The sequence below is a fragment of the Clytia hemisphaerica genome, unplaced genomic scaffold (genome assembly GCF_902728285.1).
Source record: "Clytia hemisphaerica strain Z4C2 unplaced genomic scaffold, Clytia hemisphaerica genome assembly, whole genome shotgun sequence".
NCBI classification, from domain to species: Eukaryota; Metazoa; Cnidaria; class Hydrozoa; order Leptothecata; family Clytiidae; genus Clytia; species Clytia hemisphaerica.
Window position 1 is genome coordinate 1,492,871 of NW_027103633.1, and position 71,422 is coordinate 1,564,292.

Below are 71,422 nucleotides of genomic sequence, written 5' to 3' on the forward strand. Positions count from 1 at the left end.
TCAAAGCATCCAGGCATAGATTATTATATGCTTATGATTCACCCCCGAGTTAAGTTTTTAGTGAAATTTCTGAAATTTTGTAAAAATTTGTTCAGATTAAGGAATTCTCGTCCTTCATCCAGCTCCACTATAACATATCCCTGCTGGCATATATGCTTAAGTTATGCGTAAGAACTCTGCGAATCTGAGCCTTCATATGCATATGCTTATAAACGTTATGCTCATAAAAAAACATTAAGTAGTTATTGGACAAATTCTTGTAAATCTTGTAAATCTGGTTTCTTGGTAGTTTTTTATTCAAAACTCTTATTTTTGTTTTGTGACGTAACGTCAAAAAGAAGATGCTCAATTGTCTTTTTTTTTTTGCACAATACTGAATATAGACTATGTTATAGTCTAAGACGAATCACTATCAAAGAAAAAAGCCCAAAGCCGAAGAAAATTCGCAAACGGTTTTTTTTGCCGAAAAGAGTTTACAGTCGCTGCCTGTGATTCATAGGATTCATAAGAAATATACAAACTGACTTACCTTACTTAGTTTCTCTGTGTCTTTTTGCTGTATGTAGACTTGTTGAAAAATCATTTTAAAACAGCTTCTACAGAAGCATACTTGAGGAAAAAGTACCCCCTTAAACTAAGTTATCTTGTAGTCTCGATAAAACAAATGAACCAAGAAGAAAGAATCCATAATGAGCTGGATTTTCACAGAAAAACCATAGATCCATCTTGTCCTTGTGTCTCTTCCCAGTGACCTGCGTGTTTTGATCGTTTGAACCAAGCTCGGCCTTTAAACTTAGGCGGTTTTCACCACGGAGCGACTAACCAGTCTCACTGGTTAGTCCAAGCAAAACCGCAAATTTTTTTTTATGCCAAAGAGTTATCGTCCGTTTCTTCGAAACTCTCCCGCCGATTTTTTTTCCGTATACCGCCATAACGCCATACCGCCATTTTTCCCGCCTTTACTATCACTGTAACGGACGGTAACATCGTCTATACTGAATACAGTAGGGGGCCAAGCCTGCAGTTCCGTGACATCTTTTCTACGACCTAGCCGTTTTTAGTCTATTCAAAAGAACAGTATATTACAAGATATTTTTGAGAGGGAGGACGCAGATTAGGCCCGGAAAACTTTTTATGACCAAAATAGTAACGCCATACGCAAAACTGCAAGGAAAAATAAGGGGTAAGAAAATAGCTGATTTTCAAAAGTCTAAATAAACGAAAATAATTGGTACCATCTGATAGAGCATGAAATTCTGAGCAAAAAATTGTATTACAACAACTCCCTGACTAAAACACACAAAGGAATACAGCCGCTTTAGACCAACTAACCCCGCTGGCACACAACATTGTTTCAACGTCCATCTAATGTTCATAACGTCTTTTTAACGTTATATAAACGTCGAAACAACGTTGTGTGCCAGCTGGGAACTGTCAGCTCTACTGTGATTTGACGTCAAATCTTGTCTTGATCGTATACTGACGTCGATATGTTTTTGAACTTCACTATAGGAAGTATTGGTCTGCGAATCAGACTAATTATGCGCCGTCCCTTGTTTACTTTGTAAGAACTAATTACTGAAAAGGACATGGCTGTTTATCGAGAGTTATTGATTTGATTCTTATAAAGTAAATGCTTATGATGAAAAATAAACATGCTCATATTGTGCACCGTCCCTGTTTTATTTTTTATATTGTAAAAACTAAAAATCAATACAAGTCGCAAAATAATAGATTAAACGATAGGTGTGCGCGAGCATCTTTAAACGCGGTGGCCCGCTCAGAATCGAAAGAAACAATAACATCATGAACATGAACATGAATATTTTTCTGGCGAACAAGAATATGCTAAAAATACCACCATCGTGGAATTTGGCAACTGAACCTAAGCAACCAAAGAATACCGTAAGAATATTTTGGATGACTTCCCCCAAAAATATTGCTCGATACCCAGGCTGAAGCTCAGTTATACGGCATCTATAGAGGTAGACCAAAGTTCGGTGCTGGCAATCTTTTCGATCCAAGGCATTTGCTCACCACCTGGCTTCCCACCATTCTAGATGTTTTCACTGATTGAACAAATTGCCGGTACCGATCTTTGGTATATTATTTGTAAAGATGGCAGATTATTTTGCTTCAACTGCCGTGGCTTGGAAAAGCTTAATACTGCTCTTCCTAGTGTTCGTTATAAGTGAGTTGACGAGAGAATTTATAATAGCCGAAATATATCTCTTTGTCATTTTGAAACTTAATTTGCATTTGCAATTTGTCCTGAATCGCGTTTCAAAGTGATTGCAGAAAAAATTGACCTTTGCGTTTTTTTCACGAAATTTAAATTGCTCTGAAGCTACCTGTAAAATAAAACGAAGGATAATCCGAAAAATTTCACCATCATAATCTTAATTAGAAAAATGACGATAAATGTTGTTGTTAAAAATTCTATATTTCGTGTACATCTAACACATCTTTCAGGAGAAATAAAATTGAAATTCACAAATCTGCATCTTATGTTAAAAAGTAGAGAATAATTACAGTAATTAAAATCGTAAAAAATAAAAAATTGTAAAAAAGTTCATTTAAAAAAGATACAAATCCCTAGACGCTTTCAAACCATTGTTTAGAACTGGCTTGAGGCGTTTGATATATAAAGCTTCTTTGAATAAGAGAGCGGACCAATTATCACTTGAATCAATAACTTTTGTATTGTCATTAACAATGTTAATTATAATAGAACGATAATTAGGTTTATCAACACCGAAAGTCAAGAGGGTCGTTAAATATTCGATTTCAGAACACTCCTTCAGATGGTCATGTATAGCACTGTCCTTCTTCGTAGCGTGTTCTTGACAACGAGTATATAAGTTCCTCTCCGTTTTTCCAACATAAGAATCACCACACCCAGGACAAACAAATTGATAAACCACGTTAGATTTGTATCTCAAAGGTGTCGGGTCTTTCATGTTTGTGTAAAAAACCCAATTTATGAGTGGAGTATGTTGTTCTAAACTTAATTGCAACATCTGTTTTGCAACAATGTCGCAATTTTCTTTGTAATGACGTAACTAGTTGATCACCAGCAGGACCAGCATACGGAAGACGTAACCAAATAGTTGTAGGTTGTTTTTGTTCAGGATTCTCAACAACAGGATCTCTAGGTTTGGTTGAATTTTGGATAATTTTGTTCACGATATGACGAGGAAAATTGTTCCAGGAAGCGAATTTTCGAATTACACTGAGTTCCTTCTTCAGTTTTGTTGGATGGCAAAGTTTAGATGCTCGATTAGCAAGGCTGGAAATCCAAGCTTTACGGTAAGACCATGGCGAATAGCTATTAAAATTTGTGTATAAACCGGTGTTGGTATCTTTACGAAATATGGATAAGCCATCAGGTGAGATTTCAAGATCCAAGAAATGAGGAACCTCATTTTCAAATTTGTCAACTGTAAATTGGAGGTTTTTGTTAAACTTGTTCAAGGAACTGTGAACTTTATCAATATTTTCAGGACGAATGACTAAAAGTGTGTCATCAACATATCTTTTGTAAAATTTGATCAGACCAGAATCAATGTAAGGCTGTATAACTTTCTGCTCTAGTTCAGTCATAATTATATTGGCTAGTACAGGTCCTAAGGAGCTACCCATACTCACGCCATCTAACTGTTCATATAGGATGTTATTAGCAGAAAATACAGTCTTGGTGCACGTATCCTTTATCAGTTTTCTGAGTGTATTCTTCGAAATGGTGGTTTGGACTAAGTTTTGGTTGTAAATGCGATCAATGATGATATTGATGGTTTTGGAAAGTGGAACATTGGTGAACAACGAAGTGACGTCAAATGATACAAAAACGTACCCATCATGAAACAGTTCTTTTGGTATTTGGTTTATTTTGTCAGCAGCATCGAACGAATCTTTCAACGTGAAGTCATTGACGGTGAGTGGATTGAGTAGGTTCGTAAGGTATTTACCAACAGAGTAGTGTGTCGTACCTGTAGTATCAACAATTGGTCGAAACTTTGGTAAATGATCAAATTGTTTATGAATTTTAGGCAAACCATGGGCTCGGGCAGGCTTAGCATTCTTTGGACGCATGTCTTTGTATTCCTCTTCATTAATCTCGTTTCGGTTTAGCAGGGTTTTGAGGTATCTTTGGATGCTGGTTAAACGTGAAGATGTTGGGTCGACTTTCACTTTGCGAAACTTTTTCTGATCAGCAAATAAGGAATCGATACAGTTAAAATAAGTCAGATTATCTATCAGGACAATACCATTTCCTTTGTCTGGTTTTAAAATTGCGACCGACTTTCGAAGATTTTTGATAAGTTTTATTCGGTTTGAGTCTTTAAAAATCTGACTATCATCAATGTTTATATAATTAAAAGTGAAACCTCGTAATAAGTTTTTGGTTCTTTCGATAGAGAAATGATTAGATTTTAGGACTTTCGAGCGGTAAAGTTGATTCCAAAGCTCTTCTGCTACAACAAACATTTCTGTGTCTTTCGGTTGTTTAGCAAGTCCGTGGTTTAAACCAAAACGTAAAGTGTCGTATTCAGCATCAGATAAAACATATGTAGACAAGTTCGTAATTATAGTGTTAGGGTTTTGTAAAATTCCATTGTTACGATCACGTTCCTTAATCATTAGTTCGAGTTTACGTTGGAGCTTTTCACGAATGGGTTTTACGTATTTTTCGACACCAATTTTGATTGAATGATAGATTGCGAATTTTCTCATGAACGTGGCCTTGTTATTAAAGACAGCCTTTTTGTTGAAAAGTTCCTTTCTGATATCACGTATTTGTTTACGTTTGGTAGATATTTCATCAAGCAATATACGTCGTTGATATTTCCGTTTTGATAATTGATCCAAGTATCTCGTGTTTTTCCAGCGAACGAATTTAGGAAAAACATTTTGGTCTCGACAATTGATTAGAAATTTTAGATTCACTTCGTAGCGATTCAATTTCTTCTCAAGCTTTTCAACAGACGTAGCAGATTTGTAAAGTTCGTTATCAGCATCTCGGAGATTGGACCAGAAACCATTACCAGCTGACAATTTAAAGTAAAATAAAACGAAGGATAATCCGAAAAATTTCACCATCATAATCTTAATTAGAAAAATGACGATAAATGTTGTTGTTAAAAATTCTATATTTCGTGTACATCTAACACATCTTTCAGGAGAAATAAAATTGAAATTCACAAATCTGCATCTTATGTTAAAAAGTAGAGAATAATTACAGTAATTAAAATCGTAAAAAATAAAAAATTGTAAAAAAGTTCATTTAAAAAAGATACAAATCCCTAGACGCTTTCAAACCATTGTTTAGAACTGGCTTGAGGCGTTTGATATATAAAGCTTCTTTGAATAAGAGAGCGGACCAATTATCACTTGAATCAATAACTTTTGTATTGTCATTAACAATGTTAATTATAATAGAACGATAATTAGGTTTATCAACACCGAAAGTCAAGAGGGTCGTTAAATATTCGATTTCAGAACACTCCTTCAGATGGTCATGTATAGCACTGTCCTTCTTCGTAGCGTGTTCTTGACAACGAGTATATAAGTTCCTCTCCGTTTTTCCAACATAAGAATCACCACACCCAGGACAAACAAATTGATAAACCACGTTAGATTTGTATCTCAAAGGTGTCGGGTCTTTCATGTTTGTGTAAAAACCCAATTTATGAGTGGAGTATGTTGTTCTAAACTTAATTGCAACATCTGTTTTGCAACAATGTCGCAATTTTCTTTGTAATGACGTAACTAGTTGATCACCAGCAGGACCAGCATACGGAAGACGTAACCAAATAGTTGTAGGTTGTTTTTGTTCAGGATTCTCAACAACAGGATCTCTAGGTTTGGTTGAATTTTGGATAATTTTGTTCACGATATGACGAGGAAAATTGTTCCAGGAAGCGAATTTTCGAATTACACTGAGTTCCTTCTTCAGTTTTGTTGGATGGCAAAGTTTAGATGCTCGATTAGCAAGGCTGGAAATCCAAGCTTTACGGTAAGACCATGGCGAATAGCTATTAAAATTTGTGTATAAACCGGTGTTGGTATCTTTACGAAATATGGATAAGCCATCAGGTGAGATTTCAAGATCCAAGAAATGAGGAACCTCATTTTCAAATTTGTCAACTGTAAATTGGAGGTTTTTGTTAAACTTGTTCAACGAACTGTGAACTTTAAAATCTGTAAAATCTTCTCATAGCCTGCCTTGGCTTGATACTAACAGTAAAACCCAATCAAAAAAGTTTACGCCTTAACCAATAGATGTTCAGGACGAATTCCTTGATACCCAGCATATCTTCACGAGGTGCTTTTAACAAGGATTTATAATACACTGGATATACAGGGTGTCCCTAATTAAAGTATCGAGTTTGAACATGCGATTGAGTAGAAAGTTTTATGTGCGTGTTCACAGAATTGTATTTTAAGCTCACCCTCTTTTTTCTTTGTCATTACGATTAATTTATACGTTGTAACTACCTTTTGTAATAAGCCTGTGTGATGGAGAACGTTCTTATATTTTAGCGATAACACACACAAACTTTTCTACTCAATCGCATGTTCAAACTCGATACTTTAATTAGGGACACCCTGTACAAGTGCCTGATTTTTGCTCTTCCCTCATTAAATTATTTTTCGACACATTTTAATTGCGTTTTATATCAAAATTCATTCATCCAATTCCCAAAAGGGACTTAAAACTTTCCCGTGAGAGTCAGATTCTTCTATTTAATTGCCAATTATAAGTCGTTATGACGTTTCAAGTTGTGAGAAAGGTCAAAAAGATGTGTTGTGTATAAGAAATTTAATGTTGACACCGGAAATTTTCAAACTTTAACCACAAAAAAACCACCTTGCCACCACGTGCCTCCAAAAGATTTTCATATCACAGTGACACCAAGAAGCTCAGGTCTAATATTTGTTAATTTTAGCTCTTGTGGTAACAGTTTTGAAAAGATATTCCCAATTGAATATCTCGTGTTACTATAAGCATTTTGTTTGATTTTCCTTGTCTAATGATGTTTTTCTCACGTTAGATTTCACAAATGTATCCGACTTCGTATTCTAGCCTTACTTTCAAAGTTTTTTCCCTGCAAGGTACGAAAAAAACTTTTCAAAAATATGCATTCAATCAAAAGATATCAAACAAAGTTTATTACTGGTTGATCGACAAAAGGCTGTTTCTTTTGTCGTTTTTTACTACTTTATACAGGGTGTCCCTAATAAAAGTATCGAGTTTGAACATGCGATTGAGTAGAAAGTTTTAAGTGTGTATTCACAAAATTGTATTTTAAGCCCTCCCTCTTTTTATTGATTAATTTATACGTTGTAACTACCTTTTGTAATGAGTCTATGTGATGGAGAACGTTCTTATATTTTAGCGATAACACACACAAACTTTTTTACTCAATCGCATGTTCAAACTCGATACTTTTATTAGGGACACCCTGTAGAGTCAACCAGCAATAAACTTTGTTTGATATCTTTTGATTGAATGAATATTTGTGAAAAACTTTTTGACAGTGATGATCTAAGATTGAAGAATCACTCCTGTGAAAATGGTAATTATACCGCATTTCTACAAGAAGTCGATTTTTTTCTTCTTCATTTTTCATTTTCATTTTCCTTTTTTTTTCCAAATTTTTTACTTGATAATATTCTACTCACGAATATCTTTTTAACGAGCACAAAATCGCAACTTGATTCGAATTCTATCAAAAGTTACAGGGCCATTTTTGTCTCCAGCTGCAAATTATTTTGAGACAAACTTTAGTTGACTCTCCATAACAAAGCCAAGTCCTGAAAATCAATATAGTTCTTTCATAAGAACCAGTAAATTTTTCTTAAGGCTCGGGGTGTTGTCAAATTATTCTTAAACCAATCTTATTTATATTGCGAAATTAAAGTATTCACACCTTATACCCTTAATTTTCTTTAAATCTGAATCTCTTAGATCTGAACGTTCTTAGATTGTTTTTGCGTTTTAGCGTCTCCCGTTATCTAGTTGCACTTAGATCAGCGTCGACTTTAGATTTTTTATAGACTAGAATTGTTTAATCGCACGATAAGTTATTTTTTCTTATTTGGCGCACCTTCAAAGAGAGCAATTAATCGTTGATTGCATCCTGCATACTGCATCCTCATTTTTTCGCACTCGGAAAATCAATAACAAAAAAATCACTCGTGCAATTATTCTCGAAATGCACTTGTTATCAATATACTTATTGGTTTGCGGAATACTCTAACCATCATCATATAAACAATAAATACCTGGCTCTCCTGGATATTGATCGTCTATTGTTGAAGTTGCCATAACTTAAATGGAAAAGAGATTTAATAAATTTCAGCATTTCTATTTCTACATTTCTAGCCTTTTGTTACAACAATGGCTCGCAGTGACAAGAATATCCGAAAAATGGTGCTGTGTTTTACACATTTTCTCCAAACCCACAATGTACGAAAATCCAACCTTACAAACTCAAACAATGCAATTATAAATTATAGTACCACAGAAAAAGCCCAAAATATTTCAAAAATCACTTTAAATGGGGATCGTTAATAAGGTAAAATCATACAACAAAATCTTGAAATTTATAACTTTAATGGGAAATACACAATTTTAAATTACCCTTGTCAAAAGGAACTTTTAAACAATATGGGTGGTTTTTCACCGAGACTGTCTGGCGAGAATCGATTAGCTGAAACAAAGAAAATTGATATGAAAGCATTATGTACTGACTCCCAAAACAGTTGTCAAAGCGTTTACAACCCTTTGAATTTGAAGAAAATTTTATTAAAAATCATCAACTCGCATATCAAGGGATTTAGAATTACAGCCTTCTAGAACATTTTCTGTGATAAGATTCCTCGTCTTTTGTATCAAATCAATACAGATGAAAGTTTGCTCTTCAACTCTATCGGTAAAGAAAACACTTTTCCCATACGACCAAATTTTTTACAAAAGAATCCCACTGCACATTCTGCTACTTTTATGGCAACTAATTTATTTATGCTGCCTTTTTCGCTTAATTGGTCATTAAGCCAAGAGAGGTCTACCCCTCTCTTGGAGAACAAAAGGTTTAATGACCAATTTTCGACGTTAAATCTGGAATGCTGATATGAAGCGATCAAAATCTGATGTTAAGCACGAATCTTCATTGTATATTTTTTACAACCCTTAGAAATTTATGAAAAGGACCGTTGATGAGAACCACTTATCTATCTAGCGTAGTGAAAAAGCACCCTATATCAGAACTGATTTCCTAGGCCTTCCTATTGTCGTTATCAAAATGATTTATCAGCTATTTGCAAAAGTCTTCACATATTATAAAGCGTCCATAGAGAATTACCTATCGCACAAAACGACCCTAGGGAATTATTCAAACTATCCTTTTTACTATCCAAATTTTTTAAACCATAGCATTTGACAATTTTTCATTTGATAGCTGACGATTCGATACAGATGAAACTTTGAAGTAAGTACATATCATTATTCAAATTCTGTGTTGTTTCTTGCACACATTATGAAGCTCTATTTATTAGAGAAAGTTTTCGCGCGGTTTATAATAACATCACATTCTCACAGACCTACTGCACTGCTTGTACTGTAAGATACCATATAATACCGTCACCAGTGAAAAATTATACTCTAATTTTTGTCCCCGCTAAAAAATAATCAAATAAATACCTATCCTCACTTCAAAAAATATACTACCTTATTACATGAGTATAAGTATGGAAGTATTTAACAGCCTTGAAATTAACACGCAAAAGATTAACACGAATTTAATTGCTTTTTTAAGGACACCACGGCTGGTTTTAATTGAAGGGGTTTTAATTAACACGAAATTTAGATCCCCCATCAATAAAAAAGTATGGAAATATTAATCCCCATCGAGTTTCAGTCCGTTATTTTAACCGAGGGGAGGAGGTACCTAGGCAAAAGGAGGGTATTGGTATGTGCCGCCCTAGTCCCTTTTTTGGATCTTCAAAATCCCACTAAGGGTCGTAAAAATCACATATAAAATCTAATTCTAGTGTGTATTGCGCATGTACACGTTCAGAAACAATAAAGGATATTAGAATATGAGAGTGGAAATGTCACGGTCAAGCATCTCTCAAATTTTTGATGTCTTCGGATGTTCTTAACATTTTATTTTCCCCATTTTTTATGTATTTTTTGTCCATTTCCTAAGAAATTGGCTGATTTAGAGTCTGCAAAGCCTTAAAATGTTCTTAACTTGTTCTTAATATTTTAATGTTTCACTTGATTTTTTGTTTAAATTTCGTGGATGTCTCCGAATTTGCTTTCAGTGATCATCAAAACAACAACAGGTTGAAAATTTAAATTTCTTCTTAAATTTCTTTAAATTTAAGGCTATTAACGAGTTTCCCATTAAAATGGATCATCGTACCACCTCAAAACAACTTTCTAAGTCTCAGAGGAAAGTTAAAACCAACATTTTATACCTTTAAAGTTCTCTAAGGTATTTATTTTGAAGCTACAATCAGTGCTAGTATTATGATGCTGATTGGATCACTGCTCCTGTCCTAAAATCTCGTGTAAAGTTAAGCCTTTTAGCCACCTTATGTTTCATTTCTTTCCATAAGAAAATAACAAGAAACCTCACAATTCTCACTTCACGCATACAGAAATCACTCTTGTGTAGAGAAAAACATAAGTGTGTGTAGTATACACCTTCTCACAGACCCACTACGGGACCCCTTTTGACTTGAAAAATTGTCAAACTTTTGTTCCCACTGAAAATAATCAAATAAACCAATCCTTACTGAAAAAAAGTGCTGCTCCTTTTCCCATCCCCACTGAATTTTCTGACTAAAAAACAAAAGAAAATAAATCCCCAGCCATAAAAAAACATTGGAATATCAATCTCCATCGAGTTTCAGTCCGTTATTTTTATCCCCACTTGACTGAAAAAATCCCACCGGGTCTGTGAGAAGGGGGTGTTTATAGAAAAGTCATAGAACGACATTAAGCGAGGTTAAGCACGGCTTTATTTTGACCGTAAAGTGCGATACCGAAGGCCTGTACATAACTTGCCAAAGCAAACCATGAAAGTCAAATCTTTATGTACAGGCCTACGATATCGCATTGAACGGTGTAAATAAACACTTGCTTAACCTCCCTATTGTGGCGCAGCCAGGCGAAATTCCGTAATCTAAACCTTCCAGGCGTTTAAAGATTTTCCGACCTTCAGAGAAATGATCGCTGCGTTTGATAGATGATTTTCTCAGCAGTCGAATAAGTGCCAAGAAATCTTTTTGGAAAGAGTATGAGAGACGGATTTCTACATAAAGAGTTCAAATAATGTCCTTAAGAGAACGTTATAACAACGTTCCTTAACTAAAAGATATTTCGAAATATTTTGGAGTACCTCTCTTTAAAGACCGGTGGTGATTTTACCACATCCTTAAACTCTCATACCAAAAGGAAAAAATGGGGTACTAAGTAACTTTCGCCCTTGTCAAGGGCCTCCTTACACACGTTGTTCTAAAGGACCACACATTTCGTGTACGGACTTTTTTTTTCGAGGTCAACTCATTAATGGTCCGGACCTTCAAATAATATAAACATTTGGAGTATTTTTCTCTTTTTTAATTTTTGAATTTTTGCTCAGTCTGTGTAAGGATCAATGAGTATAATGTACAAAAATTATTTTGAAAAACCACCATACCGGTGGACTTTTCTTCAAATTTGGCAAAATTTTCCCTCTTCTCTAATATATTGAGAATTTTTGTCCGCCAATTTTTGTCGAATTGAGTGCCAAAGTGGACTTTCATATCTGGCAATGCATCCAAGTGACCATTTAAACGTGTTTGAGGGTTTTTACCATCGTATCAAAAAGTCTACTGTATTCGAGTACTGTCGAAAGTGACATACCTTAAAGAAAAAAATATTGAAATGGCGAGTTTAAAATTTTTGTTCATTCATCAAAAGAAATTCGGTCTAGTCCTTATGGAGATATCCTTGTTCTTTTTCAGCAAAATTACATTAACAAACTAGTCATTGGCTAAGATTAATTTAACAGAATTCAAACATTTTTCATTTTGTTCAAAAAAATTCACAAAATTGGCAAATTGACCTGTGACCCGTTCGCCAAAATTTCTCTGCGCCGTAAAGTTTCTTCTCTTAATACCCTATCGACCAAAACTTAGTCGGCCTTAAATTTTAGTCGGCCTTAAATTTTAGTCGGCCTTAATTATTAGTCGGCCTTAAATTTTAGTCGGCCTTAATTATTAGTCGGCCTTAAATTTTAGTCGGCCTTAATTATTAGTCGACCTTAAATTTTAGTCGGCCTTAATTATTAGTCGGCCTTAAATTTTAGTCGGCCTTAATTATAAACTTTTAATTTGGCCCAAATTTTTAGTCGGCCTTAATTTTAGTCGGCCCAATTTTTTTGCCGGCCCTAATTTTAGTCACCAAGCTAAGTTTTGGCCGATAAGAGTATATATAATTTGCGGAAATTTTTAAAAATGACTGTAGGTTTGAAGGTTCTAATCAAAATGACACGTGCGTTTTTGAAAAACTGCTTTTTTCATTCTTCATATACTTTAACTACTGGTATCTCTTTAAGCTTAGATAAAAATCAAATGTCTCAACCAAAAGTGTTCTGTGTGTTCTGTGAGATTTGGCAATCCTCCAGACAGATCTTAAGGGTACTTCAACTCGAAAACATGAAGGAGAACTATATCTGGCTGGTAGGTCATTTATCTGAATAGATCTTTTCGGAGTTCCTCTTTGCACAGCTCCAGGGGAGAGGAGATATTGGACCATGGCAGCCCACAAAGTTTTCAAAATGAATACGGTCAACTCTCTCTAATTCGAACCTCTACTATTCGAATGAAAACACTCTCCGTTATTCGAATCTTTCTATTATTCGAAGAAAATTCCTGGTCCCTTGATCGAATCAGAGAGAGTCAATTGTATGTCTGAAATGCTGATATTTTTGGAAATCTATGAACGTTAGTTTGTAGTATAGAGGCTTAGCTCAATAGATATGTAAATACGACAAAGAATTTTGAGCACACAAATATACAACCCTGTCTCACAACCCCGGTGGAATTTTTTTCTTCAATGGGGATAACAATTCCTTATTGAAATTAAACAATCCAGTGGGATTCTTTGTTCCAAGGTTAAAAAATCCAGTAGTGATGGTTTTGGAGAGGCGAGTACGTTTTAAACATTAAATTTTGGATGGGATGAAATCAAAGTGAATTTCCCAGTAAGGCTTAAATTTCAGGATATTTTCCCACCGGGGACGAAATTTCTACCAAATTTTTAGTGGGGCTGGGGCCCCAGCGAGTCTGTGACACCCCAATGGGCACGCAACGTCTTACGGAAAGCCAGGAAATGCAATAACTTATGTAACATATCGGTAAAACCGGACATAAATAAACCTTTTGTTTCATTCCAAAAAGACCACAATCAGTCAGTGCTTGAAAAACCGTTTCCAAGTTTCCAAGTAGAGGTTTTAGAATGACACACCTATTTTGAGAAGTTAAAATCTTGAGGGCCACTATAATGAGAAATCTTAAAAAATCGTCATTACCGCTGTTGGAAAACTTTCTCGCACTGAATTTTTCAGATGCTAGACAAAGGGATTTTTAATCCACTTTATGATATTTTGATTCTGTTAATAAATTCAAACGGGTCACTGGTGTTCGATAGAGGTTTTTCATGTTTTAAACCATTATGGACACGTTACCATCAAGCCTTTAAGCGCCACGGTCCTTTTTTAAGTTTTTTAAGAAAATGGCTAGTTAAAACTTAAACGTTTATATCTCCGGATCTAGAAGGAGAGATATATACTTATACCATATTTTGCCCGTAATGGTTCCGTTTTGCTCCGAAATGAAATGAAGCCATTCTATTGGTTACATTCAAGTGTCACGTCACTTCTAACCAATAGAGTGGCTTTATTTCGTTTCGGAGCGAAACGGTTCCATCACGTGTGAACATGGTCTTAGGGTAAAGGCTGGTCTCCACTTGCGCGCGCTGCGATCACACCTTTTGGCTTCAATCCTTTTTGCTTGGCAAAAAGATTACGTCATAAAAATGAAGCGTGCGCTCGAAAAAAAAATTGAACACATTTCAACTTTTTTCAACCGTCAGATCCCGCCAATGGAATTGCTTCATTTTTCTTTTGACTAATAGCGTCGAAGCTTAATAGACTTATTCAAGATATTCATTACGTAATTTGTTTTACGGAAACACCTCCAGTAAATTTTAGGAAATTTTTCTCTTTTTGAGCGTTAATTTCCAATACACGCAAAAAAATAAAATAAAGTAGAAAACATGATGCCATGAGTATCGTGAATGACAACAATCTAAAGGCCGGTCTCCACTTTCGCGCGACTTGAGCGAAAATTTTTGACGTTTTTGTAAGGTCATTGGCCGGTTGAAAAACGAAGCAATGCAAAATTGACGTAACGGTTTAAAAAAGTTGAACTTCTTTCGTAGTCGCTTTTTTAGTGACGTAATCTTTTCTTCAGGCAAAAAAGGTTAAGAAAAAACTGTCGCCCATTTCGCGGGAAAGTGGAGACAGGTCTTAATCATCAAAAATCAACAATGGTGGTCAAAAAATCGTTCTATATAACCTTCTTGTGTGGTAATTATTTCATCAGAAAGATTACATAATATACGCTGTAAATGCGGAAAAGGAGACTGCGCAGCGGTATACCATTTTCTGTCAAGTTATTTGACCTCGTGAGGAATGACCAGTAGATTTATTACTAACACAAATCAGCAAATAAAATATCCGCTTGACCTTACATACTCTTGTCTCACAGCCCCACCGGAACTTTTTTCCTCAGTGGGAATAAAAATTCCTATTGAAATCCTGATGGGATAGAAATGCTATTGTTCTAAGGTTAAAAAATCTAGTAAGATGGTTTTGAAGTGTAATTCTTAAACATTGAATTTCAAATTGGGATGAAATCAAAGTCATTTTCACAGGTGGGGTTAAAATTCTAGGGTATTTTCCCACCGGGGACGAAATTTTTGCCAAATTTTCCAATGTGGATGGGGTCACAGTGGGTCTGCAGCACAGGGATGTTCTTACATTTTTTTAGGATAACCACGCACACAAAGCTGATTTTAAGTCATTTGAAAGAGGTTCCAGATCCGATTTCACCATTCCATTAACTTTTTAGATATTTTTATCATATTGTCTGAAATCTAACGTAATGAGAATTAGATTTTCAAAGATTTTTATGGTCCAAACATACTGGTGCATAATCACTGACCTTTATAATATTCCTGGACCAAGTTTCTTAATCCCGGCTAAGAGAAATCTTTGATCGGAGTTTTTTTGAAAAGTGGTACCCTGATTGTCGCACTATTCAAAAGCGGTGTAGATGCATCGAGAGCGCTAGATATACTTTTCTTTGAATACTTTAGTTGATGAAGCGCCGTTAAACGTTTTTTTTTAACACTGCAACGGCTTCTTTACGGGTACCAATTCAAAAAAGAAACTCTGATCAAAGATGGTGGATATGGCTTGGTCCAGGGATATATAAAGGTCAGTGGCCAAAGATTACTGGTACGTACGTGACGGAATTTGATGTTTATTTTATGTGCTCCAATCTTGGCTGCGTAATCAGTCTCAAATGACTGAGAATTAGCTGAATCATGGATTTCCTAAGTCTAGAATTAGTGTCTAGACAACTTTTAACTCGTGATTTGGCCCAGTGCCCCTGTTTTGAAGCACCCTTCATTGCAGCGTAGAGTTAAAATATTTCAAAGGTCACTTGAGACTCATTGATGGTTTTGGGAGTGCTTTTTTCTTGTTTTTCCCAGTTCAAAATTCAAAAGAAAATAATATCATTTGCATAGGGTAGTCAAAACCTTCTTTTTAAGAATGCACGCGGATTCTGTGCCAACCGCCCAAATTTTTGACAAAAATCTCTCAAAGGGTCTCAAAAACGTCAAAATATTTTCTCTTAAAGTATCGATTTTCGACTTTTGACTCGGACCCGTTATCTTGCAAACTCAGTACCCCCTCCCCCAGGGCTCATCCCTGAAGAAAAGAGTTTTTTATGGGAAATATATCTATTCTAGAGGTCTGTGATTCGGATATGAAATGATACTTTTGTTTGGTTAGTTTTTTTGATTAAATTTCCCCTGGGGGGGCACTCAGGCAAAATTAGGAACAGGGACGTGCTGCAGGCCAGTGTCCCTATTTTAAGGCTGTGAAGATATCTGACCAGATTCCAAATTTACTAATTTTTAAGATTGGCATCCGACAGGGTCGACTTTTTGGTTGTTTTGGACAATTTCCAGGGTGGAAATGGGTTGTTTTTCGATTTTTTGTTCTAGGCAGGGTCCCAAATTTACGAAACATTTATATCTGACAGGGTCCACTTTTCAAACTCCAGCGGCACGTGCCCGGTGACTGTCAAGGTCGGTGCCCTCCCCCCCCCACCCCGGGAACAATCTTAAAACCCTTTCATTGCCAAAGACATATTGAATATAATAAGTTCATCACAAGGGTATTTTTTTTGTTTATGTACAATATCCAAAACATTCAATGAATAAAATGTGGTTTTGCAAAAGGTTGATTTACAACCCTTAAAAAGACGCTAACGCTTTAAAGAAATTTTTGAGGTCAAATAATTTCTCAAAGTGAGCCATGAAGAACTAGGTTACTAACAAGACACTAATTTTAAGCCCCGGTAGGATAATGAGTAAACCCAGTCAAAATTAATTAAAATCCACTGCCCCGATCAAAAATGGGAAGCTTATGTTGTTACCCCAGTCAAAAATTGTATTGATTTAGTCAACCCGGTCAATAAAGAAAACAACCATTTCAATGGAGTCAAAGAAAACCATATTCGCTAACTTTACCTCAATGAAAACTGACATCAAGGTTCTCACCAGATTCAATATCTTAAATCCAAACTCGGTGATTTTTTTCTTCATAGCACCCCCCTCTCCGTTGGATTTCAAAATTTCACCGGGTCGAATTTTGATCGAAAAGTATGAAGTGTAATGTGTAAATTGGATAAGGCTTTTACTAATAATTTCCTGAAGCGAAATCAACAGTCTTCATAACAACAGGTAAAAGATCTTGGTATGAAATTTAAGTTTAGACTTTCTAGTAAAACCAAGCGACCCCCAAAGTGTTATAAAGCAAACTCAATACGAGAGTATGAGACAAGATAAAAAGGAATATCTCGGTAAAACATTAGAAAATTTTAAAGGGAATTTGACCTAATACAGTAGAACCTCCAATTAGCGGACACCATCGGGGATTAGGATGAGTGTCCGCTAATCAGAGGTTTCCACCTTTTAGAGTGTCCATTAATTGGAGGTTTTATATAATATAAAATCCCTATTAATTATATGGCCAAATGTAAGGTTTATTACCGTGAGGGTGATGCTCCTGCCGTGCCTCCTTCCCCTACATGGTCAAAATTTCACACGGCACCAATTATTATTCGGTAAGGTATGTAAGTCATTTGACAGAGGCGACACAAAATGGTTCCTTTGTTTATTGATTGTAAAGACCGTGTTGTTTTGATTGTGCCAATACACTTCAAACGAAACTTAAGCACCTTAATAACCCTCTTGTATTGATAAACATCGAAGAAAATATAGGATACACATTTATGACCTTAATTAACTCGTTTCTAATTTAGCAACCGGAAAAATGAATCCCCTTGTTTTAAACTTAAAGACGAAGTTACATAACCTTACCCTTAAAGTTTTTGTACCAGGGGTCTGGAGACAAAGCTTTTTTTGGTTTTGTTTATTGTTTTGCTTTATCATTATTCATGATTACATCCACTACTGGCTAAAACCGGGGTCTTTCCGTAGAAACATTACGTCATGAATATCGTGAATTCTAGCCTGGCCACAAGGATTTGAGAGTAATGGTTTTTCACGTCAATTTTATACAAAATTCTATGGTCATTGTTTAATAACATAAATAATAAAAGAGGCACTTAAACTTTTCGGAAATTATGGCGCGTAACACCATGTGAGGTCTCTTGAACCACGTGTTCGACCAGTATAAAAGGCGCTCCATATCAAGATGAAATGACACTTTTAACCAGAAACAAAACACACAGCACTCATCTTGAATGGCAAACATGAATTTTTCGACATTGAGAAATAACAGTTGTATAAACATGATTTTCACGTGTTTTATATTTTTACAAATATTGAGTCTAGCCTCGTTTCGGAGTCTCCCACCATCGCAAACTCCTGAAATGATTTTAAATGGTAAGTAATTATTAAGGGTTTCAATATTTTTCTTTTTTGACATTTTAGTTTTATCCATCTTGATATAGCTGCTAGCACCTCACTGATTCGTTGTGTTAATTGAGTTTAAAGCACAGATTTATAAAGCCCAAAGGGCTAGAAATCGTGTTTTAAGCCATCGCAAGCAAAAAAAGTGAATAGTGTGAGAAATATAGTTGCAATTGTTTTTAAAAATCTGCGAGACTTCTGATTGATCAAGCGCTAAAATTATATTGTAATGTCACGTGACCTAGATAGGATTTCCTACCTAGATACCGCACATTTTTCAGCCAAAGCACGATATCTAGCCCTTCGGGCTTTATAAATATGTGGTTTAAAGCTCCGAAGGGACTAGAGATGAATCTTTAACTTGACAATGACGGGATAAATCTAGTTCGCGGGTCATGCGTTTTGGACGGGAAAAAGTGGCTTTATTTGTCATCCAGGATTTTGGGGGCTTTGAAGTCAATGGTTGTGTTATAAGTAGCCCAGGGTCCACTTCATGCTTTTTGATAGACTGGATGGCGCGACCAAGTGGCCTGGTAGTAAATGGTAATTCTCTAATTTTTAGTTTTACATGATAATTGGTTTGGACGAGATAATGTTTTTATTTGAAAATAGGGTAGTGCAAATCTAGTTTTTGCCCTACTTCGAAGTTACTTTTAAATAGATTTTGTTTGTTAGTCCGTTCGACCGTTTTCTTTTCTTGGGATCGGCCAGCATTACTTTATTTCTGATTTTTTTTGCATTTTTTGTCTGCATTTTCTTACTATTCTCGTCATTTCCTATTTTCTTACACATAAGTCTTCAGGTAGGTCCATTCAGCATGTAGCTTGTTTGCTTGGTTTCTCATTTTTTCAGCTCTACAAGATACCAGGCATTTGAGTTTAAAAAAAACGCCCTCCAACGCCCTTAACGCCTATATAGTATCTTTTTTATTTTTCAGAAAAAGATCTTTTCGAAGGGGACATTATACTGACACCAGAACAAAAAGAAGGATTACGTAAAGCGCGTCTGTTGAAGCTCCATGGCAACAAGGGATTTAACAATGATCAAACCGCAAAACTGGGCCTACAAGCGTGGCCTTCAGCTTATGTCCCTTATCGGCTGTCTCCAGCAATAGGTATAGTTTTATTTCCCATTATATTTACTGAGTCATGGAGGAAAAATTCATATTACGAGCATAAATTTGACTGAAATTTCTTTTTCAAGATTCTACTGCACCACCAATGAGACCTATAAGTTTAGAAATGTTAATTTGCACTGAAAATTATTCTCCCTCGATTAGACATTAGCGGACAAATTTCTTAACCAGAGGATCATCTTTAGCCAAGATGTTTAGATCTGGTTTAGACGGCCCACCTATTCTAATTGTGGATCGAAATTGGCAGAAATTTGACTGTCAGATCCATGCATTGCTTTCTTTTGATGTCAATGCAATGAATTTCAATACAATTTTCAAGCTAAGATTTCAACTGCCAACTTACTGCCCATTCTAAATCATTAGAAAAGGTAGGGCATAAAGTAGGCCGTTTAAACTAGAGCTTACTTATTTCCGATTTTTTATTGTGGCTTGGATCATCATAAGATTTGCGTTTTAGGTACGTTGCGAGAGATTCTTCAGGACTATTAAGTCCTCCGTCGTCAAAAAAAACAAACACGTAAACTCGCTGTTGGCTCGGTTCCCGGTTACCACATAATGGAGTCCTTGGAAACAAAACTGTATTTTTTCTTTTTCTACAATAGGGAATTCAACTGAGGCAGTGAAAGCCATCGAAGAGGCAGCAAAATATTTGAGTAAATGGACATGCGTTAATTTGTATCAATTATCTCCTCGAAAAAATAAAGACTATATTTACTTCGAAACATCAAGGTATGTCTACACCCAGCTGGCACACAACATTGTTACAACGTTCATCTAATGTTATATGAATATTAGATGAACGTTGAAACGACGTTGTGTGCCAGCTGGGCAGTCTTTTTCTATTTAAGGATAATGTCCGATGGTTTGAAATCTCTCGCCTGAAATCTCTCGCCTTTCACACACCTGCACAAAATGACTTAGTCTTTTCCAGGGACGATATAAGACCCGGGGGATACTAGGCTTTGCGAGATGTCTGAGCCAACGTTCAAAAATCTTCCTTTAGAGAGACTATTTCCACAAAATTTCAGCCAAAATTTTCAAATTTACTCCATATTTCAAGAGTTTAGGATCCTTTGAGAGAGTCGATTTTTGATTTTCGTAATTTTGGAACCCTTTAAGAGACTCAATTACTTTTTAATGATCCTTGTACCCCTTTGAGGGACTCTCGAGGGTGTGAAAAGGCGGGACTTATGGTTCGTTCATACCTGGCACCCATTTTGCCTAAGTACCCCCTCCCCCACATACACACCCGGTTGATATGGTATATATTTGAAATCTCTTAAAAGTTACTTATGCGTCAAAGTTCTATTTTTTTCCTGTTAATTTATACTTGAATATCTCGACTTTGGAAAATAGTTGAACAATAACATGTGAGATTTTGCTTTGAATGCACGTCTTGAATGTAGTGAAAGCACCCTAAATCTCTAGATTTATATATTTGAAAACGGCAATATGTTGTACCCTAAGTTGGTCTAATATCGACATCCCTCGTCTAATTCCAACAGCCTTCTTTAGAGAAAGAAATAATATGAAAGCTTGAATCACTGATTGAAAAAGGTTCTGACCACTAAGCAAAGAAAAACAGTTTCAACCTTTCTATCAATTTCAACTCTAAAAAGGGTGTTTGAATTGGATGAGTATGTTGATATTAGACCAAGTTACGGTAGCTTTTTCATTTTGTAAGCAGATAACGTTTAGATTTTTTTTTTGCTCTTTTCAGCGTATGTGCGGCACCATTGGGTTATACGAAAGGCAAGAAGCGACAATCCATTGGTCTTTCACCTAAATGTTATTTTTATACTTATGTGATGCATTTGGTCATTCACGCTTTGGGTGAGTACCCAGCCGGCACTTGACGTCGCATCAACGTCCATTTGACATTCATAACGTCCAAATAACGTTATTTGAACGTTAAAACAACGTTGTGTGTCAGCTGTTATTGGGTGGTCCTTTGTCACATTTGTAACGACTGATCGCGCGGTTTTAATGGCGTCCTCTCCTTATTTTTACGGTGGCCCATTGTTATTTTTATTATGGTCTCGTTATATCTATGGTGGCCCTCATTTACTATTATGATGGCTCCCTTGCGTTATTTCTACGTTGGCTCCTTGTCATTATCATAGCGGTCCTTCATTTCTTTTATGGTGGCTTCTTACTTTTATGGTGGCTTTTTCTTATCCTTGTTGTTTTCATCGTACCTACCTTCTCACTTTACGAATGGTCTTTCTTAGTTGTAATATTATATACTGAACTTAAGTATAAAAGGTGATGCTTGAATAGGGCATAGGGCATTATTCTTCTTTTCGTAGGGGGGGGGGGGGGGAAGTTGATTAAAAAACGACCGTTCGTGCAGCCGCACGGTAAGGTCTTTTACCTTGAATTCTTTAATGGTATTATGTGTATGAATTTCTCTAAAATAAAAAAAACTTCGCATTTTAGGGTATTTTCACGAGCACACAAGACCCGACCGCGACAATTACGTCATAACAGACTACACAAGAACTCTTTGGCGTAAGTATGAAGATTTAGTTCCTTAACCTGACCAACTTGTTTCAAAGGAATGCAAATTGTTAAACTGATTGGTCATTGGAACTAATTCTAAAGAATCCGTAAAGAACTTTGAGAAAACAGAGTCAATTTCTGCAAAAAATTATGTCTGAGAAAATGAAGGTAACGTTACAATCTTAAAATCTAAAAATTGAAGATGGCTAATTTTTGCTAAGTTACAAACTCAAACTCGTCAATAGAATCATTGAAATACGTTTTGTTTTTAAAATAATTATCAGAATTAAAAAAAAGTGAATTAAGGGTCTGGGTTCAAGTTCGACATAAGACATAGGTGACTTTAGACCATGTCGAACTTATTAGAGAAAAATAAGATTTGTCGTTGTCATTTTATTGCCTTTTAACGAGCGTTGCACTCCTTCGCATGTTACCAGGGTATACTCTATTGTTTTAAATTCACCAGTGTAAAACCTTTCTACTCATCCCTCCATTCCACAGCTGATGTTTATAAAGTGTATTTCGAGAAATTTGAGCCTTGGATGACTGATGACACTTACAATAAAACGAATGCTGATTATGATTTCCTCAGTATTATGCATCCGCCCGTTGACTGGTTCACCATTGGTCCAGACACCATACAAACGCCCGTTTACTCCGCCCTTACGAATACAAAAAAAGGTAAAGACAATATCTAACGCGCCAACTTGATAAGCTGATTCAGTTTTTACGTATTGAATCTAACGATTTTCTTTTTTCTTGAGGTGTATTTCTATTTCCTGTGCAGTGATCTCTGAGTTAGTTTAGGGCCTATTTCCAATTGGGAAGGAGTGTGTCTTGTTTTGTCTTATATCTCAATCTCAGTTTTGTCTTAAATTAATGAATTCGGTAATAAGTTTGATTTAAAATTTTCATCCAGTAATTGTCAGAGAATCACATTTAGATTCAACTCTTTAACTCCTTTCGGGATCAATATTCTGCTTTAAATTGTACAGAAAAAAAACGATTTTCCGATGTTTTTGGTCCATAAAACCTAAACGAAACTCAAAGCAAAATATTTTACCTTGTTTCTTTTAAAGGAAAAATGATCTTTCCAAAACGCCATATTTTTGGTCCATAATACCCAAACGAAACCCAAAGCAAATTATTTTACCTCGTTTTTTCACAGGAAAAAATGGATTTACGCCATTCTTCTGGTCAATAAAACCTCGATCGCAATATTCAGCATACACGTATGAAATGGGACAAAGATACACGCTTTCATACTGGGACCAACGTAAAATCGGTTTTGCTTATCACTGTCCTTATGACATGCATGGTGAATTTGTCAACTGTAAGTATATGGAGAAAATTGAGTTTAAATCCTTCTTATAACTTTCTCAAGCCTTAAGATTCACAACGCATTTATAATGACGGATTGAATCCTTGGAATATTAGTCTGAATAACAGACATCCAAAATAGGTAGCATGGATGCTATTAGCCTAAGAGGAAATCATTCAAATATCTTAACCCAAACTTTCGCCAAAATTGAAATATCTTCCAGATAAAGGTTTTTGAATTCCAACGCCTATGCTAAAAAATCAACGCTAATTATATTTGAGACTTTCAATAAATTGATCGTCCTAATTTCTTTTTTCTTTGTTTACCAGTTCCCGTCGTTTTCCCGAAGAACTACAAGCCAGATACAAGTAAGTAACTTATTCGTGATACGCCTACAATCTCGGGTCAAAATATACTGGGAATTTTGGTTAATTCCACGTTTTCAGCAATTTAAAGTTCGGGCAAATTGATAAATCTATTCGAATATTTCAATTCGGGAGGGGTTTATAGACTTCCAGGGCTATACTCTGAACCTTATTGGACCATTCTTGGACTTTAGCGTTAAAACTCAGAGTTAAAACTCTACCCGTCCAATATAATTTAGAGCGCTTCCAAATCGTTTGCGGTTGTAAGATTTCGTGGGAACTTCCCTTTTTTCTCAAATAATATGACTTTGATTGTAGTCATTTTCTAACGAAAACACCCGAAAAAGGTTTGACTTTGATCCCGCTCTGTTACAGAAACATGCTGGTCAAAATCCGGCTTTTTTCGGGCGCTGATGTTATCTTGACTTACGCACACCTTTGGAAAGATATTTCTAAGGAGAATAATTAAGGTTGACAAAGTAAAAGTTTTTTGAAAAATTGAACAATGAAGGTAGAAAAATGGAGAACGAGATTTTTGATTTTTTAAAACCTTGCTGAATTTTCATTCAGCTGTGAATTAATATTTACTCGTAGTCCGCAGCGAACGTTTTAACGAGGGAGGCCTTGTGAAAATTCCTGATGGACTCCTATGGGTGTTTTTCATCATTAGGCATGACTTAATAGAATTTTGATTCAATTTTCAGGTTGTTACGATTTGACTGGATTATGTTTTGAATGGAAAGTGAGATACAACCGCTGCAACAAAATGCATGAAGGTACATTAGAAGCACGGCAAACCAGACAATGGTGTCGGCGAACGTGTGGCTTGTGTACAAGAACCGTTGTAACTTAACAAATGAATTATAAATTAGTTGCGTTGTGGAGATGGTGCATATCATGAATACGCCGTAAATATTTGTCATTTGTAAATACCTCTTATGTGTGCACTAGTTATTCCTTTTCTTCCTGGCTGGCCATTTCTCATTAAAATTGAAACAGTGTAATTGATCTAAGGGAACAATATTCGGATTAAATTAAATAAATAAAAGACGCCTTAAAGAAAAACTTGTTTCCAGTACTAAAGGATATTTTTCTTCTTCATTTTTCATCTTCATTTTCAAAAAAATTCAAATAGTACAGTCCTACGCCTGCAGCAGTTTGTGCGTGAATGGGATTTTTCATTTGTGTAAATGAATGCGTGAAAGCTTTAAAATTATATCTGCGTGAATGCGTGAATTGGAAAATTTTGCGTTAACAGAATTGTGTGCATTCCAAAAAAAATTGCGTGAATGCGTGAATTAGGAAGAAAAGATTGTGCGATCGCGTGGAATTGAAGGTCCTCTGGGGGCCTCAATTATAACATGTTTGGATTTGTATTTTTAAAGCGAATTTTTAAAGCGAATGGCCTTCAGAATAGTTATTTGATTTGAGTAAAATTATATTGTATAATGATTGATTTATTAATGTGATGAAATTTTGATGAAATGTAAATAAATAGTTAGATCCTTTGAAACTGACGCTGTTTTTTCATTATATTCTCCTTAACTTATTTGCGTGAATAGTCAAATATAAATTTCAGTGAAAATAAATGTATTCACATAAATCATACAACACAGAAATTCGGAAAAGACAAAGGAGGCAACAAAAACTGTTCAAAAATGGGTTGCCTTGCACTAGATAAAATTAAAAACTTAGATTACTCCTCATAATCATACTAAATTTCAGTCAGATATTCTCTCCAAACTGAGACTACTCCAAATTTTTCACTAGACTTGAGCTAAAGATGCTCTTAAAAAAGTTTGCTCTTAGAAACTAAGATTACTCCTCATAATCGCACTAAATTTCATTCAAAGATGCTTTTAAAAGCTGAGATTATCACCTTATAATCGGACTAAATTTTAGTCAGATATGCTCTTAAAAACCAAGATTACTCTTTTTAATCAGTCAAAATATGCTCTTAAAAACCGAGATTACTCCTCATAATCGCACAAATATATTTTCTTAAAAGCGAGCCGAAATTACTCCTTTTAATCAGTCAAAATATGCTTAAAATCCGAGATTACTCCTATTAATTAGTCAAAAGATACTCTTTAAAAACCGAGATTACTCCTCATACCTCCTTACAAAAATGCTCTTAAAGACCGCTTACTGTCATTTTGCTGCAAGGCTGAGATTTTCAATCTATATTAATCAGTGTAAGAAAATATTAGGACTAAAGTCTGTCTCGAAATAATTTGCAGCTGGAGAAAAAAATGGCTGTAACTTTTGATGGAATTCGAATCAAGTTGCGGTTTTGTGCTCGTTAAAAAGATATTTGTTAGTGGAATATTATCAAGTAAAAAAATTGAGAAAAAAAAGGAAAATGAAAATGAAAAATGAAGAAGAAAAAAATCAACTTCTTGTAGAAATGTGGTATAATTATCATTTTCACAGGAGTGACTCTTCAATCTTAGATCATTATCACTGTCAAAAAATTTTTCAAAAATATTCATTCAATCAAAAGATATCAAACAAAGTTTATTGCTGGTTGATCGACAAAAGGCAGGTTTTTTCGTTTTTTTTGTCGTTTTTTACTACTTTATAGAGTCAACCAGCAATAAATTTTGTTTGATATCTTTTGATTGAATGAATATTTTTGAAAAATCTTTTGACAGTGATAATGATCTAAGATTAAAGAGTCACTCCTGTGAAAATGATAATTATACCACATTTCTACAAGAAGTTGATTTTTTTCTTCTTCATTTTTCATTTTCATTTTCCTTTTTTTTCTCAATTTTTTTACTTGATAATATTCCACTCACGAATATCTTTTTAACGAGCACAAAGCCGCAACTTGATTCGAATTCTATCAAAAGTTACAGCCATTTTTTTCTCCAGCTGCAAATTATTTCGAGACAAACTTTAAGAAAGGCCTGGAAGGCCCCTTCCGGGTCGGGATCGGGCCACCGGGGGTCGTACGGGTGTGGACCGATGACCTGCGTCCATCCCAGCCCATCAGGACATTAGGGACCTTTAGCATTGAGGACGGGGACTTTGAAAAAGTACGGCAGGATTGAACAAAAAGAAAGCCCCTAGGGGATTGATATAAGGATTGCAGCTAGGTTCTATTCTTTTCATATCAATTTTCTCATGAGAATAGTGAATTTTAATAGGGTAATTAATGGACGTTTTCAAATCTCAAGACGACTTGAAAATTCTTTTTTGACGTCGTCTTTGGGACGAAGGCGGTAAAAGAAAAGCACAATAGTTTTAAATTACATGAATCCCTCGAGAATTATAACGTCATTTTTTACAAAAACTTTCCTAAACTCAAATTTTTCCATGCGATATTAAATCTATGTAAAATCGGATAAAATTTGCCATTTGATTTTAAGATTTACTTTACGTCCTCATTCAAGTCGCCGTCCTAGATGCTAAAGGTCCCTATTAAGGATGGCAGTCCGGCTTCAAACTTGCCTTTAAAACCGGAGATTTAGAAAGTTGGAATGTAAACTTGGCAATCCTTCATCAAATAAAAAGATTTTTCAATCAATGTTTTTTTTACTAAAAAGTCAAATTCAACTCCTGTTTTTCTTTATACCTCCATAGTACAACGGTTAAAGAAAGACCAAAGCTAGGTTTAAAATTATGTAAAAAAGCATCAATGTTTATTATGTAACAAGAATATTTTTTGACAGTAAAACCAATTATTTCCTTTTTCTTGTTCATATATACGTATAAAATATTTAAAAAAACTACTAATACTACTTTAATAGAATACTGCCATTCTTGTATGCTCGATTTTAAAGACACAATTACGCTTCTTTATAAAAAAAGTACATCAGAACAAAGACTTCGGACCCAAAGAATCTTAAGAACATTCAAAGATCTTTTTATGGCTTTGCAAACTCGAAAACGTGCAATAAAATACTTTAAGCCTAAGAATGTCCTTAAAATATTCTTATTTTTACCATTTTGTGAGTATTTTTGTGCAATTTCTTAAAAAAGGGGGTGTTTTAGAGTTCTTAACTTGTTCTTAATATTTTGGTCATAGAAGTCTTCTGTTCTTATACAGTTTGTTCATATAATAAAAACGTGTATCTTGTTATCCACGTAAGTTCAACGAATAAGTGAAATTACAAAATTTTCACAACGCCATATTTCCCTCAACATTCCTACGGTATGAAAAAGGATTATTTACCCCTACCCCCCGAAAAAAAAATCGAAAACAAGAAAATTAAAAGTTCGAAAATTCAAATTTCGTCCAAATTTCAATGCAACCATTAGAGTGTTTCAAAGTTTAAGCGGAGTTTAAGTTAGTACAAATAACCTTATCTATATAATTGCAAAGTGAAATATTGGGCAATTCCTGAAAAAATTTGTACCCCCTATGTTGAGGAGATCTTTTTTAAAAGGTGACACCCCCTGGATTTTTTTCTAATTTTTCAGGACCCCATGGATTTTTTTCTCCCACTTTATTGGACCACTATGGATTTTCGACCTCGTGATACTGACCACCCTGGATTTCTCATTTTCCAGACCACCCTGGACGTCACACTTCCTCACCATAGGGGGTACAGGCTATTTCTGGAACAGCCCATTCTAGTTAAGTCTATTATCGCTTAAACAAAAACCAATTTAGAACCTAAAACACGCAACAATTTTAAAATAATCAAGATGTACAAAAACCTTGATATTGATGACCTCAAGATTTCTATTTACACGTTTCAAAAAAAAATTAAAACCCCACCATAATGGCAAGATTCTGTGTTATCGTATTAATAAAAAGTCCAACACCTTTTGTTTACAAGTTTAAAGTATAGATTAGGAGCTAAGCTTGACTGAGACTAAGAAATCTACATTTCTCATTGAGTTACCTTAGGTGCATTAATTTTCTCGTTGACTTTTTTTTTCGCGAATTGAGAAATTAAAGTCGTCGAATCAGATCAGGTCAGGTCAGATTCTTTTTCACCATAGTCCGTATAAAAAACTCTGGTCTGGAAGCTTTTTGTTTTTTGTTAGCTTTTCCTTTGTTAATGTCAAAAGATAAAAATCGATTTGCTCAATTTTTGATCACGTTACCAATAAGATTTAATCAAATGATCAAAAAATTAGCAAAACAAACTAATTTCCCAAACACAAGTTCAAGTAAGAAACAATGGAAAGAAACAAAAGGCTTCAAGACCGGGTTTTTCCCAGAACGGACTCTATTTTCACCTAATTTCTTTCAATGTTCTAGATGTTTTAACCAAAATACTTATTGTAATTTTTTTTCGCGAGCACTAAATTTCGCCAAAAAAGGGCTATTGTTGAAGTAGAGATACTTTTGGAAAAGATGGAGATCAGTGGATCTAAGAATTGTCGGCCAATCGTGCACTTTAAAATACAAAAACATTCTCCAGAAGTTTCCAGATTCGATATTTTCCAAAAATTATAACATCCATTTCAGTCATGTTTATGAATTTGAACCATTTTCTATTAACTACCCTTCTTCATCTACATGAAAAACACGACCTATCATCTGCAAAGGTGGGTCTAAAAACAAACTCTCCAGAGCATCTTTTATATGAAAGTTCCTTGGATATTCGTGACGTAATCTTTCAAAATGGGGCAAATAATTATTTGTACCGTCGGGGAACCAGCCATATTCTGTATACTCCACAAAAGATAATAACACATCAAACATATCCACCACTTTACAGCTTTTGTTCTTCCTCTTTCACTCGCTCAGCCAATGCAGAAATAGAAAAGTTTCCGAGACTACTGGCGCCAGTCAACGCGCCATCCTGGATTGTAACAGGTTGGCCTCCCGTCGCCGAAGAGACGTTCCCAGCTGCATTGAAACTACTTAATGTCTGTGAGAGGTTACGATTTTCCAGTAAGTTTAAGGAATTCTGAACGGTTGCTGGCGTGAGTTGGCTGGCAGCGAATGAGAGTTGCGATAGACCCATACATTGTTGACACCCGGGTCCTCCACCGCCGGCGGTAGAAGCACCGGTTGTTCCGCTGGTTGTCGTGGCGACACCACTAGCGTTACTACCACCGGGAACGGCTGCTTGGGCGGCTTGTTGTTCCATCTCAGTGGGTGATTGTGGCATAGCAAGGGCGTCTAATTGGTCTTGAACACCAGAACCTACGATAGAAATGAAAAGAAATTTATAAATTGATATGTGAAAAAAAACTTTGTACCGAATCCATATGCCAAGGTGCAATAAAACCCTGCGGGAAGAATAATTTTTGACCGACGATTATTTTTGAACGATGATACTTTTTGACCGACGAATAATTTTTGACCAACGATTATTTTTGACCAACGATTATTTTTGACCGACAAATAATCTTTGACCGACAATCATTTTTGACCGACAATCAATTTTTGAACGATGATTATTTTTGACCGATGATTATTTTTGACCGATGATTATTTTTGACCGACGATCATTTTTGACCGACGATTAATTTTTGCTCGACGATTAATTTTTGACCGACGATTAATTTTTGCCCGACGATTAATTTTTGACCGACGAATGATTTTTGACCGATGAATGATTTTTGACCGACGGTTATTTTTGACCGACGAATGATTTTTTGTAACTTAACATTTATACTTTCATGTTCATCGTTATTGGATTTTTTTAAACCTCTAGTAAAATAATAACCTCCTTTTTTTTCGTACGTCCAATATTTTTTCAGATTGGATACGACCTTGTCCAATAACTGCTTAATATTAGCTGCCAAAACAACTTAGTTAAGTTATTGAGAGAAACATGATATCAATGTATGTACCTCCTAACAGCATCTCCTGTAGCAGATTATCGACGCGTGCAACACCGAAAAGTCGTGCAAATTGCAGCTGTTCTACCATGTTGGCTGCGGATGATTGTAACGTTGGTAACAGCAATAACATTTCACCGAATTTTCCACGACAATCGAAAGAACGCTCATTGATGTATTCTTCTAGCGAGGTTTGAACTTCGAAGCGGAGTTGTTTGACTTTCTTTGTGTTGCTCAGACCACGAGCATCTGAAGAAGAACAAAGAGTTCATGATATGCGCCATTGCATTGTGTCCCACGGACCCAACAGCTGATTGGTTGCAAGTGACGTATTCATGATATGCACCATTGCAATGTCTTCCAAGAACTCAACAGCTGATTGGTTGAAAGTGACGCTATGACTGATTTTACGTCACTTACAACCAATTAGCTGTTGGGTCCGTGATGTAATGTCAGAAGACATTGCAGAGGTGCATATCATGAATTGACTGATTTTACTTCACTTACAACCGTAATGCAATGGTGCATATCACGAGTAATACACAGAATCTACACAGTGTCCCATAAAAAATATCCCTGTTACCGAATCTGTTTCCAGTGTGGACTGGATAGCTCAGTCGATAGAACAGTTGCACTAGAAATGCTAAAAGTCGTGAGTTCGAATCTCATTTCAGTCATCAGTTTAGTAGTTACAAAATCTCGAGCTACCAAAACCCGAGTTACGAAAAATGTGACGTCAAAAGTCGCAAATTATGACGTCAGTCAACTTTCGTCAACTCGAAAAAGTTAATTTTTTTTATCTATCTACTCGAATTTTTTACAAGTTTTAGTTTGCGAGTTACGTAACTCGAAAAAAGATTTTATATTTCAAACAATGGTGTAACTTTTCGAGTTTTTAATTTTTTTTGAAAATCAAAGCAGAATTAGTTGAGAACAAAATCGTAACTGTTCTTTATCATAAAAGGAGTAAGTAAGACAAATAAAAAAAGAAACCATTGAGACAAAAGGTCCTCAAAAGTCAAGAATTTTATCTGGAAACTAACCTTAAATTTTGAGATTGGCGATTTTTTGTTAATGTAGTTTTGTCTCTGTTAGCTGCGAAAAATGACCATGAGTTCGAATTTCAATGTTACCTTGGTATTAGAAAACTTCTAGTTTTCTTAGACAAAATGTTTTGATGAGATTTCACCGTTTTCCTGGATGGCATCATAACATACCTGGATTAAAGAATACGATAGCTTTCAGACAAGCGTACTCTGTCTCATCAACATCTAACTCAACCATAGGTTTCACGATCTCATCCACCACTTTGACAGCAATGCGACGAATCTCTGGTTCTGGATGTGCTCTCGAAATCACCAAATCATTTCCTGATGGTGCAAAATGAAGAAAAGCGAAATGTAATGACATCGTACGACTTCATTAACCCTTTAACTGCCGTGCGTATTTTTTAAGGTTCGACCTATATGCCGGCCTTTTTTTTACACCCTCGACCTATTTGCCAATGTCGGCATATGCCGACATTGGAAAAAAGTAGCGATTTTCACTTCATTTTTTAACTATTCATTTTTTTCATTTCAAACCATCAAATGGAAAAATCTTTTAAAAAATGATCAATTTTTGGCAAAAGGTCGAAATTTCGCATGTCGGCATATGCCGACATCGGCACAGAAAGGGTTAAATCATAGTCAATATAAAAAACCCCGGTCTGAAAAGCTTTTGTTTCTTTCTTTCGTTAACAGTTAAAGCTTGCATTCGCAAATCGACTTGTTTTGTATACTTTTTGATCATGTGATTAGAAAATAGACCAATCCCAAGGGGAAAATTTGGTAACGTGATAAAAAGTATGCAAATTGCAACTTGCCTTTTATTTATAACAAAGAAAAATTTGACAAAAAAGCTAAAACAATACATTGCCAGACCAGAGTTTTTTATAATGACTATGATTAAATCATTATATCTCTGAAAAAGACTTTGACTAAATACGATTTTTCGGGCCACTCAGCGATTTTGAACTTAAACAAGCTAGATGCTGAATGGACCTACCTGATGATGAAAGTTAGATAAATGCGAGGAGAACAATGAACAAAATCAGTCAGGAAATATAGCGTTTAGCGAAAATGCATAACGCAATAAATTCATCATTGATTGTTGATGGGGGGGGGGGGGGGGAGGGAAGGGTTGTAGGGAAAAAATAAATAGAAAGTTGTGGTCCCAAAAATCAGTTTTATTGACAATTGAATCATGCTTGATAGTGAGCATTGTTATCAATAATGTTTTTGTGTGAAAAACATAGAAATAAAGGGAAAAATCCAATGAAAATCTGCAAAAACGGCATTTTCAACCGGAAAATTTTTTTCTCAAAAATCGAACTCGGCCATGTTTTGAGCATTGCGAATACGCATCTTTCTGCAAAAAATCTGAATAAACTAATGATAAAATATTCAAATAATACATTCAACATTCAAAAGGAGAAATCCATGAGGTTGCGTCCTGATGTCACGAACTCTAAGATTTGGTTCCCGAAAAGTCATATTTAAAGAACATCATCATTACCTAACAACAGTGCGTCTTTATACATGATTGAGCGACGAGCGACGCCAAGTACAAGATGTTCACTAGCGTGCGCACGTAGCAATGAGACTTGATCATCGAGTGGAAGCTCACAAAAGACGGGGATGTACTTGGCCCATTCAACGAGAACGAGTAGTTGTTGTTTCATTGACTCCACGATGTCGTTACTGGTCGCCTCTCTACCTTCCATCATCATTTCTGGCCATAAATAAAAACAACATAATTCAGAATGATTCTCAAATGTGATATGCACCAGTAAAATTGATCGGCTCAAAATCTCCAAGTATTTTTGTCTAGCTCTTTTCCTAAGTTGAGATATGAAATTTCTAAAAAATAGCTTTTTTCAAGGTTTTGTTTTCTATATCCCAACCATCTCAACATTTAAGTTACTCTTTTTTTTTAAATCGAACTTCTTACCATTGGTTGAGTGAGAAGGCCTTGACAACATTTCAGCAGACACTAGAGTTTGTGGAGATAAAACACGCTCAGCTTCTTCAGCAGGTTTCCTGGTGATCTTATCTCTTTCATTTTGTACAGCTGAAACACAAAAGAATGTGATGATAGAACTTCAAATGATGGACATATAACATCGAAATTTAAAATACAAAGACAAAGTCTAAATTTAGACATTTCTATTTGACTTCTACAAAACCAAAAATTTACTTAAAGGCCACTTAAGTAACCCAACCACTTAACTGCACCGCAGTGTAGTTTTGTAACGTCAAATGTTTTTATGACGTATTGTTTCCCTCTGAGAGAAGGAAATTGCATCAGCCTACACCAAGGCTTACATCAGGGTATTCTCTGGCGTCCATCGAAAACAAAATAAAGCCTAGGATACACTGGGACAAGGTTGGAAAACACCAAAAGAACTGCAATCACAATCTCTTACCTTCTTTCTTCATTCCCACACGGATGCATTTCCTCAATCGACAATAACGACATTGATTTCGATTGTCTTTGCTGATCTTACAATCTTTACTGAACCTGCAGCTATAGTTCTGATTCTTTCGGATGCTTCTACGAAAGAATCCTTTACACCCATCACAGCTTATTGCACCATAGTGTTTTCCTGTAGCTTTGTCCTCACAGATCTGACAGTTACCACCAGTTGGATATAAACTACTGCTGCCAAAGGCTGCTGTTCAGAGAAAAAAGGGAATTTAACTTAATGATGTTTCCGAACTGATGAAATACTTTAAAATAACCTTTCTCAAAACTTTCTTAAATAAAACCCAAGAAAAGGGGACATTTACCATTTAGGAATGAATTTACACAAAGTAGCATCATTAACAACTAAATCATATCAAAGAGTGTAAAGAAGGAGGAAATTTGTTGACTTGGAGAGTGCCTTATTAGAACTAATTTTCACGGGAATTAATTTCAGCGTTTTTTGCATTTTTTTGGCAAAACTGCAGAAATTTGAACCTGCAAAATACAATTTTTTCCAATTTTATATCCAAAAGTTTGAAAAATACCTAGGAAAATTAATTTTAAGATTTTTTTTTCGACCGCGAAAATTAGTTCCCGCGACAACTAGTTCCAACAGGGTAGTAATTTTTAAATGGCCCCCTAAAGCAGATCAATACCTGTATCCATAGATATAGTGGCGTCTGAATTGCTCAATAGGATGTCATTGGTATCGCTTATTCTACGTAATTTCACGTAATCAGATGATGAAATATTGTTTCCTCTTTTTAATCCGGACATAACAATAACCAATCATCACCTCAAACTGATAAACTTTACAATATTTAAAACCATTCATTTATTGGTAAATATTTATATTTATTTTTTTTCAAACTTATCCACCTGAAAGGTTTAAATGATTAAAAACAAGTAATTGTTTATGGAACCCATTTTACTAGGATAGGAAAATATTTGTGAAAAATCTGACATAAGAGAAGTGAATGCCCTATAGTGTGCAATTATAAAAAGTATTGACAAATGTTAGCCCAGTTTATACAGGGTGCACCAGGAATAAATTATATACCCCTCTTTGAAATGAAATTTCTCGTTTTATATCAAACCTTTTTCATCTGAAGAAGAAGAAGTATGAGCTATTGAAATGCAAACTACACTACTGTTGTCTAAACTTTTCAATATATCTCCAGAACTAAATTTTTCTTTTTAAATTCAGACTCCTTAATAGTTTTATAATATTCTACAGGAAAATCACAACCATTACATTAGCGAAATACTCGTTATTCTAAATTTAAGATTTAAAGACAAAAATTTGCGAAGAAAAACAAACCTTATGGTTATGCACACAAAAAATGCTTTTTTAAACACTTTTTTCCAATGAATTAAATAAATAACTTTTATAGAATCACCCTCCTCAAACATTAAAGAAACCCATGTCCTAGTGGGTTGGTTCCCCCCTGCGAAAACCAATTTTGTTTTCTCCAACCAATCAGAATGCCTGATATGAGTTACTTGAGGAAACCCAGGGCGAGCACGCTCAAAATGGCAGGGTAATTATGAGCTTCTCGGCTAGGTAATTACTGAAGGTGAATCTCATTGCTGGCACTTCTTTTTGTGCTTTGGTTTTAGGTCAATGTTTTTGGTTTTTCTTAAAGATATCTATATTTAAATCAATTGGTTATCAAAGAAATCAAGGTTTATTGAAGTAATCAATTGGTTACTGTAACAAAGTTATCGATAACAATCCAAGTACTCAAACGGTTATTGAGTCCTTGAAGGGTTTAAGAAGGTGATCAAATATATACTCACAATTTTGTTCAAATTTTGGTACTAGAAATTCGATTGTTATCGATTACTTATCAGTTACTACAATTACGACAATCCAGATGATCTTGTTTGTTTTGATCTGAAATTTTCAGTAGGGGTGGCCAACATGGTTCCCTTGCTCATATCAGGGGGGCCTGGGACGGGGGTAAGAGAATTAAAGTTTCTAAGTAAAATCTTAATTATCACCCAAAAAAGTGCCTTTTTTTGTCCATATCTTTTAAATAGATTGTCCCAGCCCCGGGGGGGGGGTACTACCCTTGTCGACCGACGGGGATGCTCCGCTGAGGTTCGAAAAATGGACCCTACGTGGGACTCGAAATTTGCGAAAAAAGTGACCCTGAATGAGACTGAAATTCCAAAATTTTCTACTTTTTCCCCAAATTTTCCAAAAAAAGGCACCCTACGAGGGACTGATTTTTCTATTTTGGTGTTTTTGCGACCCTACCTGGGACTCGTGGAGGTTAGAAAAGGTACCCTGACCAGCGGAGCATCCCCGTGACCCATCTTGCCCTAGTACCCCCCCTTATCCCTCTTTCAGTAAAGCTTCCTATACCTTTTGTCCTTCAGAAAAACCAAAAATATTGGCCTTAATTGCTTGCTTTCAGTTCCTGTAGCCCGTAGTGTGACTCCCTGTATTTCTATTTTTGACCCCCTGTATTTCACGCGGGTTTTTTAATAGAAAAGTCACATGACTCAAATCCCGCAGTCTTATTGGACTAGAGAAAGCGAAAGTGAAATCGCGCGATCTGATTGGATGAAAAAAGACCGCGGGAGCTGGAAACGAATGGAACTCTCTAGAATTCTCATTTTAAATTCAAGATGGCGGCGAGAAAAGCACGTCTTTTGCTTTGGACGAAAGGTTGTAAATTCTGGTTGATTTTAAGGTTTTATCTTATCTTATCTCATTTACTTTAATTAGTAGAGGCTTCTTCAATGTTTGGGGAAGGTAAGTCTGTAAAAGTTATTTGTTTTTCGGTGGAAAAAAGTGTTTAAAAAAGCATTTTTTGTGCTCAAGGTATATTTTTCTTCGCAAATTTTTGTCTTCAATCTTAAATAGATGAACGAGTATTTGACTGATGCTTATGATTTTTCCATAGAACATAGTAAAACTATTCAGGAACTTAGACCTTTTTACAGAATTTCAAAAAATCTGTTAGTTCTGGAGATATATTGAAAAGTTTAGACATGGGTAGTTTGCGTTCGTGTTTCGCGTTCCCAAACCAAACACACGTGGGCAGTGTATGTGTAGTGTAAAAGTATGCATGTAAGTTTTATATTAATACTTTCTTTTTGCATATTTTTTGCATAATTTCTAAGGGAATTTCACCACTGCAATTCAGCCACCATAATTATTGCATACAATTCAATATGGCGGATGGAAAGGCGAAAAGGTCTATTTACTATTAGGAAACTGGTTTCTGCAATTCTAAATTCATTTTTACACCAAAATCCAAAAATTGTTGGGTAAATAAACTAACAAAACTAAGAAAATATATTCATCCTTAGTCTGAACCCAAATAAAATACATTACCAAATGAGAATCATTACCAAACTTCCTTTAATGAAAGATCATAATTTTTTTGAATCAAAACAACCCGCCATTTTGTGAAAAAGTTGGACTTCGACTTCACCTTGAAAATAAGGGCCTTGTTACACATTCAAATATAATTCATTCTCGTGTAGCCAGCACCTTATTCGAACAAAACAAAGGAAACCGCCCGCCATCTGCATAATTTATGCATCGGGCGGTTTTACAGGGAGCAAAGTCTAATATTACCGCCCACACCGGCTGTGTTTATATGTTATCGTCCTTTCGTTTTCTAAAAGAGCTATGTTTGTTTTTAAAGTTGACACAGTCTCTCACTCATACGTCATTGTGTCATCATACAATCAATCTACTAAATAAATAGTAATCCCGCAGATATTTTTTCCCTCGAGATAATGTATCGGAGATACATATGTAATTCTTCTAGTTCTACGGCTACAGTTTCGGGGCTGCCCGTACGGCCTGTCGTTGTCTTCTTTGCCATGTACGGGAAAAACACCGAAACACCGTATATAAGCAATATCGACATAATGCCGTACGTTAAATATCGAACTTGCTTTCACTCGCCATTACTTGCCTTACTCACCATTACACTATCGCCACTTTAACCGTAGCCGTAGAGAATTCCAGATACATAATCTCGAGGGGGGAGATGTGATGTGTTAAGATTTAGGTTGGGCTGCAGATCCAACGGATCCAACTCGTACCCAGGACCTAATTATCACTTTTTTATAATATTGATTGTCGTTTCGTATCGATTTCGATTTGCTACCCCATATAATAAAAAGCAAATCGTCATGGAGACGAGGTTGGCTGCATGCAAGCATAGGAGTGCGCGTGCGCAAACTTCGTGTGAGGACAAACGCTGTGACGACAAACCCAGATTCGGTTCAATGTCAATCAAAAGCGAATCAATTGCTCCCGCAATTGCTGAAGTAAAATTAATGATAATTGAAAATTTACTGATGACTGGGTAATTTTTTACACACTTTTTAACATGAGTGAGACAAAGGGCTTTGGATCTTAGTATTTCAGGAATCAAAAGGTCAAAATTGTTCCAATAGCAATAACCTTTGAAGTTTAGCCTAGAATCCCTTCAAAAAAGAAATAAAATAATGAAATAATGAAATAAATGAAATAAAGTGGAACCCGGGGGGGGGGGCAGCTGGGCAAAAGGACCGACGGGTATGTGCGGGTCCTAAGGGTACCTTTTCCAATATGTTTAAAATGCACTGTAAGGGTCGGAAAAACTAGAGATGCACTGTAAGGGTAGAAATTTCAGAAAATTCATGAAAAATCTAGATATTTTGACCAAAAATGCTAGAATTTTGACCATTTTTTGCACGAAAGGGATCGAAAATTTGGGGGAAAATGCACTCTAAGGGTATGATTTTCACTGCACTGTAAGGGTGCAATTTTAAAAGCCAATTTTTGGCCCGCACATACCGTCAGTCCGCAAACCCAGTGCCCCCCCCCCGGGAAGTGGAAGTACTGTAATATCACAATTTCGTCCGAACTTTCCTGAAAAAAAAACGATAAAATACCTAAAATTATCAATATTTTGAACTTCATTGTAGGAGTAGGAGTGAAAGGATTTCTTTTAAAAAGGAAACTTATTTCACAGGTATTTTTATTATTAGTTAGTTTCAAGAGGATTGTAAAAAAACTAGATGTAGGTATTATGTAATGATATAATAGTCTGCTTACTTAACACATGAAGATATCTGCTCTCCATCTTCCATTCTTTGTATTGTCGAATAGTAGCTTTTCAAAAAAAAAAATTGAACTACGTTGGGTATACAATTGAAAGCCATTTGAATAGACCTTATCGGAGTTTTTGATTTTCTAAAAAAGCGATGCATTGTGGGATTGTTTCGAGTGTATTACAATAGAAATCTCTTAGGAATTCCGATACAATATGCGAGCCATGGAACTGATAACAGAAAAGGTACAATCATGGTCGTAATGTTTGAGAAAAAAGGGAAATTTCTACGAAATCTAGACTTAAGACTTAGGAGGACCTTAGGATCTAAGAATCTAAAAGTTCAAGAATGGTCCAATAGGGCTCAAAATATAGCCTGGAACTCCTCCCGAATTGAAATATCCGAATAAATTTATCAATTAGCCCAAAATCGACTTTCTCACCCGAACTCCAAATTTCGAAAAACGAGGAAATAAGCTAAATTCTCAATAGATTTTGACCATGATTGTACTTTAGAAACTGAAGCTTAATCTGAAAGACAGTATTATCATAGTGGTTTCTTTTCCTCAGACGTTTTTCGAATGGTTTACCCCTCAAAGGTACTCAAAGGCTATCACGAGCCTACTTCGTGCACTTTCGACGACGTCATATTTTATACTCACAGGCCCATGCATGGTATAGATGGTTAAACTACGAAAAATATATGAGACATATTACAAAAACTGATATTGTTATTGTTGTTGTTGTTGTTGTTGTTGTTTTTGTTTTAAGTTGTATCTATTGTGTCTGTAACAAACAAAAATAAAAATATTACTAGAGTGTTTTTTTCTGTTTACAAATTTATCACAAAAAGAGAACAAAATATATACCTAAAATTTCAAAATACTTTCCATTTTTCCTATATGTACGACAAATATTTTCCTCTCTATCTGATAGAATTTATGCTTACAGGGTAATTTATACGCCACGTTTCAAGTTACAAAATACGTCTAAAAAAATCACATGCGACTTTGTGAAAGGAAATGGTATCCCCACAAACTCAAAAGGTTTTATCTTGAACCTCAAGAAAGATTTATTGAAAAACCGTTCAAAGGTAGTCACTGAAAAAAGGTTTTCTCATGCTTTTGAGAAAATTCAGATTGGTCCAATGACGGATTTTGAGCACTTTGAATCAAGTGAAAATCTTAGTCGGATAAAATTTAAGTCGGAAAAAACTTCTTCACTTTCATTTATAATAATCTTTACCACAGTACTTCAAAAGGGGGGGGGGGCGTACGGGGTTTACTTCGTCATATTTATAACAATCTTTGTCATAGCAATCCAACTCGACCAAAAAGGGTTTCGCCGGGGAAAACTTCCACATGCCTAAATGTTTCGTCGCAGGCACTTCATTTCATATTAGACCCATACTCGTGTCTCTAATTTCCAAAGTGTCAAACAGTGGAAGAAATTTGTTCGAACTCGTGCATTTCGAACCCCAATGCTGTTATTGATGTTCTTAAATAAATATAATAAATCTAATATTTAATCATTGCATGAAAAGGGGCATCTAATTTCTTTACACCGTTCAATTCTGCTAGTTCCACCAAACATATGGTACCAGACACACTACAACCAAATTGTCGAACTAATGAACATGTTGTTGCCATGGTACCTGAAATGAATATTCTGTAAATCAGTAGCTGCTGAGGACCATAATGGAAAAGGTATAGGAATAGGATCATATTTTAAATTTGAAGGTTTTTATGTTCAGAGGTTACAGTTCGAAAAAATGGGTACCAATTTTGTTAAAGTACGTTTGCAAAAATACACTTCTTGAACTAAAAGCCAGCATAGCATGTAAACAGTTTTTCGATACCGGCTAACCAAAAACTTTGGTCAGAGTTTTTTTTGAAAGTGGTACCCTAATGATAAATACACTCAAACGTGGCGTAATGCATCGAAACTGCTAGATAAAATTTAACTGGAACCTTCTGATGATGTAGCACCGTTTGACGCTAGACAAAGTTTCAACACTGCAATGCCTTGTTTGCGTGTACTACATTAAAAAAAAACTAAGGCCAAAGATGGCGGGGGATTTATATAGTTTGTTTTTCCAGGATTTATAAAGGTCAGTGCGCTCTTAATCACCGTAAGCTCGGGTCCTAATTCTCTTGTGGCATTAGGAGTGATAAGTGAATTGACGTGATCTCAAAGGAGCCAATATAATGGCTTTATTGACTTTACGGAAAAGAACAGAGCAAAAGCGTAAGTGAAAAACATGGTTAGCCTCGTTTTGGCAAAAATAAAATCAACCTCAAAGCCCCCAAATTCTTCTGAAATAAGAAATTAGCTTACTTATCCAAAGATGTACAAGTAAAAATACGTTCATCGAAATTGGACCCCAGGGCTTTCCCTAAATTTATCAAAAAGATGAGACAGACACAGAGAGAGAATACAGGGGACGTCCTGTATGACATCCATATAACGTCCATGTGACATTCATAACGTCCAAATAACGTTATTTGAACGTTAAAACAACGTTGTGTGCCAGCTGGGTAGTCTGAATCGCAGGTCTGATCGCAGATACTTCCTAAATACGAAACTTTTTTTGATAGAAAGATGAGCAGAAGCCTACGAACAAGGGAGCGTCGTTTATGAGAGTTTCTTGTTGATGGTGACTTTCAATATTATCGAAAAATTGATAGCTTATCGTAAAGTAGAACATCGAATTAGAGATCGTCAACTATTTGTTGAATAGAAGAAACGATTAACTGGGACCCAGATGCAGAGATTTTCCTCCGACACGCTAAAGCTCTGAGGGTCTGGAACGTTTTCAATATCTGGAAGGTTTACATTACTGAATCTTGCAAGACCGCATCAAGGATTTCGCAGCAGCAGAACTGTAACCCAGCTCTCATTTTCGGAGATAGACGGGTCCAAACGAAATATTTTTAGCTTTAGACGCAAGGGTAGGTTAGCCCGACTGGGGATGCGGCACATCGAAGGACGAGTATCTCTCTCCGATTGGAACTTGGTCGGGCCCCCTTTAGAGCTTTAGCGTGGGCGGCCGCCAATCCACCATCGGAATAATAAAGAAAGGATTTACCTCCAGTCGCCAGCAAATCATCGACGATGACGACTTTTTGTCCTTCTTTCAAGCAACCTTTTTGCATCTCCAGTACATCCTAAATAATGTGAAATGAAAGAAGTTGATAATATGTTAAAGGTTTTCGTTTTCCATAAGTGATCCCGTTTCGTATCCGACACATATATTATATCAGGCCGGTGTCTACTTTTGTTATATTGTGCTCGATTTTGTGTTGAATTGAACAAAACATTTTCTTTCTTTTCCTCTTTCTGACCAATCTTGCTCCACATCCGTATCAAAGCGATACAAGGCGCATTATCGTCTTGTATCATGGGCCTGGAAAAAACTGACCCATAGCAAATAATTAGCCAAATTCTGGAGCCGCTCGCTGCGCTGCCGTGCGCAGCTTGTAGGGACAAAAACTACTTTCGCTTTCGTTTTTAGGCGGGATGCGCTGGTATTTGGTAGGAAAATAGTGAGACTTCCCCTTCTATTTACCAGCAAAAAGTAGGAAAAAGACATTGGATTTATAAACTTTTTTGGAATTTCAAGAAAAAGTCTCTTCCAAACATGAAACGTTTATAATCACTCATAGTTTGGGAAATTTTCAATTATCCTGGCCTCAGTCTTTGGCCTATAGCCTATGAACTTTTTGTACTGTATTTAGCTTTATTTGGGCTAGTACTTTTCCTATAAAAACTTTTTCTGCTCACTTTGGGCCTCAATTGTGTATGATAGGTAGATTTTGGGTTGGGAAATAGGTAGAAAGTAAAATTATACATAAACATGTTTGAGTGTTTGAGAGTATTTTGACTTGACTTCATGTTATGTTTTTCTTATCTTTACCACCACAATTATCCAACAGAATAGAAATTATAAACTATTTTCAAGCATAAAAATATTTGGCTAAAGCAAATTTTGTGCAAATTTTATATATTCTAACTATAAAGTAAAAACATCTCGAAAAAATTTTATTATAATCCTTTGTGATGGGAAGTTGGAAGCTTTTCTACCAAAAAGAATTGAGCACTTATATAACTATATAATTCAAATAAAAAATAATTTCAGACAGTGAGGCATCATAACTTTGCCTAAAAATGCAATGACTACAAAGTGGATTTATATGCAGGATATCCAAAACAATAACAATCCCATTATATGATATACAGTCATGTCAATGTCAAAACATACTTTCAATTTTTAGCGGCGGATTTGCTTAAATCCTTTTCTTGTCCTGGATCCAATCAAAACCTGCACGTAAAACGTAGCCCAAATCAAGTCACTTCTATAACATAACTTGGTCTTTGATGACTGGAAGGAAAGATTCAACGACAGACAAAACATGTTGCAATTCGACAACATTTTGAGAGTTAAAGTAAGAAATTTATCCTTCAGCGCAGTCAGTGATGACCCCGATCTGACCGATGGTGTCTCTTCAGCCATTTTTGAAATGAATAAAATGAATCATGAAATTTTTGTTATCCAAAGGGACGGGTGAAACCATGTTTGAACTTGGATATCTCTCTCCATATCAAAACTGTCCGATGCGATCAAAAAAATCTTTCCTAGCTGAATTCCATGAGAGAGAATGTTTTTGAAGCTACTATAGTCATTGTTTGCATCAATATAAAGTTACTTCTGCAAGTTAGTAGTCTCCACCAACAGCCAGACAGCTTTCGAAAGCAGCAAAATCCACAAAAGTACTTGAGTGAAGTTTGTAAACAAAAAAGCAAGTTTCACACATCCATTATGTTCACAAAGTATTGTCTGTTATTCCAATGTATGATAGAAGTCTATTCCAATACATTTGATGTTGGTTCCAAACAGTATTCTTCTTTTTTCTTCCCAAGAATCACCAAATCTACTGTTTCGCAGTGCTTCCCCCAGCCAAAATGTAAACAAAATGGCTTCCGCCTCGATTTTTGTCCCGACACGCACATCAACTGCAGCGCAGCGAGCGGCTCCAGAATTTGGCTAATAAAACTCTAGATCATATTTTTATGAAAATTTTTTGTCAAAATATTATTTTTATCTTATTTTTCATCACACGACTTCACTACCTTGTTTTTGGTCTGAATTATAACTACACGCTTTTTCATTTTGAAGAACAATTTTATAAGAACACCAGCTATCAGATTTAGGCCCTCAGAAGCTCTATTGTTTGAAAGTATATAAATTTAAGAACAATCCCAGGATCAGCCAAGATGGTTCTTATAAAAAAACAAGCGTGTAATTTTACTCCAATTATTAACGCGTGGCGGGAATTTGAGCAGCTATTACTTTTCTTCTAATTGGGGCGTGAAGTTAAGTCTTGCAAATGAAAAACTCAATCTTGGAGCAATATTTTTGAAAAAAGGATGGCATAAATCCCAATTGAATGAAGCTGCCAGTACGTGTAACGGTAAAACACTGAGCTACACAGAAGATTCGTTAGATAATTCATGATAACGAGTTTGTACTAGTAATCTCATGGTTACGAGGGAAATTAGGGATAAATTTCCCGAAGTCAATTCAGAAATTTAAAATATTTCGCAATTTGACAGAGGGTAATTTTTCTTAAAATTTCACGAAAGCAAGGATGGGATTCCTGGTCAATCTCATGGTTTTGATTGAAATTCTAACAATTCTGAAAGACATCAATTGAACACTGGAAATCAATCTGAAACTTTTAAAAGAGGCCTCAAAAAAGTCATAGTAACGCGAATCGAGTTTTAATTGGATAGTATACCATTTACTTAAGCTTTCGAAGTTAGTAAGAAATTCGAAAAAGGTGATGAATTTCCAAACGATTTAAATCTCACTTTTGCGGGAAATTACAAATTAACGTAAGCAATCGAATTTCAATCAACCATGAGATTAATGAAGATATCTTATCTACCACAGTCAATTTATTTAACGCTAAAATATTGTAATTAATCTTTCTCCAATTTTGTCACGCGTAGCTACCAAAATAATTATTTATTGCTACATGTTAAATTGAAAATGAAATAAACATACGAGACAACTTATTCAGCCATATGTATTAGAAAATAAGCAAAAAGAATTGAAGTGACAAATTGATTATACAAACAGATATTATTCCGTAACAATTATCGTATATTATCATACAACACCCATATTACTGTATTACATGAATTATGAAGGCTCCAAGTCTAAACCAACCCCAAACCAACGAATAGAGAAATCATATCAAATTTTTTAGACATTTTATCGATTTTCCACGTGATGAAATTGACGTCAAGATATAAAAATTTGACGTCAAATAAAAACAAAAAAAAATTCTTGATATCTTTAACACACCAATAGAACAGAGAATTAGTACAAAGGTAGAAAAGAGAATCTTTTAACTATAATTACTTTTCGAAATTACTTGTTGGAGAAATGTACAGGCAGGATCGCTTAGATTTGGTGCAATCAGAGGCTAACGAAAGAGTCCTCCAGGCTGATGCATCTGAGGAAAGACACGTTGGAAAGTACAAACCATACGATACAGTTCCTAAAGAATTCCCAAGACTGGCCCACGTTGATAACATTGAATTATTGGAAGCGGAATGCAGAAAACTGCATACCAAATATCAAAACATTTCAAAGGAAGCCGCAAAATACAGTAAAAATTTAACAGATGGTATCAATCGACTTGAAATTAAACAGTACGAGGCTGAAAGAGAAAATAGTCGCGTCGGAACGAGGCTAGGTGAACTAAAGTCAGTGCGTGGTGAAGTAAGAGAAGATATCGTGGAGACGAAAACGAAACGTAGAATGGTCAACCAGCGATTGTATAAGTTGAAGGTGGGTGAATATTCTATTATTCTAAAATAGTGATTGCAGTGAAAAGTGAGTTCCTGCCACATTGACTGATTTCGTGATATTCTTGGTGTATACTCGAAGCTCCCAAGTAACGTCCCCACCCAGTTATTAATTTTCGAAAAGTTTTCCAATTTCAAACCCCCGGTAATCATGTCCAACCCGTTTAGTAAAATTTGAAGATTTTTTCCACCCCCCCCTCGTTTTTTTAGGATCCATAGTCAACATTTCTATTTCTATTTGGTTGAGTCGCAGGAGGCTTTGAAACCCATTTTCGCAACTATAGACACTTTCAATTAGCGCCCCGTCAGCACCTTGGAACTGACTACCCAAGTCCCCTCACATAACATAGGTGGACCCGGGCGAAGGTTCATTCACTTGCCAAGTGAACCCCGGCGAGTGGGAATCGAACCTCAGTCGCCTGTGCAGCAACCAAGGTCAATGACCACTATACCACAGTCACCTTGACTTTATATCTTCATTTTCTTTCAATTAGAAACGGCAGCAATCATTTTTATCCAACACTTTGAATCTCTTTCTCGAGACATCGCGTGGATTAGAATCGGAAAGCTGCGAAAATAAAACTTCATCAAAAGAAGAAACAACTATTGATTTGGAATTCTGTAAATGTGATTGTTGGAGAGAGTCTCCAGATCATACTCAAAACATGCTTGATTACGAAGAAGACTCGAGGGCATCAGCATCATCGAGTGAAAAAGAAAATTCGAATGTTTTATCCACGAAGGAGAGAATAATGAACAAACTGAAGAAGAAAGAAACGAAGACACGAGTTGAAAAAAGGAGCGAGCGAACGAAGGAATTCTGTGACGATATAACGAATGATTTAAATAAAGCAGTTGAAGGCTTAAGTGGTCTGGAGATCGGAAGATATTCAGCTTTTCGTAAAGGATATAAAAAATTATGAGAAATGAAACATTGAAATATAGGATACAAAAAGTATATTATTAATTGTTTTTTGTACATGTCACCTTCTCGTCCAGAAACCCGAGGGGGGGGTGTACTTAGGCAAAACAGGCGACGGATACGTGCGAGTCATAAGGTTACTCTTTTTCATACCTCAAAAGTCCCTCAGCGGAGTACAAATTCATAGGTTAAGGTCCCAAAATCGCACTAAACTTTCCCTCTCAAAGTGTCACGATTTTCAAAAATTTTGATAAAAGTTTAGGAAAAACAGATCTCAAAAATAAAAAATTGTTCACACCTTCCCGTATTCTTTGACGGATTCCGCTGAAATACATTCTCCGGGTAGCTTGCCTTGTTTACGGACCGGTATGAACGGGACGTTCAATTTGATTGCAATCATCGGTGCCATGAGAAAACCTCTTGCATCTAAACCTGTGAAGAAGGTGTATGAAAATATAGTACTTTAGGCGTACAAACTTTTGCGAGCAGAAACGATTTTCGCGAATTTTAGGCCTTTTCGCAAATATAAATGTCTTTGAAAATTCTTGAGAAGGTATTTCGCGAAAGTTTGTGCTCGCAAAAGTTTGTACTCGCAAAAAGAATATGAAACCAAAAACTTGAATTTTCTACAAAAAATATACTTCATTCGTGAAAGTTTATGCTCGCGAAATTTTTTTTGTCAAATTCGCGAAAGTAAATGATATTTATACTCCGGTCATTATTCTTTAGAGCAACTATCCCCTATTTGTTTAATTATTTGATTTTAATTAGTTTTGAGTTATTCTAGTGATATTTTATATATTTACTACTCCTGGACATTCTGCAATTCCAAGTCATACTCTTGTGTCACTCTTACATACCTCATCAATCGTATTTACTCTACTAATTACCTAGATCTACCTAGCGTTTTAGTCTGGTCGTACTTTATTTTACTGTCCATGGAGGAATTAGTTCTATTAGTTGTTATCAATAGTTGTATCAATTTTGTAGTATTTTATAGCTTAATCTAAATTCAAACTTTGGTTTTACACCGGTCTTGCACAAGCCACTAGTACTACGTTCACTCAGTCTACTTTTGCCAAGCTCATACTACTCTACAACGGTATTTGATCGAACATACTTGCCTTTACCAACTCTTAGCCTTCTAGTCTCTAGTTACAACCGGTCTCAGTATTTTTAATGAATATCATATTTTTTATACGCTACATATATATTTATCATACTCAATTTCCAGATGAAGAGCCAATTGTAAAACTTTGGAGATACTGTAACGTGCTAAAGCACTGGGCTCAACTTCAGTGTACGTGTGAAAGTGGAAGGCCCAATTGTAAACACTTTTTTAAAACAGGGTGATGGGCTCTCATGATAATAGAAGGCCGTTGCAAACCCAGGGTGATAGGCGCTCGTGATTAAGGAAGGTCCAATTATTGTAAACCCAGGGTGACGGTTACTCGGGATAAGAGAAACTTCGTTGTAAACCCAGGGTGATAAGCGCTCGAGATTAAGGAAGGTCAAATTGTAAACCCAGGGTAATGGTTACTCGGGATAAGAGAAAACTCAATTGTAAACCCAGGGTGACAGGCGTTCGGGATAAGAGAAGGCCCAGTTGTAAACCCAGAGTGATGGGCACTCAGAATTAGGGAAAGCTTGCTTGTAAGCCCAGAGTGATGGATACTCGGGATAAGGTAGCTAAATTGCAAACGCGGGGTGAAAAAAGCCTTCTTTGATGGGCACTCAGGAAAGGGAAGGTTCAATTATAAAACCCAGAGCGATGAGTACTCAGAAAGATTAGAGAAAGCTCAGTCGTAGGTAAATTTAGAATAAAGAATTTTTTTCCGTGTGTAGAGCAACCTTTTATTTTGGCACCTAGATAAATTGACGTCAATATTTTTCAACATGATTGAAAATTTCTATTTTTGTATTTTTAGCATTTAAAAAAATATTTGACGTCAATTATTTTGACTTTTATGACGTTAAATAAGCGCAAAATCCCGGTAAAATGGGGATAACTCGCGAAAAAAAGCAAAATTTAAAAAATTGAAAAAACTACCCCTAAGTTTTAACATAAGAAGGGCGTGTGCCAAATTTCAGCTCCTTAAACCAATTATTCCGCTCTCTACGCTGCCCCAAAGTTTGTGGACAAACTCACAAACATTCTGAGATTCTAGCTCAACTGAAGTTGAGAGCTGTGAAATATATCGTATCGTTATTATTGTTATTATTATTATTATTAAGCTAAGGCTACACTGATAGTTTTTTCAGGCGGCTGCAATGCAATTAGCGTTGCGTTGCAAGCGCGCGAGAAATTGCAAAATGTAGCACGTCAATTTTTTCTGCAATTGCTCTGCAATGCAATAAAAATATTGCAGAACAAATTGCAAGTGTCTGCAACAAAATCAGTTTGAACTGATTTTGTTGCAGAAGAATCTGCAATTATTTTGACGATGTATCTGACATTCCAATCTTATTACGTCATTCGAACGTCGGACCTTCGAAAATCGAATGTTTTTGATAAAATCGAATGTTTTGTAATTCGAATGTTTTGTAGTTCGAATGTTTTGTAGTTCGAATGTTTTGTAATTCGAATGTTTTGTAATTCGAATGTTTTGTAGTTCGAATGTTTTGTAATTCGAATGTTTTGTAATTCGAATGTTTTTTTGACGTTTTTCTTGGTTCCTTTTTTTAGATGGCTAGACAGCAACAATTTTCAGGCGGCTGCAATGCAACAATTGCATTACAGCCGCCTGAAGAAACTATCAGTGTAGCCTTAGCTTTAATGTCGTAGATTTCGCGATTTTTTTACCTCGCGAAAGTTTCTGCTCGCGAAAGTTTGTACGCCTAAAGTAAGAATTGAGATGAAAATAAAGCGACAGAAACTTTTCTTGTGAAGAATTCTCTCAAATGAATTGAGATGAAATTTAAGTCTTGTAATTTTGTAAGGTTGAACTGGATGTGTATTTAATAATCTACAGTAACAAAATTGGGTTGACACGACAGAAGCTTTTCTTGTGAAGAATTCTCTCAAATACGCTTTTTTCAATAATAAGAACAAAATTCATAACAACAACATAAAGGTTTATTGGCCAAATGATAAAAACACGTTAAGAACATTGTGAATTCAAAAACACAATTTTTTAAAGAATTGCACAAAAAAAACTCACAAAATGACGAAAATAAAAACATTTTATGAACGTTTTTAGGGCTTAAAACTAAAAAAATCAAGAACACCCAAAGACTTCAAAAACTTTGGACGTTCTTATAAAAAACGTGTTAATAATCCCAGTCTATTTAAGTTTATTCGACTCCCCAATAATGAAGGACAAAATATAGTTGAAGAAGAACAAAATTTATCAGAAGTAATTAAATACAAATACAAAAAAAAAAGTTGCCTCTCTTTAATTCGATCTTCAAGGGAAGGGAAAGATTTTTCTTCGAATTATAGAGAGCATTTTACACTTCTTTTCAGCGGAGGAGATCAAAGTTTTAATCCAACCTAAAGAAAGATTCAAATTATGGAGGTTCGAATTAAAGAGAGTTGACTGTAATAATGAATCTAGCAGATTTCAGAAGCTGACTGAGTAAAAAGCAAACTCACCAACGATCGCATCACACTCAGGATGTTTTTGTTGGATGTGGTAAGACATGATATCAACCATGGCTTGAACTGCTTGTGGAACTTGGAAAATTCCCATTATATCTCTATTGGAGAAAGAAATTTTTTTTGAAGTTTGAAAATATTTTATGATTAAGATAGAGCTTGCTGGAAAGAATATCTTTGAACAGCTTGTGGTAAAGATAATAGGTTTTTGTCAGTTTTCAGCCAACAAAGCCTTTAAGCAATAATTAATGTTAGAAAACTCCAAAAAATTGATTCTGTACCTTAAAATTCCTAGCAAGCAGAAATGAAACAAGATTTTAGAAAATTGCCGTATTTTTCGTTCAAGCAACGTTTCCACTCGAGTATTGAAAATTATTTACTTTGTAGCCCAAATAAGAGGCCATTCTATTTTATATCCATACAGGTGAACGAACATTTCCAGATGGTAACCCGAGAAGAATTTCCAGGAGGTAAAAAGTTTTGTAAAATTCAGTGGTTAAAAGAATGATTTTAGTTAGTCCTCCCTCCCTCACTGACAGGTATGAAAAGAATTATTTCCGTTGGCAAATTCGCAATTTCGCAAGGTTCGTCCAACCCCCCCCCCCTGAATGGAAATTCAATAAAACCCTACATCATTTATTTTTTTCCTTACCGGAATAAGATCCCTTTCTTTGGGAAATCGGGAACAGCTTTGATTAATTTCTTGATTCCTTCGATTGATTTTTCTGGATCTGACCAATCTATGTCTGCCATTTTGATTGTATTTTTTGTTTTCTTTTATTTATTTCTACTAGAGGAAAATAATAGTAAGTTATTAGTTAGCATTCGAAAAAAATGTAAATTAAAAAGATCTATTGGGTTCGATCTTGACAAACCAGAATACCAAAACCCTCTGGAGTCCACTCGTTTAATTGGGCGTTCCCACCCGAGGGTTGTCTGTACACAAACCCAGTCAGTATCTACAGCTTATTTCAAAATTCATTGCCGTAGAGGGTCTGTTGTCATTGTCTTTTCTCATTTGAGATTTTTCAAAGGGGAGATAAATCATACTTCATCGCAGAGGTCTCCGTACGGGAATTTTTTTTATCAAACAGACAATGTGCACAGAGTGTACTCCAAAGCGATAAATGTGAGATACACTCTGGTACCGAGTAACCCGAGGGAGGAGAGGAGGGCGTTTATTTGAGGCAAAACAATGCTTTAAGAAGTTTAGTCCAGTCAAAAAAATTACGTTCATTTACTTTCACTATCACCCAGCAAAATATACAAATTTTTTCCACAAAGAAAAATCGCAAAAAATAATTGAGAGAAAAAAGCATCATCATATTCAATTCGTATAAAAATTGGAAATAAATATAAATAGTGTCAGGCAAAATTAATTTTTAAGTCAACAAGTTCATTAGTGTTGGTTTGTAAGGACAGAAAGTGATTCTCCGTGTAAGAAAGCATATTAGTAGAGAGATTATTAAGAAAACAACAAAGCAATCACTTTCCAGGCCCAAATTTATAACAGTACTGCATAATAGTACCCTCTAGTCTTAGCTAATTACTAAACAAAAGAACTTTGAAACTAAAGTCATATCTTTGCAAAAAAGTGAGGAGACTTCAGCCTCCCCGCATCCGCCGGGCCAGCTTTCTGTTGCTAATTTGAGTCAACCTTTGTCCAGTGCTGAACATGTTGTAAAAATTAGAGTAACAAATCATCAGGGTTACAGTTTTCTTTGATAAAAGTGCAAGATCAGAACAAGTCATGAAGTAATTCATGATATGCACCATTGCAATGTCTTCCATGGACACAACAGCTGATTGGTTGAAAGTGACGTATTGATTGATTTTACGTCACTTACAACCAATCAGCTGTTGGGTCATTATCATGAATAAAGTAATTGAATAATATCACTAGTATTGTAAAAAAATAAATAAATCAAATTCGATTGGTTTGGGTTAAGTTTCTAGAAGATCATATGAAGCTCTAAAACAGGACTCCGTAATCATTAAACTCCATGTAAACCAGGTTTTAAAAGGACTATTCAGTTAAGTCTCTATTTACACTTTATTTACGATGTGTTTTGAAATGATTGATGAGGCCATTGGTGGAAGAATCGTGGCTTGTGACAGCATCATTTGAATCCAACTCCTTCACAATGACATTCGCCAATTGTTTTCCAAGTTCAACACTGAAGAAAACATAAAAACACGTGTTTTGTGAGATCTTCAAAATCAAAACTTTATACAAAGCTTTTTCTCATTACTAGTACTGACTCCCATAAAATAATTTCAATGTGTTACTTGATGCGAGCGAATGAATAAATGTTCTCTCAATTTTCTTAGTGTAGTGCATAGCTTTGTAGTGTGTAGCTTTGTAGTGTATAGCTTTGTAGTGTATAGCTTTACAATACACTAAGGAAATTGAGAAATACATTTTCAAATTAGATGCATTGATTTATCTCCCTAAGGTGCCCTCATACATATAAAGAAGGCATCAAACGATTGCGTAAACCTAAACAACATATCAACAATTCCTGTGTATTAACTCTCTCTTCTTTACCCTTCATTACGAATGTACATAGAGAAATTTCATGGTAGAACATTTTTTAAATAACATTAAGAAGTAACAAGAGAAATTTCAGATCTCGTATTTCCGATTAGATTACACTTTTTTTATAAGAGCATCCAAAATTTTTGAAACCTTCGGATGTTCTTAACTTTTTGAGTTTTAGGCCTAAAAATGTTCTTTATATGTTCTTATCATGACCATTTTGTGAGTATTTTTGTCTATTTTCCTAAGAAATAGGATGTTTTTAAGTCCATACAGCCTTATGTTCTTATATAGTTTGTTCTTATAAAAAAAACGTGTATGACCACAAAAACTTGTTCTTGACACTAAGAGATGACATAAAGCTATGCTAACGATATTTAAAGATTTAGATTGGCTTAAATATTTTTTTTTAGATTCCCAAAACAATCGAACAACAATCGGTAATAACTAATAATTCAATAGTCGAACGTGCACACTGCAATGGAATGGGAATGGGCTCAGCTTCAGTGGCTTCAAATTATCCAAAAGAAGTGCCCAGGCCTCGAAAAAAAAAAGTATTCATCCACGGAACAGTCGGATTTCAGTAAAGATCCGACCATTTTTTAAGTTTCCAGGACGCCAAAATGTTTTAGCCTCGTTTTGTGAAAAACTCATCACGAGCCCCTAAAAATCAAAATCTTTTAAAAATGAAAAACATTCACCCAAATATTCACCCAAGGAACAAAGTGCGCTAAATTTCAGCCAAATATGACCATTTTTACGTCTCCAAACTGCCTCAAGGTTTCAGCCTCGTTTTGATGAAAAGCACGTCCTCAGCTCCCAAAAAACAAAACTGTCTAGCTCTAGGCTAAAAATTACATTCGGGGGGTCGAATGAAAACCCCTGAAAACATTTCTTTTAGAAAAGTCCAATGTCGCAAACTGTCTTGACTGTCTGAACGTATCTTACATTCCTTTACACACTAGGTAAACCAACGGCTCTCAAATTTCCCGTGAAACTTTAAGTTTTATGTTCGACTAGTCCGACATGTCGTTTTCAGTTTTACGGCACATTGTCAAACGTTCGAATTTCAAAACATTCGAATCGCGCTGTTGACGACCAGAATAGAAAACAAAACAATCTTTAACCTTTCTCAGGCAAGAAAAAGTGAAGCCTTAAAATATGCGACGTATTTTTGACGACGGATTGAATCTAGATATTATTTTGTTTTCAAGTGATATTTTTTTCGAAATTTAGCGGTAAATTTTAGTTTCAATCTGTCATTTGTGTAAAAATCAGGCAGGCCGCACTAGGCCGCGCAACTTTGGTAGAATTTGTTGGCTTCAAATTCTACCAAGGAGATTCGATTTTAGCCCTTCGGGCTTATACTTCATTGCACACATCCGCTATTGTAGGAAGTCCGCTTCAGCTAAGTAGTAGTAGGGGGAATTTTGTTCGATTCTTTGAAATCGCTCGATGTTTTGTTAGAAGTACTTGTTATACATTTTTGGAAACTTCAACCTTAGAGAAATCAAAATTACGATGTTTCCAATTTTTTTTCGGACACTTTGGCGTGATTTTCGGACAAATATGACGGTCTCAGCCAAAAATCATAGGGTCAAAAGTTAATGAAAATTTTAGCTTGAGAAAACAGAGACCTGTTGTATATTTTTGGAAAGCTCTCAAAAAATTAAGATTATAGATATATTGCAAGTATATGTGATTTCTGTACCTAACTCGAGATATTAACCCTTGAATCCCGTGTTTTTCAGCCAGAAACAGCTGTTTTGTCCAGTTTTTGCGCTTTTTGAAGCTCAATATCTCGAGTTAGGTACTGAAATCACCTAGGTTGAAGTTTCCAAAAATGTATAACAAGTGCTTCTAACAAAACAATCGAGTTATTTTACAAAATGCTAGTTAGAAATCACCAAAGCAAAGTGGACATTGATAAAATGACTTTTCAATGACTCACCCCCATTGATCATAAGAATTGATATTCCAGATGACTCCTTGAACGAAAATCTTGTGCTCGTACAATGCTATCAAAGAAGGAGAAGAAAAAATAACAGATTAGTTTTCACAGTGGTAAGTAAGTAAGGTTTTTCTTCTGAGACGGAAAACGGATTTTACATACCAATTTTAGAACATAATCTTGATTTTTCGGAGAATTATACAAAATTTTGAGGCAGAAATACCTCTTTATCAACTTTACTAAGGCGGAAAACCGTTTGAGACGGAAGAAGTTTGAACACTGTTTCAAGTTTTGGAGAACCAACAAATTTAACACACCTTCTCCCAGACCCGGTAGAACCCCTCCTACTGGAAGATAACCCGCTGAAGATAATGAAATAAACAAATCCTCACTGCAAAATATTGTGCTATTTTCCATCCTCATAGAATTTTCTGACTCGAAAACCTNTCATCTCTATATAAAATAAAGAGCAACAAAGCTCTTTGTTTATAACTTATTTCCTCTAAACAAAAAATGGTACAAACACATAATTGACCAGGTGATTAATTAAAGACATTTAATTTTTTTTTAATGTTAATGAATGATATCTCATTAAAGCCACAGAAGGCATGCTGCGTGCTTTAATGTAGTTGATAAAATGTACCTTACCGAAAGAAAATACCATTGAGTTTAAAGCCCGAAGGGCTAGAGTAGAATCTCTAACCTTTCCCAGGCAAGAAAAAGTGAGAGCCACTTATTTCCCATCAAGAACGCACCGCAATCATGACAACAGATTATATCTAGCGCTTCCCTTCCCTTCTCACAGTCCTTTTTGAGGACTGCATTTTTTTAAATTTAGCGATAGATTTTACTTTCAATCCAGCGTTTGTGTAAAAACCACGCGCGGGCGTTACAGGATGGGGAATAAGTGGTTTCATCATTTCCCATCCAGAAGTCTCGAGTCTAGCCCTTCGGGCTTGGAAGTCAATGGAAAATACAACGGAAGGTCCGAATAATCTCTCCTTAGTCATGTAAGGGGAATTAGGTAGACAGAAACTCAAGAAGCTAACGATTCCACAATACACCTTGAATGAGGAGACGTGATGATGTTTGTACGAAAGCACTCAAAATAGACCGGCAGTTTGCTATTAGTTTTGTTGCTTAAAATTCAAAATTAGTGGCAAACGCCTAGTCTTTTTTTTTGGTGCTTCCATATATGAAACATATCGTCATGAATAAAATCAATATTTCAATCCTTCCGCAGCCCAACAGGAATGTGGTTCACATATGTTTGTCTCGTGGTTTCACTTTTTCCCTGCTTCGTGAGACAAAAATGAAGGTTTCTAGTCCCTCTTTATAGCTTTAAACCCGACGAATCTTTCGACTCTCTCAGTCCATTTCCAAATTCTTTCTTCCTCGTAGTCATCATCAACATCAATATACAAACAATGAAACATATTAGATTTTTTCCGCAATGAAATTTGAAACCAATCATTATATTGGTTGGAAATGAAGTACCAATATTTGACCCTATACACCCCTTTTTCACAGGTCCACTGGGACCCCTTCCCACTGGAAAAATTGGCCAAAATATCGTCCCCGGTGGAAAATTATCCTCCAACTTTTGTCTTCACTGAAGATAATCAAATAAACCAATCCTCACTGTAGAATATTAAGCTATTTTTCCCATCCCCACCGAATTTTCAGACTTAAAAACAATAGAATTTAAATCCCCGGGCATAAAAAATATGGGAATATCCCCCAAAAATTTACTGTGTATAATCACCGAGTCATCGCATCGAAAGTTCAATTTTATATTGTAATACCTACTAAAGTGAAAAGAACCATTTCTAAGGACATTCAACCGCATTTGAAAGTGCTCATGGAAATAACCGCTTATAACGCTAGCTGAACATTTACACGCTTTTTAATAAATGGGCTTTTCCAGAAAAAAACCGTGCACCCCCGTTGAGGAATTCATTTCATTCCAAGGGGGTATGGTTTGAAATGCAGTGGAATTCCATAGCAGTAGACAAAAATCCGTCAAAAATAAGTGGATTTCCATGGGGGTAATGATTGAAAATCTGTAAAAATTCGGAATTCCAGAGGGGTATGATCCTTAAATTGCCTGGAATTCCAAGGGGGTGGTTCACAAAAAATTGGAGCTCCGGGTGTACGATTTTTTTCTGGAAAAGCCCAATAACCTAGCTTGTTTACTATTGTTTTCTTTAATTGTTATTTTTTTTCTTTTTTCAGTACACCAAACCCTTGAAGATGGTCTATGGAACTGGTAGTCAAAGAAAATTCCAAGAGATTAATTTCTATTTCAGAGATTCCTTTGCCATTAAATTCATCGACCTCACCAGCCCTGGGAAATTCTTGGATAAACGACAATTAACTTCAACGGCTGTCAGTGGCAAAGGAAACTCAACTGAAATTGATGAAAACAACAACAATGTAGAAACTCTCTCAGTTTAAATTTACTGAAGAGTTTTTGTATTTTTTGGTGATTTCCAGGTTTATAAGTTCCTCAATATGTTCTTAATATGCTTTCTTTGTACATTTCTTAAGACTTAAAAGGGACCTATATTCATAGCAATTTCCAAGCAAATTCTGAAATTTAAGGTTCAAATTGTTCCCACAATGTTCGTAACTCTCAACCGAGCAGCTTATAATTCAATTCTCTGCCTTTGGCACATATTAAGAAGTAAACCCCATCTCATGACCTGGCCCTACCCAATTTATGAAGCTTAAAACGAACCGATAAAATTCTTAACCACCTGGTCACAAGAGCTATTTCCCCAATTCCTGTAAAGTATTCAGGGCCTTCCACTTCTCCCACTAGCCTATATCAATCAATCAATGAGAAACTCATGTTTGCTCCAATTCATTTTCCACATTTTTGAAAGCATAGTTCCCCAGTAATGTAACATAGCTCTCCAGTGATGTAGTTTTTTTCTTGATATTCTTCATGTAGACTCATCAATCAATATTATTGATTCAATACTCAATGTACTGGTGAGATAAGATATTTTTTTCCGCTTATATTCTTTGAATCGATGTAATTAAAACCACCAAGCTCGAAATCAAAATTGGAAAATGCATGGTGTCCAATGTTGACACTCAAAATATTGCCTGCAACATAGTATCCATTCTAGCCTTTTCTTTAAAGAGCTCTGTGATAAATTGTGTAAAATTTTTCTCTGCAGCCTATTGCCAATAACAATATATATTCATCCTCAAGAAAAAAAAAACAAAAAACCCTCAAAATATAAAATTTTCAATTTGGACAGTATAAATTCCTGTTTGAACACCAGTCCGTATGAAAATTATCGCTTTTTCAAAGAACGACTTTCACATCTTAAAATTCTGCTTTTCTCATTATTTTTAGCTCATAAACTCTGATTTTCTCATAAAACGATCAAAACTGGCAGAAATATGACATTTTTCGTCTCGAATTCTAATACTTCGGATATCTATATTATATCGTTATACAAATATAAAAGTCTAATTAGTTTTTGCATTATAGGCTAAAGCCGAGCTTCAAGGCTCAAATTTCTTACTGTAGAAACTGATTTTGATGTTTCATGATTCAGAGAAATCTATAAACATTCTACAAGGAAAAACCATATCAACAACGTTTGATTTGATCAGATTTTAAGACATAGTTTAAAGAAAAAGCTCTATTTAATACGTTCTAAATAACCCGGCTACTTTCATTTTTAACTAAACATCGCGCTTACTATGTAAAAAAGGTATACCCTTTATTGCAACTTATGAATATTATCACACTAGATGACCATTTTGTCTTCTCATCTTAAAACGCTAAAAGCTTTGAGCCCCCCCTAGTGGTTTGCGTGAATGCGTGAATGGGCTTTTTTACTTGCGCGAGTGCGTGAATCGGAAAGCTTTGCGTGAACAAGCATGAATTGAAAAAAAAATATTGCGTGAATGTGTGAAAAATGTGGTCAACCTTTATTAAATTTAAAGATTTTAGCTTCTGCCAACTGGATATCAAATATTGAAAAAAAAGCTATTTCAAGCCTTTTACTTCAGATTTCTAGCATGATAATCCCAGCATATTAAGAACTCCATTTCCGATCACGAAGCAGGAGATCAAATTATTATCTGCGACGGAGAACCACACCTTCCTATATAAGGATTAATGGAATCTCTACTCGCACTCACTCGCAGAGCATTATATATCCGGTATCAGTGACAAGAGGAATTAATATAACTTTTCCTCTCATATTTACACGTTTTTTATAAGAATATCCAAAATTTTTGAAGTCTTCGGAAGTCTTCGGACGTTCTCATTTTTTTTAGTTTTAAGCCTAAAAATGTTCTTAACATGCTCTTATTTTCTCCATTTTTTGAGTATTTTTGTCCATTTTCCTAAGAGTTTGATTGTTTTAGAGTTGGCGAAGCCTTAAAATGTTCTTAACTTGTTCTTAATGTTTTGGTAATCGAAGCCTTATGTTCTTGTATAGTTTGTTCTTATAAAACAACATATCATTTTTGATTGACAGCTTCCAGAAGAAAATAGAATTGCTTAAATCTCTTACAGTAGACACGAGCTCGCTTACCAAGATTAATTTGATAGGATTACAAAGCCGAATATCCTCAAAAACTTTGAGTTTAAAGCCCAAAGGGCTAGAGGGCTAGAGTAGAATCTCTAACCTTTTCCCAGGCAAGAAAAAGTGAAGCCACTTATTTCCCATCCAGAAGGCGCCTAGAATGCATCGTTATCATGGGGGTCAGATGGTCAGATTGTATCTAGCCGTTCCTTTGTTTTTTGAGGACTGCATTTTTTGAAATCTAGCTATAGATTTTAGTTTCAATCCGGCGTTTGTGTAAAAACCACGTGTGGACGTTCTGGATTGGAAATAAATGGTTTCATATTTCCCATCCAGGAGTCTCGAGTCTAGCCCTTCGGGCTTGGAAGTCAATGCTCAAAAATATATTAGCCTCGTACACCATGTATCAAATTCTACTTCCGTGCACCCAGTAGCACGGTGGAAAGAGAAGGAATAAGTCTTGGGTGGTGCCGATGACGTAAGGGCGGTATGTAGCTCTTGGCTTGTACCACCCGGAACACGACAGGCGGTTTTTCGCTTTTTGAAAAACTTTACCGTTTGTTATTAGTCTGCTTTAGTTAGAGAAAATATGTCTTATTTTGTCCGAAAGAAGTGTTTGGTAAGGGCGGCGATAGGAAACCCTTGACAAGGGAAATTTCGACGCTTGTTTTCCATTTTTCATGATCATCATCCTTCGACCTAGGTCCGATCGGACCATCTCATTTTTTAGCTCAAATTTAGTGAGAATGTCGGATTGTTTTTATCTCTACGTTTAAGTAAAATTCGTTACTTGAATTTTAAAATTATACAAGAGCAAAAAACATATAGTAACAGAGTAAATATTATACACTCAAAATGAAAATAAAATATGGTAATCCAATCAAACGATAAATACACTAGAATGATAAAAATGATGAAAAATTCATTTAGTACTAGAAATGGGCTTTTCTGGAAAAAAACCGTGCACCCCCTGTTGAGGAGGTCCATTTCCGTTCCTAAAAATAAGCGGAATTCCAAGGGGTTAATGATTGAAAATTAAAAAATTCCGAATTCCAGGGTGGTTTGATGCTACAATCCTGGCCATAAATATTGGAATTTTCTTCTATGAACTACCACTGGCTCCTTCCATTCTTTCCCCCCTCATTGTTGATAAGCTGCAGGAGTAAATCAGAGCTCAACAATGGGGGAAGGGGAGGGAAGACACTTTAGTACCAGTATATATACTACAAAAGCTGAAAAAGATGTTTGTTCCAATTGTTTATGGCCAGGATTGTAGACTTGCATTGAATTCAAAGGGGGTAGGTCACAAAAGGGAGTGCACGGTATTTTTCTGGAAAAGCCCAATATAATAGATAAAACGCTGTAGAGAAAGAAAAAACATACCTCTAATTTTGAGTGTTCCAGAACCTTCACCAGAAATGCCATTGGCTGTTGCACGACACGTGACCTCGCTTCCATCCCAATCAAAAGGGATTTTTTCAAATGTTATGTTTTGAGAAGTTTGGCCAGGAATGAGTTGAGAATTCCGGAACCATTGAAAAGTGACATTTGTTTCTTGTGGATTAATTTGGCACGTGAATGTGGTGGATCCTCCGACCGGAGTTTCTACAGATCTGACGGTAACATTATTCAGGGTAACTGGTAAAAAAGAAAAAGTAACAGAAAACGTTAAAGGGATTATCAGATGTTAAGGCACTTGAAAAGTGAGTTCCTTTAGATTTTCCTGAGCAAAGCTTTCAAAATAGTTTTTCCAATAACTATTTTCAAAGTCAAGATATTCAAGTTTTTTAACAAAAAACAATACAATTTCAACGTAAGGACATGAGCCCCAGGGTAGGGGCACTGACATTGACGGCCGATGAGGACGTGCCACTGTGTTTGAAAAGTAGAGCCTGTCAGATATGAATGTTTTTACCCTGTAAAATGGCAAAAATGACGAAATTTAGACAAAAGATTGAAAATTTTTTCTAATTTCCACCCTGAAAATTGTCCAAAATAACCAAAAGACGACCCTGTCAGGTACAAATGTTGAAAATTAGTAAATTTGGGATCTTGTCAGATGTTTTCGGGGCATGATAAAGATACCCTGACCAGTGGCACGTCCCCGATTCCTAATTTCGCATGAGTGCCTCCCCCGGGACCTGAGCCCATTAGAAATTCGACATTGGAAAATATTCAGACTCAAATACTTAAAAGTTTTACACAGGAACTTTGCAAGGTCCTTAAGAGTATTAGACAATGGATATGACGACTTTTACTAGTATTAAAAATCAAGGAATAAAAAAAGACTTTTGTGAATATTTCTGGTATAATTTGGACCTTACCATTCAGAGTAATTGGTGCAGATTTTCTTTCTATGTCGAAATTATTTTTTATATGGCAAGAATATTTTCCCGCATCTTTGGTTAGTACAGGGTCCAAAATCAAACTTCTTTGATTGGTTGGTTTTGTTAATGATGCATTCTCATTGGTTGTTGAGTTTGAATCTCCAATTTGATTGGTTATTGCGATACCATCTTTCAAAAATGTGTAACTCAAACTGATATTATTATTGAGAAGTTGGGATGAGCAAACCAGTTTCACTTTTGAACCACTTTCATAAGAGTTTTGTGTAGATTCCAACAATAAGATTGGTTTTGTGAATGTAGCTATGAATAAAAGATAGAATTTCAGTTGATATCTAAGCAAATGGCAATCCATGTACAGTACTTTGACTATATTTAAAGAAGACAGACCCGTTGGGACTCCCGCGCCAATCTGGTCGAAATTTTGAAACCATCTTCACAGGATTTTTTTGAGCTTGAATCCCCATTTAGATTTCGCTGAAAATTTTCATCCCCACTGTGGAAAAGTCCACTGGGGTTATGAGACAGGGGTGGTTTGAGCGAGACGAAAATTATAATTATAACTGTCGTTTTTCATCTCTAGTGACGGCAGACTTTCTACCCTACCGACTTTAATTGTTAGAGTAAAAGAAAAGTAGGCAGAAAGTTTGAAGTTAAAAATCTTTGCAACGACGTCAAAAGATGGCAATGGATTGTTTTTAGACAACCAACTTTCTACCCATTTCAATGCAGTTGGAAGTTTTAACCAGCTAACGTCGTTACAACGTCCATATGGGTATTAGATGGGCATTTTCGACGTTATGTATCAGATGTATCAATTACCTTTTACATTAGGTATAGCTTCGCCAGATCCACTAACACCGTTCAATGCAGATACTTCACAGCGATATATAGTCCCATTCATTGTTACCTGAACCTTTGGTAACATCAGAGTCTTTTCAAGTGATGATTGTTGGGTATTATTGACAAACCATTTATAGGAAAGATTCGTTTCATGGTTTGGTGTGTTGCATATTAGCGTTGCATTGAAACCTTCGAATATTTGTTCAGTTTGTATTGATACAGGAAGAATGACTGAAAAAGAGATTTTTACATATCAATCTTGCCAAACTGGTGTTGGCTATGTGCAAGCTATGAGGGCCACACCCACAAAAGTCACTTACAGGGGTACGAAAACCATTAAAGAAGTATTCTCTCTCAGGTCAAAAGTTTTCTGAATTTGGAAAAGTTTTACTGAAAATTTGGAAAATAGGCTCTCACAGGGTCGTAAAAACATCAAAGTGCAAATCTTTTTAAAAATTTAGCCTCTTGCATGGTCGATTTTCGGACTTTTGCTCAGACATACCTAGTCTGTACACAGACCCGATGTCTACGTCTAATTTCAAAATTCATTTCCTCTCATTTGAGATTTTTCAAATCGACCGCTGCGATATGAAGTGCGGGTGAGAGAGGGGAGACAACGAGAAAAGTGTTTATATTTATAAATCATAATTTATCGCAGAGGTTTCCGTACGGGAATTTTTTATCAAACAGACAATGCGCACAGAGTGTACTACGAAACGATAAACGTGAGATACGCCGGACATACCCATCAACTGGCAAACTAAGTACCCTCGGACAATCTTGTATTTTGATCCATTTCCCTAATTCCCATGGATTTTCACGTATAGAAAAGTCCGTCTAAACCTGAAACCATTACTGTACCTTCTACATTAACTTTGTTAGATGTCTTTACGATCGAACCAATCGTAACGTTACACATGTATACTCCTTTCTGATTGGTTGAAATTCGTTCGATCATGAAATTGCTTTGATTTGATTGGCTAATCTGTTCATTGTCTTTATAAAATGTGAACACGAGTGTTTCATTTGAATTGTTTGTTGTATTGCATTGCAATGTTAATGCTGAACCACTTTCAATGGTTTGTTGGTTGATAATCAAAAGCGGAATCGTGAAAAGTTCTAGAAAAAGAATGTTGAAAAAATACAATCCATTGTTTCTTCATATGCTTGCACAAACTCGAACCTAGTCCTTTAGATCCTTTTTTGATGATTCTGATAGCGTTAACGAAAGGTATACCAACGTCCAAAAGTCGTGCAAAGGTCTCTGGGTACAAGATTGTTTTTTGCATTAATTATAACGTATTAAAATCCCCGTATCACAGCCTATGTGTTACCCACTGGTAAAATATCAGTTCAGTTTTTACCTGAGATTTATGATCTAGGAAAAAAGGTTCTAAGTCAAAAAAGAAGCTCAACTTGAAAGAGAACCGGATCTACCAGATTTGATAAAAAACTTTAATCATACGTCTGTTTTTTATTAAAAACTTAAACTCAAAAGCTACTATACAAACACAAGTCACTATTATAATAACTTGAAAATTTAAAACCGAAAAATTTCAAAATCGCGTTTTTTTCAGGATAGGACCATTTCATTCTTAAGATCGAGTCATGTAAAAAGTCAAATCAAACATACTCAATGTGACCATAACAGTTATATAGATTCGGAGCAAAAGACAGTGAAGATTCAGGCTAAACACCTTACGTCAATACATACCTTTGACATCGAGGAGAATTGTGTTGACTGAACGAGTCCCATTAACTTCACACGAAAACGAGGCAGATTCAATAGGTTTGACTTCATAATTCGATTGATTGACAGTTGCTATAGCTACATCATTTCGATAAAAAGTCCATGATTCTGTTGTTGTGATGTTTGATGAGTTACATGTTAGGATAACGGAAGTTCCTTCAAAGGGAGCTTCCGTACTCGATGAAATACGGACTTCGCCTTGAACAACTGAAAACAAGCGAAGATTAGTATTTTAGAAAGGTTGTCTTACAATGTGTTTCATAAGGCATAGCTGGGAGTAAGGGAGGCTATCTCCTTTTCTATTTGCACAAGATCTAGGAGATCGAATGTCGAGGTGGAGCGCCTAGATCGAAGATTTCAAATAAGTTCTAGTCTAAAAAAGATCTCCCTAATTGTACCACTGAAGCGATGCGGGCGAAAATATTTTCAAACGGGAACAGTAACATTGCACGAATTAAAAATAGACCCACTTTAATCAAGTAGAAGAACAATTAGGGAATCACTTTTCTTCGATCAAAGATGGTAGATAAATTACGGGGTTTTATCTGTAGGTCAATGGAATCAGTTTTTTGCATTCCGTACCCTGAAAATCAAAAAAACTTCTCAGCTCCCCAGCTGGCATGGCACACAACATTGTTTCAACGTTCACCTAACGTTATATGAACGTTAAGGACGTCAGATGGACGTTGTTTTGACGTTCTGTGTCGAGTTCTGTGTCGGCTGAAAAATAAACTTCTCAAAGACGTAGTATTGACAATTTCTAGCTATATATAGTTTGGAGTTTGTTGTCATCTTGTACAGGCCGCTGGGGTAATGTCACCTGACTGTCTTGAATGACAGTCAGCCTGTCCCAAGCCAGGGTAAAGACAGAGGGACCCAGAGAGGACTAATTACCCTTTCATTATAACATCGTCTCTCTAAGAGGAAAAAGAATTTGGCCATTCTTTGTTGTTTGTAGATCTGACAGGAGAAAACATTTTATTTTCATACTATATATAGTATAGATAATTTCTAGCTGACACGCAACGTTGGTTTAACGTTCATCTAACGTTACATGAACGTTAGGGACGTCAGATGGACGTTATTACGACATTGTGTGCCAGCTTGGTTATAAAGCATACCTGATGTAAACAGAAGAAGTATACACAATGTCGTAACGAATAACCAAAAGTTTTTCATTGTAGAAGATGATACGCCTCCAAAGACCTTTCTTTGTATTCTTTGACTGTCTAATATCTCACCAATTGATAGCTTTTTAGTAGGAAATTCGAATTTATCTATAAAAAATCAAATCAAATGGATTTAGTGATTAAGTTTACGACCGCAGTATTGAAAGGTGAACAAAAGGCCTCCTTTACCTACGGATGCCTCCCGGTGGGCACACCTTGTCCTGAGGAGGTCGAGCAAATGTCCCTATCAGAGCCACTCGTCCGTTTCTCGTCTACGTCCGTCGGGAAGATGTCGGAACAAATTTCGACAGAGAGCTTTCTATTCAAGCCACGCGCAAGCAGAACAAAGTGCCGGACTGGACTTAATAGCTCGCTATTCCGGGGGTTGTTCAAAGACAAATTATAGTCAACAAATTGTAGCTCTTACAGAAACACTTAAATAGTTACTGTTTCCAATAAACTGAAAAAATATAGGAGGGCGTCATTTTTTCCCTTAGATTCCACTATTTAACGTTCAGACATTTGCACATTCCTTTGAAACAGAAGCTTCCCCTTCTTAACGTATTTTGTTGTGAGCGATTGCTCATCTTTTTATCCATCGTCTTTATTCCTTGGACAAAAAGGAACCCCACAATCATAACAGAACAGATTTTGTATTTCTTCTTGGTGTGCCTCAAGATTCACAGAACACGCTAGATGTCAACCTCGTTCCCTGCGTATTATCAGCTTTTTCATGCTTGCTGATAGCGTTAGATAATACCCTGGCATTGTCTGGGTTTCGAACGCATAAGATTGCATTATTAAAAAACAAAACGTCAGATTTCATTCGTTCCTAGGTTAGAAAACATTGCATTTTTTTTTTCAAAATTTGGCAGTTTTTCCAAGGTTTTAAGAATTTTATGTTTAATCTTCGTTTTATCCATAAATTCGACATTTTTGTCAAGATGTAGTAGTAGTTTTTGCTGTCTTTAGGTGAAATACTACTTTTATTTTTAATTTTTTCGCCGACCGACCCTATTTTTTGGGTAGCTATGGCCTGTAAAACAACAAATCAAATTGGCCTCGCCTTAAACTTTTTATTTGCTGATTTTTAACTTGTTTTGTTTTTTTGTTTATATCCTTTCATTTTTTATCTTTTGTTTTGGTTTTTATATGTTTTTTTCTTCTTTTTATTTTATTTTTATCTTTTTATTTTGTTTGTCCCTCCTTGGCCACCGTAGAAAACTCACAAAGTTTCCTAGTTTCAGTTCCTCTTCATTGTCGTCTCGCCATGATTTCTCAGCTGTGTAAAGGCAGTTGAGATCTGACGCCCCACTGTATACGCCTATTTAAGAACAGTTGACCCGCTCTGTCACTTCAAGTTTTTCAAATATTTTTTGATTTAAAATGTGCGTACTGTTTTTAATTGTTTTTTAATTCAGATTCAAAAACAGGATGGCGTGAGCCGCGGCACTCCTCGGTCCAGCCCTACCGGTACATGACCGGAAAAATTGAGCCGGTGACACCTTTCGGGTTCACTTTAGGACAATCTGTGACCAAAAATTAACTTGACCTGAAAATGAAATACGACTATTGAGCCTGTTGTTAACATTATTTTCATTTAGAAGAAGAACATATAAGAAGAAATTCTTGAAGCCTTTGGATGTTCTTAACCTTTTGTGTTTTAAGCGTAACAAGAAAGCCTAAGTAGCGTAAAGACCCAGCAGTGTTGGCACTGTCAGCATATTTTCCCGCTGCAGAATCGCCATTCAACAGGGGCGATTTTTTTCAATGTATAGACTCGAATCGGGCGAGCAATAAAGATTTAATTACTTTAAACTTGTTTCTACTAATTAAGAAAGAAAGATTTGACCATATAAGTTGGAGGTATTAATTATATGTGTTTTTTTTACGCATGCGCACAATAGAAAGTCAGGTAGTTCGATTTTAGCCTGGAATCGTCGATTGATAATTTCGCGCATAGGCCCCGACAAAGTCGACCAGTTGTGTTTTAAAGGCCTATTGCGCTGCGCGCTGGGCCAAAAATGTTCTTATTTTTGCACCATTTTGTGAGTTTTTTTTTTGCGATACCCTAAGATGTCTACAAAGGCTTACTATGGGTGTTTGTTCTTAATATTTTGGTCATCGAAGCCTTATGTTCTTATATAGTTTGTTCTTATAAAAGAAGTGTAAGATCATACTTTCCAGCCTGAAAATCACGAAAAAGAAGCTTTGGCTTCTGTTAGTAGTTTTGCAATTTGTATTGTTTCCGCAGGGACGAAACAACTATTAGATCAATATTCAAAATAAACAGAAAACCTGAATCATCTTTGGCTAAACATGACATTTTTCTTTCAAAAAATGAGTCCACTCATCCAACACCAACCCAACCAAGATCTAACAAGACGGAGCATAAAATAAACCCTTTTGACACATGAACACAATATCCATTTAATTTTCAAGACTGAAACAGTGTTTATGCACGTTGAAACAACGTTGTGTTGTAAATTAGCTACACGTTTTTTTTCAGAAGTCAAAAAAGTATTACCAGCATAATTGGTATCAACCATTGACCTTTATATATCCCTGGACCAAGCTATACCCGCCATCTTTAATCAAAGTTTTTTTTTTTAATTGGTACCCGTAAAGAAGCCGTAGTGTTTGACATTTAGCCTACTGACAAACGGTGCTTCATCACTAGTGTACAAGCGAAATAAAATCTAGCCTCTCTCTGCGGGTACCAATTTCAAAAAAACTCCGATCATAATGTGTTGCTTGGCCGGCATTGAATAACTTGGTCCAGGGATATAAAGGTCAGTGGTACCAACAGTTAAATTTAAAAACAGATTGATAGACATCAGAGTTAAACCATGTTATGTTAAAGCCATTAGTTTCCTACATAGATTTGAAACCTGTCAGTTCTTACACTTCCCGGATTCTTTAAAAAGTAGAACATATATGCAAAAAGGATCTGCTGATTAGACATGAAAGCTAGCAGTCTCTTTGCAAGCGTATTCTATTAAATCGTCAACGAACTGGATCTTATGATACCACTAAATGCTCTCCCTTTTTCTTTTAAAATAATAATTAGTCAGTCAACAGCCATGCTTTGTCCGGAAAAACACTCAAACCTCTGTTGTTTTTTTCGGTTTTCAACAGTTCAACCCTAGTAGATTCTCAAGTCATCGACCGATTTTTCAAAATTTTACCTAAAAAAAAACATAAAAAAACAGAGGTTGGAGTGTTTTTCCGGGGGGGGGATGGCTATGTGACTGACTGAATCAGTTTCAGGAATGCCAAAAGGCTAAGCCACTAAAATTAACCCAAAGATACCCCGGGAGGGGGCAGTACCTTGACCGCCGACGGGGACGTGCCGCTTTGGAGTTTGAAAAGTGGAGCCTGTCAGATATGAATGTTTGGTAAATTAGGATCCCTGTCGGAAGTAAAATCCAATAATATTTCCCATTTGAAAAGTGGCAAAAATGACGAAATGTAGACAAAGATTGAAAAATTATCTATTTTCCCCACTGAAAATTGTCCAAAATAACCAAAAGACAGAGCCCAAAAAAGGGACCCTGACCAGCGGCACGTCCCCGTTCTCAATTTCGCCTGAGTGCCTCCCCTGGGAAAAGTAGGAACAAATAATCACAGACGAGGCACAACGAAAGCTCTCGTGAAAAACAAGTGTAATTTAATTGACAGCTAAACTTCTTTGAAAAAATTTCTGGTCCAGAAAAAGGGTTCAATTTTTATTCTTCATTTTTAAATTTTTAGAAAATTCTACAAAGCTTACTACAAGCCACTTTTTCCAGCGAGCTATTACTTTTAGTTACTGTATATTTTTTGTTCCTCAAGAGAGATACTTCAAAACGTACGGACTGCCAATTTTTATAATGTTAATGAAACATACTTTAGTATTATAGGTATCATAAACGCCATGGTATCAACTGAAAAATTCATGCTTCTTATATCATAGAACTTTATACACCCGTTTCTCACAGACCAACCCTTTGCACTAGAAAAATTGACCAGAATATCGTCCGCAGTGGAAAATTAAACTCTAATTTTTGTCCCCGCTGAAAATAATCAGATAAGTAGATCCTCACTGCAAAATATTATGCTATTTTTTCCATCCCCACATCTCTGGCTAGAAAACAATGGAATTCGAATCCCCAGTCATAAGAAAACATGGGAATATCAATCTCCATCGAGTTTTGGTCCGTTTTTTACCCCACTGGCTGATAAAAGTCATAAAATCTCACAGGCTCTGTGAGATGGGGTTGTCTTTATTGAAAATTTTAACGATTGCAAAAGTCTAAGCGTTAACTGACCATCGATCAATAACTACTTTTTTTGACCACAAACATTTTTATAGAAACAAGGCAGCAAACAAAAAAACGTCAAAAGTTTACAATTTATTTATTACACATTTCAAAGTAAATTATTCAAAGACAAAAAAAAATCAACGCTATACCATGACTTTACAAAACAAAATCAATCAGAAACATTTTATCACATGTCAAAATATATTTTTTTTGCTCTAGTTTGCAACTTTTTTCTTGAAAAGTTTTTTGTTTTCTTTTAATAATACACACTATCTAATTAATGAATTAGAACAATCTGAGTTATGTCGTTAAGATAATTAAGTGCTCATAACAATTAGCAAGTAAAGATGTTGTTTTATAAGCATTACTTAGTAACTGAGTTCTTATAAATCCACTTATCTTCATGACCCTCTGCTTATTGTGCTTATTTCATCGGGCGAGCTTAGAATTTCTTTTGATACATTTTATAAAAGAAATCAAAAGACTTTAACGACCAATTACCGACAAGTTAAACTCCTGTTCTTCTTTATACCTCCATGTTATTAAAAACCAAACCCTTTAAATCTGTATAGCATCCTTCGTGAGACATAAAAGCATGTGATTGGTTCGACAGTAGATAGGATTTTAAAGGGGAAATAAACATTTTTTTGAAAATACCTAAATCACATCACATACTTTCAAGGAAAACCCTTTTGGAAGAGGGTGCCCACGAATTAGGCACTAATGGTACTTACCAACCCCAAAAATAGGTAAAAAATTGACAATGTATTAAAGGTTTTATTTTTACATATAAGTGCTCCCGTTTCATATCAGACACATATTTCATATCAGGACAATGTCTACCTATTGTTATATTATGCTGATATAAGCAAACGATATCACTCTTATTTAAAAACCTTTAAAGTTGAATTCAACAAAAATGGTTGTTACTGAGGCAAAAATAAAAAAGTGTAGTGTTTCCGGAAACCGGCCGGGTGAAAAAAAATGATTTACTGACCCGGTCGCAGACTCGTTAGTAGTTGATACATTAGTATTCAGGGCTTACTTCATACTGTTTGTTCATAAAATTCATCTTTAAAGTTCTATTTCAATGATCTTGAGTTATCAAAAAAAGCAACAAAAAAATATTTTTCGACCAGCCGCATGAGAGCTTTTTTTCCTTCACCCGCATTCCGGAAAGACTACAATTTTTCATTTTCACCTGAGCAAAAAAGTGTGTTAAACAAGTCTTGTACACGAACACACATAAAGCCTCAAAATCCCATCTACTTTCAAAAAAATTACATGTGATTGCATCCCACGAATGAAGCTACGGGTCCTAAGGGTTGCTTCCTTACTACATTCTCAGAATCATTCAAAAAGTAGTCTAGAGCTGTGTTACTAGTGTTACAGTCAGATAACTCAACAGATGATGTAGCTGACCAACAATCAAAGTCATAATAATATTCGAGAAAAAAAGAAAATTTCCGCGAAATCTTACAACCACAAACGATTTGGAAGCGCTCTAAATTAGGTTGGATGGATAGATTTTAAGTCTGAGTTTTAACGCTAGACTTAAGACTAAAAGTCCAAGAATGGCCTAATAGAGTTCAGAATATAGCCTGGAAGTCTATAAACCTCTCCCGAAT

At 35.7% G+C, this 71,422-nt stretch overlaps 5 protein-coding genes and 1 long non-coding RNA gene across 7 annotated transcripts; 2 read left to right on the top strand and 4 right to left on the bottom strand.

Annotated features, from left to right (window-relative positions):
* The first annotated feature begins 18,103 nt into the window (after positions 1 to 18,103).
* On the top strand, positions 18,104 to 25,006 carry LOC136802664 (zinc metalloproteinase nas-1-like). 2 transcript variants are annotated; one of them, XM_067059424.1, is made up of 9 exons: positions 18,104 to 18,265; positions 19,230 to 19,406; positions 20,030 to 20,156; positions 21,148 to 21,260; positions 21,867 to 21,938; positions 22,431 to 22,610; positions 23,098 to 23,262; positions 23,580 to 23,618; positions 24,320 to 25,006. In XM_067059424.1, the coding sequence occupies exons 1-9, from the start codon at positions 18,124 to 18,126 to the stop codon at positions 24,466 to 24,468; spliced, it is 1,164 nt and encodes a 387-aa protein (XP_066915525.1). In that variant the 5' UTR covers positions 18,104 to 18,123; the 3' UTR covers positions 24,469 to 25,006. The 2 variants fall into 2 exon arrangements, with proteins under 2 accessions (XP_066915525.1, XP_066915526.1); XM_067059425.1 differs by lacking the exon at positions 18,104 to 18,265 and adding an exon at positions 18,691 to 18,835.
* Positions 25,007 to 28,545: 3,539 nt separating this feature from the next.
* On the bottom strand, positions 28,546 to 34,771 carry LOC136802665 (hepatocyte nuclear factor 4-gamma-like). The gene is made up of 7 exons (XM_067059426.1): positions 34,532 to 34,771; positions 33,835 to 34,083; positions 33,360 to 33,479; positions 32,925 to 33,140; positions 31,586 to 31,738; positions 30,381 to 30,617; positions 28,546 to 29,727 (listed from the first exon to the last, which is right to left on the bottom strand). Exons 1-7 carry the CDS (start codon positions 34,650 to 34,652, stop codon positions 29,291 to 29,293), a joined length of 1,533 nt encoding a protein of 510 aa, XP_066915527.1. The 5' UTR covers positions 34,653 to 34,771; the 3' UTR covers positions 28,546 to 29,290.
* A 4,913-nt stretch (positions 34,772 to 39,684) lies between these two features.
* On the bottom strand, positions 39,685 to 51,129 carry LOC136802667 (adenine phosphoribosyltransferase-like). The gene is made up of 5 exons (XM_067059428.1): positions 50,990 to 51,129; positions 50,335 to 50,438; positions 47,038 to 47,171; positions 42,030 to 42,108; positions 39,685 to 40,595 (listed from the first exon to the last, which is right to left on the bottom strand). Exons 1-5 carry the CDS (start codon positions 51,088 to 51,090, stop codon positions 40,459 to 40,461), a joined length of 555 nt encoding a protein of 184 aa, XP_066915529.1. The 5' UTR covers positions 51,091 to 51,129; the 3' UTR covers positions 39,685 to 40,458.
* LOC136802666 (uncharacterized) lies at positions 45,300 to 46,778 on the top strand. Its single transcript, XM_067059427.1, has 2 exons — positions 45,300 to 45,800; positions 46,312 to 46,778. Exons 1-2 carry the CDS (start codon positions 45,393 to 45,395, stop codon positions 46,738 to 46,740), a joined length of 837 nt encoding a protein of 278 aa, XP_066915528.1. The 5' UTR covers positions 45,300 to 45,392; the 3' UTR covers positions 46,741 to 46,778.
* A 911-nt stretch (positions 51,130 to 52,040) lies between the features above and the next one.
* Positions 52,041 to 54,896, bottom strand: LOC136802669 (uncharacterized). Its single transcript, XR_010846033.1, has 2 exons — positions 54,828 to 54,896; positions 52,041 to 52,514 (listed from the first exon to the last, which is right to left on the bottom strand). It is a non-coding gene; the product is annotated as an uncharacterized lncRNA (long non-coding RNA).
* Positions 54,897 to 60,169: 5,273 nt separating this feature from the next.
* Positions 60,170 to 65,594, bottom strand: LOC136802695 (Fc receptor-like protein 5). The gene is made up of 7 exons (XM_067059455.1): positions 65,443 to 65,594; positions 64,286 to 64,528; positions 63,433 to 63,690; positions 62,551 to 62,802; positions 61,708 to 62,031; positions 60,767 to 61,021; positions 60,170 to 60,279 (listed from the first exon to the last, which is right to left on the bottom strand). Exons 1-7 carry the CDS (start codon positions 65,498 to 65,500, stop codon positions 60,170 to 60,172), a joined length of 1,500 nt encoding a protein of 499 aa, XP_066915556.1. The 5' UTR covers positions 65,501 to 65,594.
* Positions 65,595 to 71,422: the final 5,828 nt, after the last annotated feature.

Coding starts and splice junctions, on each gene's coding strand:
- LOC136802665 (XM_067059426.1), bottom strand. CDS start 34,652: ATGTCCGGATTAAAAAGAGGAAACAATATTTCATCATCTGATTACGTG. Junction 31,739..32,924: donor TAAAGACGCACTGTTGTTAG/GTAATGATGATG, acceptor TTGCACCATCAG/GAAATGATTTGGTGATTTCG. Junction 30,618..31,585: donor TATCGTATTCTTTAATCCAG/GTATGTTATGAT, acceptor GTTCTTCTTCAG/ATGCTCGTGGTCTGAGCAAC.
- LOC136802664 (XM_067059424.1), top strand. CDS start 18,124: ATGGCAAACATGAATTTTTCGACATTGAGAAATAACAGTTGTATAAAC. Junction 21,939..22,430: donor CTACACAAGAACTCTTTGGC/GTAAGTATGAAG, acceptor TCCATTCCACAG/CTGATGTTTATAAAGTGTAT. Junction 22,611..23,097: donor CCTTACGAATACAAAAAAAG/GTAAAGACAATA, acceptor GTTTTTTCACAG/GAAAAAATGGATTTACGCCA.
- LOC136802667 (XM_067059428.1), bottom strand. CDS start 51,090: ATGGCAGACATAGATTGGTCAGATCCAGAAAAATCAATCGAAGGAATC. Junction 42,109..47,037: donor CCGTCAAAGAATACGGGAAG/GTGTGAACAATT, acceptor CACATTATTTAG/GATGTACTGGAGATGCAAAA. Junction 40,596..42,029: donor TGATTTGCTGGCGACTGGAG/GTAAATCCTTTC, acceptor TATTCATTTCAG/GTACCATGGCAACAACATGT.
- LOC136802695 (XM_067059455.1), bottom strand. CDS start 65,500: ATGAAAAACTTTTGGTTATTCGTTACGACATTGTGTATACTTCTTCTG. Junction 64,529..65,442: donor ACTTCTTCTGTTTACATCAG/GTATGCTTTATA, acceptor GCTTGTTTTCAG/TTGTTCAAGGCGAAGTCCGT. Junction 62,803..63,432: donor TAACAAAGTTAATGTAGAAG/GTACAGTAATGG, acceptor TCTCTTTTTCAG/TCATTCTTCCTGTATCAATA.
- LOC136802666 (XM_067059427.1), top strand. CDS start 45,393: ATGTACAGGCAGGATCGCTTAGATTTGGTGCAATCAGAGGCTAACGAA. Junction 45,801..46,311: donor AGCGATTGTATAAGTTGAAG/GTGGGTGAATAT, acceptor TCTTTCAATTAG/AAACGGCAGCAATCATTTTT.